General features: G+C 32.6%; 5 protein-coding genes across 9 annotated transcripts in view; 1 reads left to right on the plus strand and 4 right to left on the minus strand.

Annotated features, from left to right (window-relative positions):
* Positions 1–1,801: 1,801 nt before the first annotated feature.
* LOC132730787 (autophagy protein 5-like) lies at positions 1,802–20,146 on the minus strand. 2 transcript variants are annotated; one of them, XM_060716799.1, is made up of 8 exons: positions 20,016–20,146; positions 14,762–14,942; positions 12,735–12,862; positions 12,036–12,108; positions 11,645–11,807; positions 10,107–10,198; positions 9,232–9,331; positions 1,802–6,224 (listed from the first exon to the last, which is right to left on the minus strand). In XM_060716799.1, the coding sequence occupies exons 2-8, from the start codon at positions 14,867–14,869 to the stop codon at positions 6,070–6,072; spliced, it is 819 nt and encodes a 272-aa protein (XP_060572782.1). In that variant the 5' UTR covers positions 14,870–14,942; positions 20,016–20,146; the 3' UTR covers positions 1,802–6,069. The 2 variants fall into 2 exon arrangements, with proteins under 2 accessions (XP_060572782.1, XP_060572783.1); XM_060716800.1 differs by having other exon boundaries at positions 19,936–20,085.
* A 5,098-nt stretch (positions 20,147–25,244) lies between these two features.
* On the minus strand, positions 25,245–29,340 carry LOC132730791 (uncharacterized). Its single transcript, XM_060716806.1, has 2 exons — positions 29,103–29,340; positions 25,245–28,002 (listed from the first exon to the last, which is right to left on the minus strand). Exons 1-2 carry the CDS (start codon positions 29,285–29,287, stop codon positions 27,330–27,332), a joined length of 858 nt encoding a protein of 285 aa, XP_060572789.1. The 5' UTR covers positions 29,288–29,340; the 3' UTR covers positions 25,245–27,329.
* A 7,880-nt stretch (positions 29,341–37,220) lies between these two features.
* LOC132730789 (E3 ubiquitin/ISG15 ligase TRIM25-like) lies at positions 37,221–52,882 on the minus strand. Of its 2 annotated transcripts, XM_060716802.1 has the most exons (3): positions 41,308–42,078; positions 39,903–40,253; positions 37,221–38,565 (listed from the first exon to the last, which is right to left on the minus strand). In XM_060716802.1, exons 1-3 carry the CDS (start codon positions 41,619–41,621, stop codon positions 37,908–37,910), a joined length of 1,323 nt encoding a protein of 440 aa, XP_060572785.1. In that variant the 5' UTR covers positions 41,622–42,078; the 3' UTR covers positions 37,221–37,907. The 2 variants fall into 2 exon arrangements, with proteins under 2 accessions (XP_060572785.1, XP_060572786.1); XM_060716803.1 differs by lacking the exons at positions 39,903–40,253; positions 41,308–42,078 and adding an exon at positions 52,233–52,882.
* A 638-nt stretch (positions 52,883–53,520) lies between these two features.
* Positions 53,521–57,148, minus strand: LOC132730788 (uncharacterized). The gene is made up of 2 exons (XM_060716801.1): positions 56,540–57,148; positions 53,521–55,389 (listed from the first exon to the last, which is right to left on the minus strand). The coding sequence occupies exons 1-2, from the start codon at positions 56,869–56,871 to the stop codon at positions 54,048–54,050; spliced, it is 1,674 nt and encodes a 557-aa protein (XP_060572784.1). The 5' UTR covers positions 56,872–57,148; the 3' UTR covers positions 53,521–54,047.
* Positions 57,149–61,717: 4,569 nt separating this feature from the next.
* Positions 61,718–72,089, plus strand: part of LOC132730792 (sialate O-acetylesterase-like) — a 12,882-nt gene continuing 2,510 nt past the window's right edge. The window contains exons 1-10 of one of the 3 annotated variants that reach the window (XM_060716807.1): positions 61,718–61,856; positions 62,215–62,546; positions 62,946–63,084; positions 63,353–63,521; positions 63,887–63,972; positions 64,580–64,710; positions 65,133–65,287; positions 66,557–66,752; positions 67,110–67,199; positions 71,015–71,247. In XM_060716807.1, the coding sequence (XP_060572790.1) occupies positions 61,802–61,856; positions 62,215–62,546; positions 62,946–63,084; positions 63,353–63,521; positions 63,887–63,972; positions 64,580–64,710; positions 65,133–65,287; positions 66,557–66,752; positions 67,110–67,199; positions 71,015–71,176 (1,515 nt within the window). In that variant the 5' untranslated portion in view covers positions 61,718–61,801 and the 3' untranslated portion in view covers positions 71,177–71,247. Of the gene's footprint in view, positions 61,857–62,214; positions 62,547–62,945; positions 63,085–63,352; positions 63,522–63,886; positions 63,973–64,579; positions 64,711–65,132; positions 65,288–66,556; positions 66,753–67,109; positions 67,200–71,014; positions 71,248–72,089 lie in introns of those variants that run through there. The other 2 variants (XM_060716809.1, XM_060716808.1) reach the window with 2 other exon arrangements.

Here is a 72,089-nt window from a genome sequence, read left to right on the forward strand (position 1 = left end):
ACAACAAAAAAAAAGTATTACATAACTCATTTTAGATACAATTTATGTGTTTTTTATTACGTACGGCGACATTGTATTTTCCCTCCGACATGTACATGTACTATTCCATTCATTTTACAGGTATGACATCTCTCTAGCAGACGACACGTAAAATTGGAAACAATATGGCATTTTTTCATAGCTTATTGTAATAGTTTTTATTTGTTTGGGTCGTCAGACCAAACAAATAATGGTAGCGAAATTTCAGAGTCTGATGCTGTTAATTGCAAATGCCGAAAATAGGCCGCTTTTTTGAAGCGGTTACTTCCCTTTATATGTACACTAACGCCGAAAAAAATCAGGGGAGATCACTGCGTAAAGGTTGTCAAATGACGGGCGCATTCATTTTCAAGCAAAATAATTCCCGAATGGTCGAAGATATTGAAATATTAGAAATATTGTTTTATCCTTTATAGATATACATGCTTATAATAAGCTCCATGATTATTAACATCTGTGTTAAACAACAGTTAGCGTCGAAATAATAAGAGTTACAAACCCTAATTTAGAATAATATTATGGTTTTCTTCAGGCCTTTTACATATAACTTCACCGTGGCCGAGGGGTCTGGAGTTCAAATCCAGGAAGGCAACTCTTTTTTTTCAAATTGTTTAAATCAAATAAACATTGAATTGAATATCAGTGTTGCAATTAGTCTTAAAGCCAATTAACTACAATTAAAACGCTGGAAAGCACTGGTGGCACTATACAAAAACAAATTGGTTTATAATCTCACAACCTTCACCTTTCTGACATTCTGAGACCCAAACAAATTCAGCGCCTTCTGTGCTTTGATTATATACACTTGTTGATCTGGCAGTTGTATCACCAGTAGTGCTTGGACTGATTTCAAAGAGATTGGATCTTATGCATTACAGAGTTATGGCCCTTTCAAGGCCTAAATAGGCAACTTTATGACACAAGTTCTGTGCAAATCAAATATAAGATATTACTGCTATCATGAAGAAAAAGCAAAAATATGCCTATCTTGGCCCAGGGGCCACAACTCTGTTATGCAAGATAGGGTCAGACCACTAATGAAATTGAATCCCTGATCCACTGGTGAAGTAAATTGTGTGAATCTGTAGTTTATAAATTATACCAACAAGCGTGACATTATCCAAAAATGCGCCCGTCACAAAAGATTTATGTGGAGATGTGGGCAATAAGAAGTGTGGCAAGCAGGCTGGTCCCTGTACATATTTTTATATGAAATTCTACCTCAATGTCTGACATTAACCTTGGACCTGAATTTTATGCGCGACGCTTAAATGATGAAAATTTGTGCTAAATTATATTGAAATCCCTCTTTGCATGTACGAGATATGCTCTGTACAAAATTTACGCCGGCCCTCCCACAAGGGGCTTTCCCACAATACATTCATTTTTTCAAACGGGCGTATATAAATGGAACTCCTATGATGCCATTGGTTCAAACATTCTATCTCTAGCAAGTGTTGCTCCCGACAAACATTTTCCAATGAATTTTAAGTGTGACCTTGACCTATGACTGAGAGACCTTGTCCATGTGTGCAACACAGTTTCTCATGGTGAAGAACATTTGTATGAAGTTTCAATAAAATCCCTCTATAAATGGAGGAAATATGCTCTGGACAAAATTGACGCCTCTCCTCCCGCCAGGAGCATTCCCATAATCCTTCCCGTTTTAACAGGCATATAAGAATGGAACTCATGCCTATGGTTCAAACATTCTATCTATATATAAAATTCAGTGTAGAAAAAATTAAAAACAGTATAAACATCTTGTTTCTATTTATAGTTTATTAGTCATTATTCAAGAATCATTTACAAGAATCATTTAATCTCTATAATATATCAAAACAATCAATATAATTTACATAACAATTATAACATGAAATATTCTAAATTAACACATGGCAGCTTTTTACACTTGCATACTTTCATAATGTAAAAGGAAAATCAAATTGTTTAAGGACTGCCAGCCTCAGAAATATTTCACCTTGTCAAAAGTAGTGCACATTAATTCGATTTTATTAAAGGAAAGCTGCTGAGGTCCAAAAGCCTAAAACATGAAATTTGAATTTCTTACAAAGTACAACTGGGCCACATGAAACAGAAAGATATGTAAAAGAAAATTAAAAAAAATATTGTCAGAAAAAAACTGAAAATTGTACTTTTGTGTTATTCTTAGCCTGATGTTTTCAGTTTTGGTTCATTTTTCACAATTACAATTCTAATAAATCATAGTGATTCTATAATTTATAGATATTTGTAAAGTATTTAAGACTCCAAAAATTCAATATTCAAATGAATGTAGTACTAGTATCTTTTATTCTTGAACATTGTCTAGGATTTATAAATAAATGGTGTCAGCATTCTATTGGCTAATTGCTCATTGCCAAGCTGTTGGCCATTAAATAATACGTAAGTTACTCACTATAATTTCTTAACCCTTAACCAGCTGGAACTGTTAAAGACTTTGCCGCCTGTATACAGCTGGGCCAGACCGCACACCCCTTGCAGTCTTGGCTGGTTCAACACAGTAAGTACCTCAATTTTTAAACTTCCATATTGAAATCCCATAAACTTCAAATGGACCATTCCAAATTCAAAGCTGGGCAAATCCATTAGACAAGTTCAGCAGGTTAAGGTAATATATTAATATATCAATACAGTACTAACAAAGAGTAAAAATGTCGCTCAAAAATGCTCATCCTATATTTACAGTTCAAGCAAGAGTAGAAGTTTTCGATAAACATGTATTACAAAAATTAGGATGCTTTAATAGCCTGTTATTAAATATGTCAACCTAAAATTTAGAATTACTGGCATTGTAAAAATTATAAGATTCATATAATACATATATCTAATACACTGTCAATGAAACCTTACACATAAGCATATTTTATTATGCTTTGTACTGTTAAAGGGTATTATAAAGCTATATCTCATAAAATATCTTAATAAATATCAAGAAAAGCAATTTTGTATTGTTTCCATAATTGAATGGTTGATTCTCGAAAGATTTGTTTCATAGAATGTCTCTGTTATTTAACAAACATGAATATTGCATGTAAACAGAATAAAATGTTATGTAACAAAATACATGCATTATGCTGTATTTTTTTTGAGGATTTTACTGTTTAGCAACAGTTTTGTGCATGCACCATTTGCTCTTAATGAAAATTTAAAACATATTTCTTTCATGCAGGTATTTTTTAATTATTATTTTTCAAAAACGAAATAATTTTTTTTTTGCAAGCTACAGACAGCAGAAATATAGCATATTATACACTTTAATTTAAATGAGAAGGTTTAAAATATTTTATTGTCAATTCCTATGCTACAAAACAACAAAACAGGTAAAATTAGGCAATTAATTCGGTTATAATCCATATTTCTTAAATAAATCAGATTTATTATAACTTGTTGCAAAGTATCATATAAAACAGTAAATATTACTGTTTTAAAATGTCAACATCAAGTGAGGCACAAATATCTGGTTAAATACATATTAAACATAATTTATAATCATTCAATATAGCACAAAGTTTTTGTTTTAAAGATATACTATGCTCATCCTTGAGTGGAATATATTAGCAGAAATTTATTGAAATCTATAAAATTCTTACTGAATATGTCTATTTTGAATAAAAAATTATGAATAAACTATGTATGGGAAGCTGCGTTGCCTATTACGAGACAAGTAAAGTTTGTCCTTCCTAAAAAATAAACTGCTTTCTTTTAATGACACTATATATTCATATTGTGACCACCTATAGCTTATATAGTTTTAAACGAAGTCAAAACATATTTATTTTATTTTTAAAACTAGAAATGTGTCTTCATGCCACGGATGCCCCAGCATGCACCCACATTTCAGATATTATAATATTAAGTTCCAAATTTGTTTTGAAAACTGTTTTTTTTTCTTTTAAGTTCAAAATTAAGCCCTTAAAACTATTATATGTTAACACAAACCATTTTTATTTTTTTATACAAAGTTCAAGGAACTGACACTATCCAGTGTTAACTTTTTGTAAATTGCATATTGCATATCTGTAGCCAAAATAATGACTACATACATTTCCACAAAAGTATGAGTGCTGAAACTGAAAATTCAAAATTTTTCCAACATTCAAGGGAGATAACTTTGTCCAAAATCATTGAACCATGACCAAATTCAAACTTGAACTGCTTATTCCTAAGACGTATCTATACGTCAAATTTGAGTTGAATGTGTACAACCATTGGGGAGATAATGAACAGAAGCTAAAAATTTCTGACTTTTTGCAAAGTTCATGAGGATAACTCTGTCAGCTATCATCAAACCATGACCAAATTCGAACTTGACAAGTGTATTCTTATGACATACCCATATCTTAAATTTGAGTTAAATATGTACAACTGTTAGGGAGATAATGAACAGAAATTGTAAATTTCCTTTTTTTTTTCAAAGTTAAAGGGGCATTACTCTGCCAAAAATCATCGGACCATGACCAAATTCGAACTTGACCTGTATATTCCTATGATATATTCATATGTCAATTTTGAGTTGAATGTGTGCAACCGTTACTAAGATAATGAACAGAAACTGATGATGACGGAATGACGGTACAGGGTAACACTATATGCCCCAGCCATTTTATGGCGGGGGCATAAAGAGACTGTGTAGCAATTAATATCAATATTTTTTAATATCAAGTTTAAGCATAGTATATCTTTAAACATATATACAATGTTTAACTTAATTCATCTTGCCATTAATTTTACCATAACCTGTTGAATTTCTGTAATTGAATTTGCCCAGCTTTGACTTTGGAGCAATCCATTCAAAGTTTAAGGGGTTTCAATATCAAAACATAAAATTTTAGCTACTAACACAGCCTAGTCAGACTAGTCTTCTCCCCATTATTATCAGTAATATTCTGTAGAAAATCTTCTAAAAATTCCAGTGGTACTGAGATGCAGTTTGCCTATATCACATGACTTGTATGCTCATTTATTGTAATTTTGCAAAATAAAATGTAATTAAAATTGACATATATATATTTTGGCTGTTTTTGTTGGTGTTGTTTTTTTTTTGCAACTAAAATTTGACTTTATTAAGTTGAAGGCTTAGAATAAAATATCACATTACTATCTTAAGATAATTAATTATATCTTACATAGATTATAAACAAATTTGTCCTGAAAAATGGCAAAAAGTTAAAAAAAATTCTTCAAGAGAAAAAATTCACCCACAATGAGACAAAAAATGTTCACCTAACACAGATCTTAGTTATGTATATCTGCAAGTTACACTGAATGATTGAGCAATTATACATGATGGATGAATATATAACATGGAGCCTTTAAAATATTTCACTCTTGACACTTCCTCACATTACATGTATGTTAATCATAGACTTACAAAATACAGTTAAACTTTGTTTACTCAAACATGGGAAGGCCTGTGCAAATTTATTCAAGTGATCGATGTTCGGCAGAACAATATATATAGTAAAGGAATTTTGCCAGGGCTGGTTGGTGAGTTCGGGCGAAAAGAGGTATTCCAGAGATCTGAGTTCAAATGAACAAAGTTTAACTGTAAACTCAAATGCAAGTTTTGCAGATAAATTTATGTTACAATAACCTTACTCTATTACAGCAGATAATCATTTCCCTAAAGTGACTGAATTGATAAATCCAGTACTTCATGCTATTTTAATTAACTATAATGCAAAATAACCCTTATTGACCAAAATGCATGATATTCTAGATAAAAACTAGAAATATGTCTATAGCCTAGGACATGGATGTCCCCCACATTCCACTGTATTGTCAGTCTACTGACAAACAGCATGACAACCAAATCTATAAGCCCAAATGGAGGGCATAAAAAAACCTCAATTTTTATGAAGTGGAATGATCATTTCCTTAATGTTGTGATTAAACAAGCTGTAAGAAATGACCCTTATTTACCAAAAATCAAGATTGAAAACATCATGTTCACCATCCATTTACCCATCTGTTCACACATATTGCACTAGTTTATATACTACATGATCACCACTCTCGTGAAGTGTCCTGCGATCGCACAGTGGATACACATATATGTAGAAAATTATCAGGATAACTAAAATGTTCTGACAACCACAATAATGGAGTGTCTAAAGGTACTTCTATGCCCTGGATTAAAATTTTTTGGTCTTTGCTTTCCCCTGCAAAATATGTACAAAGTTTTAGTTAGATCTGTAGAAGGTGACTATAAACAAAGACTTTTCATTGATGCATGTTTTTATTGTTTACATTTACTATTTAATTATTATCATAACTAATATATGACTATAAAAGCTCATGTAGTATACTAACTTTCTATTTCTTTTTAAACAATTTTAATTTAAGCTTTATTTATGTATACAAACCTAAAGAATTGTGCTCTCCATGTCTTAGCTTAATCGAAAACAATTATTACCAAGAGTTTCCATCAATACATGTTTTTTAATGCTCGCAATAACAACAGCTGTCACGGGAGTGTCAAATATGACACAGGATACAGATATTGTGTAGTGCAATTTATCATTAATTTTTCAGTAAAGTTTTGAAATAGTCATTTGAAACAAGAACCGGTTGAACCGGGTGATGCTCCCCGAGAAGGTTCTGGACACAGGGAAGTATAAAAAAAATGAACAAAGGGCAAAAACTCCAAAATTAGGCAAAGCGGAGTTATGTTTTTTTGCACTGCACTTCTATTCAATGAGATCTATCTATCTATAAAGTTTCCTGATGATATCAGAGTTATGTCCCGGGTAAAAGTCAAAGTGTAAAAATGAACAAAGGGCAATAACTCCAAAATTAGACCAGGCTTTGTTTAGGTTCTTTAAGCATTGCAGTTCTATCCAATTATATCTAGCTACCTACAAAGTTTCATGTTGATATCTCTAATAGTTTTAAAGTAATGTCCAGGACAAAAGTCAAAAAGTAAAAATAAACAAAGGGCAATTTCTTCAAAATAAGGCAAGGCAGAGTAATGATTCTTAAGCACTGCACTTCCACCCAATGAGACCTATCTATCTACAAAGTTTCATGCTGATATCTCTTATAATTTTAGAGTAATGTCCCAGACAAAGTTCAAAGTGTCAAAATGAACAAAGGGCAATAACTCCAAAAGTAGGCAAGACAGTGTTACAGTTCTTGTGCACTGCAAACTTACTCAATGAGATCTATCTACCTACAAAGTTTCATGTTCATATCTCTTATACATTAAGAGTTATGTCCCGGACAAAGCTCAAAGTGTAAAAAAAAACAAAGGGGGATAATTCAAGAATTAGGCAAGGCAGAGTTAAGGTTCTTATTCACTGCACACCTACTCAATGAGATCTATCTACCTACAAAATTTCATGTTGATACCTCTTATACTTTTAGAGTTATGTCCCGGACAAAGTTCAAAGTGTAAAATAAACAAAGGGGGATAATTAAAAAATTAGACAAGGCAGAGTTACGGTTTTTATGCACTGCACACCTACTCAATGAGATCTATCTACCTACAAAGTTTCATGTTGATACCTCTTATACTTTTAGAGTTATGTCCCGGACAAAGTTCAAAGTGTAAAATAAACAAAGGGGAATAATTCAAAAATTAGGCAAGGCAGAGTTACGGTTCTTGTGCACTGCACACCTACTCAATGAGATCTATCTAACTACAAAGTTTCATGTTGATACCTCTTATACTTTTAGAGTTATGTCCCGGACAAAGTTCAAAGTGTAAAATAAACAAAGGGGATAATTCACAAATTAGGCAAGGCAGAGTTACGGTTCTTGTGCACTGCACACCTACTCAATGAGATCTATCTACCTACAAAGTTTCATGTTGATATCTCTTATACTTTTAGAGTTATGTCCCGGACAAATTTCAAAGTGTAAAATAAACAAAGGGGGGTAATTCAAAAATTAGGCAAGGCAGAGTTACGGTTCTTGTGCACTGCACACCTACTCAATGAGATCTATCTACCTACAAAGTTTCATGTTGATATCTCTTATACTTTTAGAGTTATGTCCCGGACAAAGTTCAAAGTGTAAAATAAACAAAGGGGGATAATTCAAAAATTAGGCAAGGCAGAGTTACGGTTCTTGTGCACTGCACACCTACTCAATGAGATCTATCTACCTACAAAGTTTCATGTTGATACCTCTTGTTGTTTCAAAGTTATGTCCCGGACAAGAAAAGGGGACGGACGGACGGAAAGAAAGACGGACGGACGGACAAGGCGGCGACTATATGCTCCCCCGAAATTTTTTCGGGGAGCATAAAAAGAAAAATATTTAGTGCAGACATAAAACATACAAATTTTGACCTTAAAGGGTGTCCTTGGTCTTGACTCTGCACAATGGCAGCTTAGTTTATGCACATTTCTTTGCTGAGTGGACATTTGACCCAAGATTGAAGGAAATGCCTCAAGGGCTATATGATTTAAAGAGAGAACACAAACTTGTCTGATATTTGACCTTCAAGGGTAACATTGACCTAGAGTCTGCACAATCATGGCATGAGCTCTGCACATTGCCTTGTTGAGGTTAACATTTGTGTCATGTTTGAAGAAAATCCTTCAAGGGGTATATGATTTATATAGCACACACAATATTTTTTGAAGTTTGACCTCCTTGAGTGACCTTGACCTGAAGCCAGCACAGCTGTGGCATAAGTTTTGCACATAGGCTTGTTGAGGTGAACATTTCAGCCAAATTAGAAGTAAATCCTACAAAAGGTATAGGATTTATAGAGATGAGTTGAGACTGATGGCCAGTCATGTGCCCGAAATGGGATATGGGGCCATTTCTTTTGTTTAATAAAGGGTCATTGGCTCCATATTCTATTGTTACTGAATGAACTCTATTGTTTCCTTTTGTTTTGTTTACAGTTGGCCCCCTTATCCCTATTTGATAGTGGGGACAGACCAACCAACATACTGACCAACCTGACATAGTGATTCCCGAATAGACCCACTCTGCATTATATGGTGGTGTATAGTGACTCAAGTTAATAATGAATTATATACATGTAAATGGGACTTTCTTCTTTCTATAGCAGGGGCCATTTACATCTTCCCAACAGGAAAATTCTTTTAAATCACGCTGAAAAAATCCCTATAAGAGCTCAATTAAGCATACAAACTTTCTATTATTTCTAAATCAACTTGAAATAAAAGTGAGGTGATAAACAAGTCTTACCTAAATCTGGTAGCGCTAATTTAAGGAGATCTTCTAAAGTATGCTCATGTCCCTCTTCTGAGTGGGGTTTCAACAATTGTTGTATAAATGGTCTATCTATCTAAAAAATAAAAGGATTTCATACTGATACACATTTTTTAACTAAATATCAACAGTTATTAAGATAAGGCACTTATGTTGTTGTGCAACTTTATGTAGGTATCAAACATATCTCAATTCATAGTTATACTTTCAAGTTTTAAATTTGAATCTTAAACATGATGGTTTGACATGGTAAAGATAATTTTCCAGCTGATTCTCTTTTGCTTGAACCACATCAATAATCTCAAAGATATATGGTGTTTTTCCAGTTTAAATAGTAATGGTAAATGATGCCTTTATATCAGGAAGATAGTTATTATATGAAGACGTGCAAAGTGGTAACTACATGATTGTATATTCATCCTGGTCAAAATGAAAATTTTAAAGAGCAAATTCAATTGCTATTGGAAGAATTTGTGGGATTTTATCATATTATAAATAGCATACCTGTTCAAATAATTATTTGTGCCGCGTCATGACAAAACGCATCCGCGCAGTCTGATCAGGATCCATGCTGTTCGCTTACAAACCCTATTACAAGTAGAGAAACTGATAGCGAACAGCATGGATCCTGATCAGACTGCGCGGATGCGCAGGCTGGTCTGGATCCATGCTGGTCGCAAACCCACTATGTTGGTTTTGTCGTGACGCGGCTCATTTGTAGAGAAGAACTAATTTAACATACTTTTTATACATTCTGTAAATTGTGATATTTGTCAATAAAGATTGAACAATATAAAACATTCTTTACCAAACCAAAGCTGTCACAAGAACTTAAAGGAATGAAAACTTACTTGGTAGATTCTAAATGGAATGTATCTAAACATGTCATCTCCTGTATTCTCCATGAGTCTCTTATTGATGGGCCAAAACTGATCAAATTTGTCTACAAATTAAACATAAACATTTCTAATTGCATCGTATGTCTTGAGTTTTTAATGATAAATATATTTTCAATTCCTATGAAATTTCTAGCAACCTAAACAAATAGTAATTTTATCACAATTATAACCAAAAACATACACTTCCATGCTGTTGTACATAAATGACTGCCCTATCATCATAAAGAATCAGAATGTTCGAAAAAAAACTGTTATTCTATTTTTTGTTACAACGGTACAATATATAATGTAACTATGGTCTCTTGCAAAAAAGTGACAATTTTGGTTTAAACATAGAAAAATGTCACGGCCACATGGTGAATTTCAAACTTTCCTGGCAAAAGAAAGACCTGACATGTGCTTTCATACATAACATCAGGCACTTGTCTGTACACATACATATTTTCTGTATATTGGCTGGGTAGCTTATGTACATTAAACTATCCAACATTTACAAGAAGATTTGAACCCACACAGGTCAATAAAACACACATTATGTAGTCAGAGCAAACACTCTTTGAACTTTTACCATGTAGGTAAAAAAAGTACATATTAATAAATCAAAGAGCACTCTTTGAAATATATAGCTGTGTCATGACAAAACCAACACAATGCGTTTGCGACCAAAATGGATCCAGACCAGCCTGAACATCCACGCAGTCTGAACAGGATCCATGATGTTCGCTATTAGATTCTCTACGTGTAATAGGGTTTGTAAGCGAACAGTGTGGACCCTGATCAGACTGGGCGGATGCGCAGGCTAGTCTGGATCCATGCTGGTGGCAAACCCATTATGTTGGTTTTGTCTTGGCGTGGCTCATTATTATATATATGTTATTGTAATTCCTTGATAAAACCAAGTATATATTGTATAATGATTCAGTGTAAAAGAAAAGTGATACAATGTACATATATCATTTATTTCAATGTTGTCAGTGACATTCACATTGTCAAATTGCATCATCAAAGTAAACACACAATGACCGACTTTTTAATTATACTTCACTAAAATACCTTACCAAAAATATTTTGACAATTTGACATTATGTACCATCCTGTTACATTTTATAGACATGTTACTAGCCAGTCATAAAACTCACCAAAATCTTCAACATTACTTACCAACAAGCCAGTTGCAATTAATATTTCTATAATGCTCTTTGATATGATTCATTGCTAAAGAATTTTACAGGAGCAGTAGCCCAAATAGTTATGGTTTCTGCCTCTCATGAAAAAGGATAATACATGTAGTTATAAGCCATATTTGACTCATTACCATATTTCCTGATATGACACCAGTACTGGACCTACTGGTTATTATCACTTACGAGTTATACAAGTAAAAGTTGCAAAATCTTCTTCCACATTCAAGCATAAATAAATATGTTTAAACAAAGCCCAGTTATTAAATGATAACAGAGAAAACTAATCAACATTGAAAATCAATATACCATGGACAAGTCCCATCCACATCTGTTTATGATCTTTTTTCTGCATGCCATTTATAACACTACTCCGGTGTTTTAATGCATCTGCCTCTTTCAGCATTGACATAAAATGTGACTCAACGGCTTCTCTCCCGACACAATGAATAATCTCTTCTTCCGGAAAATCCTGTGTATATATTAACCAGCTGATATTAAATCCAAAATAAATCGATGAAGAACTGTTAAAGAATACTGATTAACCAATATTAATTTTTAAAGGATTAGAAAAAAATTATATCTTTGAAAATAGAAATTTTGGAACTTTATGTAGGTAATATCATATGCAAGTAGTTAGTTTTTGAACAATTTTACTTATACAAAATTTACTAAAACAATGATAATTGTCAAACCATACCTGAAAATGCACTGTCAGTTTCCATGGTAACGAAATGCCATACAGATCATAAAGAACGCCAACAGGATTGTGCCTGTAATAAGTGCAAGTGAAAGGATAACAATAGCTAGAAATATTTCTTGTCATATAGCTACATAGCATCATGGAAAATGCAATGATCAGCATTCCTTCCTTTACTAGTGCTGAAAGATAACAGGTAAATCTCTGTGAATAGTAAAAGTGGAATCTAAAAGTGGGGAGCAGGTTGTATGTCCGCAACTATTGGTAAAAGTACCCTTCAATTAATGTTTCTAGCACACATAAGGTTTACAGGCCAATGTAGGCATTTGTTGTTCTTTTTTCATATTGAGAGTGAAACACTTAAAGCAGTCAAAGAGAAATAGGTATGTGGGTGGAAAGCAATGATATTAGGTATTTTCTTAACAACCAAACAAGCTATTTCATTCTGGTTTCCCCTACATTATCTATAATTCAATATGATTTTTCATTATACTAATAAACACGTATTTACAATGTCATTGCCAAAATTGGGGGAAAAAGCAACAATTTCTAAAATTTACAGAAAAAAATTGCTTTTAATTCTGAACAGAATCTGCTGCTTAATGTATACCATTTACATATGACAAAAGATAAAACTTCCCTATTTTACCTGGTTTTAAATGGGCTCATAACATATTTAATTTTACATTCAATATTTACCATTTTAAAGGTTGTCCCTCAAAGTCTATCCACATCTCTCCAGTTTTTTCCTTATCCACATATTGTGCAAAATGTTTAGATATTTTCTCTGTCACCATTGGCAAGTAACTATGTCTTGGTACCATTTGCTGAAAATACAACATAAAAACAATTAATGTGTATCCCAGATTTCTTAGAGCTTGGAACTTTGTGGTAAAGTTGTCTGAAGGCAAACAAGACCTCAAAGTCTTCACTTCATTAGTCACTGCAAAGTATTTTTGATTGATGTTTGTATTATATAATATTAATAATATCTGTCATATGTTGCAGTTCAGATCCAAATATCCGTGCGAAGGGGACCCCGCCCATTGGGGGGTAACAAGGCTTGCCCAGTTACTGCCCATGGGCGGATTCATGAGGGACAGATATTCCGATCTGAACCGCAAACATGTAAGATATTTTTTCTTGCATATTCAGCAATATTAATCAATATTTAAAATGGTTTACCACAATAAGATTTTTGTTCATGGAAATTAATGTCATTTCATCCATAACTATTTTATTACAAAGCGTGTGAATTTACAACTTTTTTATAACAATGGCGAAATGACGTCATTCTAAGCACAATGTTCCCATCTAAATTGATGTCATTTAATGTGGTTCATTCATAAAATGCGCTAAAATGATGTTGTTGTATGGCACGCTACTCATCTGGCACCCCAATGCCAGACGAAATTTCCGGCATGGGTAAAACCCACGGAAAAACCAGTCTGCTATGTAAGAATATAAAGTCTAAACTACTGACATGCAGGCTGGCCAGGCTCTATAATGGCTGCAAACACTTTCAGTTCAAACAGGTTATGGGTAAACAGAGGAACATATAATTTCAGCAATGAAGGTACATGTATCTTAGTTAGCAATGAAGGTGTTTCTTACCAACAAATGTTAATATTAGGAATGGAAATAAGGTAATAAAGTAAGTAGTTTAATTTACAATATAAGCAACTACAATAATATGGCATCAGCAATGTGGTACAATGTACAATGAAATTGTCAGAACAAGAAATGCACATTAATATTTACAATCCATTTATAGCATCAATACATCAAAAAAGTACATATTAAATTAAACAAAGTGGGAAACACTTTCTAGGTAGTAAATCGAATAATGAGATTCAAATTTTCATTTCATCATAGAAACCATCTTTAGAATAATCATTTAAAAGGAAAGTTATCAGGTATACAAAAAAAATTATTGGCAATAAATGGGGAAGTTGCTATCAATTAAGATATTTCTATCATAAATGGAGTAAAGTTGGTTATCAGTTATGTGGACAGTTATCAAAAATTAAGGAAGGGAATAATCCATGCTTTTGATTAGAAATACAAATCATCTACTCGGGTATGTCTTAAAGAAGAAAGGGGGTTATCAGCAAAAATAAACAGATAACCAATGGAGGTCACTTGAAAATGACAAGTTACTTTAAAAAATTCCATGTGGCTATTGTAGATTATTTGTAATGAACATGTTATCAGTAAGGAAGAACAATTTTCAGAAAAGAAATTAGGTTATCAGCAATCATACTCGAATAAAAGCATATTTTATGTATTTTGGCTCTTCCACCAGCAAAGTTGATAAGTTATCAAAATGGTGATAGGCAAGTAACAACAGTGAGAAAATGTATGCTTTTTGTCAGCAATAGTAATGTGTTATTAGAAATGAAGGCAAGGCAAGTGACAGTTTACCAACAATATCAACCATTTTAAGTCGCACCTGTTCAAAACACTAGAAACCAGCAGTTTGTTGCTATGTAAATATGTAAACAATCAGGACAAATGGTCAAATTATTTGATTTTCACAATATTTACAACTTTTTAACAAGAAATTATAAAAAATATAACCTTTCCAAATGCATTTTTTCACCATAAAAACAGACAGTCATGTTTTAAACCTACCCAAGGCTCAAAGAAAAGTCACAACTTAAAGAGAACCAACCGTCAGCAATGAAAGGATGATAAATCAACAAATGAAAGTATATTGAACTTACATAAACAGGTTCAGGCTGTTCAGCAATGACTTCATCTTGGGCTAGATGAAAGCACACTGGTATTTTGCCCTCCCAGACATCACGAAGGATAGCCCTATCATCTCCCATTACTGTACGTTCATATTTCCACACAATACAAAACAGTTTACATACAGATGATCCTTCTGGGCTGTCTCAGTACCTTGAATGAAAGAATCAATTAATTAATTAATTAAGGTTTTAGAACCCTAACACATAAATAAATATCAACTAAAATTGCTGTATCTTTGTCTTTGTTATTACAGATGAATTTGCTATTTCAAAAGATCAAAGAGAAGTCAACTTCAACTACTATAATAAAAATTTGCTTTTCCAAATATGAATTTACAGATATTTTCTTTGCATTTATATAAGTATATTTTGTATTTCTTGTATTTTATTTAAGTACATGTATATTTTATTCTTTATATAAGTATAAACATATTCTGTAAAATATCTTTAATTTATATCTCATAATCATGAACAAGTGGTGATGTTAGCCCAACAAATTATGAGCTTGAGGGCTTTTTATTATAAAGGCAGTGGTCGCCCTTCTGTAAAGACAGAAATCTTTGTAATATCAGGTTGTAAAATCTGTCGGTCTTGCTGTCAAAATATTGAGACTAGTGGTGCAGTATGACACTGCACAAGTATGACTTTTATTTTTGGTGTTTCATTTTTTATGGTCCAATAAACAACTGATTAGTTGATAGTTTCAGTGTTTATACAACTGATCTTAGTTTTTTCTTTTTATACAACTGATTGGGTGATCAATCTTAGTTTTCCCTGTTTCTACAATTTATTAGGTGACAAGATAATTGAAGATTACTGTCCTCAATTATATCAAATAAAAATATATCAATTCTGACCAATTTCAACACTAGTAACTTGGAAATATGCCATTTGAAGTATTTTGTTTACAATAAAATCTTTTAATTATGGATAAAACAGCCTTTTTCATTGATTGATTTGGTTTTTTTCAGTTAGGTCAGAGGTCACTTTTGTATCTCTACTCCATTCCATTCTTTGTATTTTGTTTCATCAGTTAGTTTAAAAGTCACTTTTGTATTACTATGCCAAAATGTATTTAGGTTTGGTTTTGGCGCCTTTTGGTGACAGTTTTTGCCAGACACATACACAGTTCAGGGATCACGTTTTTAGGCGACTTGGGCGACAAAGTCGCCTTGTCTCTCTCCATTTCGCCCGGATCGCTCAGAAAAGCGAAAACAAAGTCGCCCTAATTTTCAACAAACGCTTGCAATAAATTTTGAAGTGTAATCGTCTACGCTCCTCCTATTTCAAAGCGATTTGTTAAACGCATTTTCATTGGTCGGTAAAATTGGAAACTAATGGAAAGCCAATGAAACGCAGCGAGACAATTTAGCGAGTGTTGGAATTGAATGGTTGACATCTTCGGGTATTGTCCAATGCCGACTTATTATCAATAAACAACAAATAAACAGATTAGCGGCGATTCATGTCAATTAGGATAAATTGGGGGCATACTTATTGCATTAATTAGTTGGTAAGTTTAGTGATCTTATTCACACATTATCTCTTTACAAAAGCGTGTCGCCAAAAGTGTTTGTCACATGTACATGTTTCGATGTTTAGGCCTACATTTGGAAAATGGGTCTCTGTTACAAATGTTGGTGATGATTTATCCCTTGATTATTATTCTTTAAAAGAACTTTATTTTTAACGTTAAGTAAACAAACATACATTATAAAACACTGATGTCATTTGCTGGTTAATGGGGAAAAGACCGGTGCAAATAGTATTACCGATAGATCTAATGCATTATGCAGAAAAAGTCTGTCGAAGAGAAAAAATTATCAACTGTACACACACGTTACATTTTCTTTTAAAAAAATAAATAAATAAAAAAACATCCACATAAACCTTATTAAGTTTATATGAACTTTGACTCGGCACTCCCTATGAATATTTCTGGGTAAAATGATGAAATACACATACATAGGCCCTACTACTGATTTACTAAAAAAAATTTTTTTTATTCAGCACACCATCACATGGCTGCAGCATTAAAATCAAAACAAGCTACACAAAACCTATGATAAAGATGATATAGAAGAAAAAAAAAACTGCCACATTTGTAATTTTGCTGTTTATTGTTATGAGTTACTTAATAAACTGTTATGTACTCCAAATAATGTTAATCAATCTTAAAACTTGGTACGAAATGGAACATTCAACACTTCAAAAAAAATGCAGTTCGTATGCACTTCTCCTTGTCCCTAAAAACTTCTCCCTATTTTCAATGGAGGGAGAAGTCACTTCTCCCTAAATTTTAGGTCTAGCGTGATCCCTGCAGTTGTTTTTTTTTCAAATTTGACATAATTACCATGAAATAAGTGATGACGTGGAAATAGTGATGTTGAGTACAAATCTACATGTAATTATCAATTGAAATGAACGTCAATTTGTTAACTATTCCATAAAACATCAAAAGCAAAAATAAGAGTGCAACATCTATACAATTAGGGCTGTGTATTGCCATTTTTTCTGTCACGATACATATCACGATGCATGTTTTCCCAAACGATGCGATTCACGATTTGTATTGCATACTTTGAAGAAATGCGATGCATATTGTGTTTCTTATGTAGCTATGCGATACGTATCACGATACTGACTTTCAGACTTAGTATATAAAAAATTTGGTCATATGTTTACAGCATACTTACAAATATATAATATAAACCTATCTACAATAACAAAACAATAAACTCTTTAACTTGTTATAATAACTTGGTTTCCAATTTTGAACTTTCAACAATTTACTTTTTAGATTATTTAAGGATTTAAGTTTTTTTAATGATACCATAACAGCAAATTGATATCTACAATTCTAACACTTAAGTCCACTACTGTAAATATGACAGTTCAACAATTTCAGTCTTACATTACACCACTAAAGATATTTCTTGTGAAAAGAAAAATAGTAACAAGTGATTTACAATTAGGTCAACAACTTAACAGTTTATCAGTTTCACTCTCAGTTTTCTAGAAAGATGTGTGCTCAACCCTAGAGTATTTTATTTTGAGTTGGCAAATTTTGCAAACACTCCACGTTGGGTCTTCCACATTATACATTACTGTCTGTTAGTTCCCCAAATACCAAATGGTTCCCAAAACTTGTGAATTATATGACGAGGGAGGATTTACTATATAGTTTCCCCTTCTAAATATTTTGCAGTCTACATGTTTTCAGTTTGTTTGTTTTTACGGGAAAATGATGTCAGCGGAAATGAAAGTATAAATACGTGACAAATATCACATGAGCATGTTGTCATCATCACTATTTTAATCCAACATCAAGTGCCACTAAATAAAATTACAAATTCATATTTGTAAGTTGTTTTTTCTTGAAAACGTTTAAATCTCTAATTATTTTTTATTATAAACAAGTTCAGAGAACACCAGCCCATTTATATAGAATTAATAAAACTTGGTTGGCTAACTGATTGCGGGCATGGTCTTCACTTAACGGCAAACAAGATGACAACGATAATTATGATAATAGTCCCGCTTGTTCATTATTTTCTGTGTTATTATTCTTTCTTCAGTCTTTCAAAAAATACGTTTGTCATTATATCCCTGGAAGATATTGTTAGTGTATTGCGATACTTTCCTGCTACATTGTATATCGATACATCGGGAGATATAATATGTATTGCATTGTGATAAATTGGAATTTTTAATTTCATAATGATGCATACATCGAGGAAAGGGCAATCGCGATACATCGATGAATCGTTACACCTCTATATACAATTAACAAAATGGGAGTGAAACGTCTCATTAGTGAATGTCTTGGGAGTGATACGCCTGGCATTCCTTTAGGATGGGCTAACATGATTTTTATAATGTTTAGAGCATGTTTCATGCTGATCACCTGAGCTTCAGGCTAAAGAAAGAGATGCTTATCTGCAGATGTTTCTAAATTCAAAATTTCACCATTTTTGTGTTTAAATGTTGAATTCTGCTTAAGCCAGTGCTAGCAGGCTCAATCAAGCCAAGCCTGCAACATTTTATGATTTTGCCATGTTGGGCTTTATTTAGGGATTCTGTTTTTCTCTATTTTAGTATAATATTATTTGTAATAAACATAATCAATCAGATGAAAGTTGTTTATATTTGTCAAGATGGCGGTGTTTTTATAGAAATTTCAACGAGGAAATATACTAAAGCCGCAGGTGACTTTATATCACATTGTCATTATATAGGTTAATGAAATATTTTGATTTCTTTTATGTATTTTTAATTGCCCAGCATGATAAATGCTTGTGATTTTATCTCTAACGATTACAACAGTAGTGTAACTTTGTGTTTTCTGCTTAGCCACGATCGATGTCAACCTCGCGTAATTACTTTGGCGGCCAGGACTCGTTAAGTATAAGAGAGATAAGAAAAGTTTTACATTGGTTCGATAGATAAATTATTCAACTACATATTGCATAATACACCCATAAACACTTTTCATATGAACTACGTAAATAACCGAGGTATATCGAGTGAAAAAATATGAGTTGTTTTCCTTATCTTCGAGTAAAATCATATCTCTTATATTATATATAAATGCTAAAACAATACAAATTAAGCCATTTTTAAACCGTTAGTTTGTTATGATTAAATGTCCGATTTTAGAAAATTATTACATCAATGGAAAGCTTGGGATCTTAGCTTTGTCACAGTATATCATTTAACACATCTTTTGACACCAAAGTATTTAAATTAACTGTTAAACCTACCATATGTCAGAACATTTTACATACGATTTATACAGTGAGATACGCAACCGGTTATCTCTACTCGAAAACATACTGATAAGAATAGCATGTCGTCTGCTAGTTGGGAAAGTGTTTATCAGTGTATTCCTTTTTATTTATGCTGTATCATATAAAAAACTGCTAGGCATAGACACCTTCTTATGGGTGTTGTTACCCTTGTCTATATATTCATATATAGTGTAATGGGAATGGACTTAGAATTCATTTCTGACTTAGGATTAATATTTTCTACCATCAAACACATATTTTGTGAACATTAAATGAGCCGTACCTCTTTGTCTTTGAAGAAATTTGGGACTAGGAACCGAGCTATAGTCGTTTACACTAAGGAAACGCACTTACTCTGTTGACTGAAAGCAACCTTTTGAATCGCTACGAAAAAAACATCTTTAAATTCTTAAAGAAATATGATTTGTCACTACCTTGAAGATTCAATAGCAAGGAATTTCGCAAGCTTAGATTGGCAACAAATCGGACTTTTCTGATATGAATACCTCCTTGGAGAAGAGTAACATATCTAAGGGAAGTAACAATTTGCACAAATTGTACCAAAGTAATTCAAGCAGAATGACACAAAGTAAAGTAGCGTAAAGCAGCGTGACACAAAGTAAAGTAGCGTAAAGAGAAAACATATGACAAGCACCACAGCTTTGATAATTGAATTCACCAAGACACAAATTTACATTATGAATTCACCAACAAACAAATTTACATTAAACCACGGCATTAAAAGCCGTGATTAAACTACAACTGTATACGATATGATATAATAATTATGACGTGTTATAATTGAATCGCTACCACAGACACTTGGGGTGTGGAGCTCAAAATATTTCAACGTCTATAATAATTCTATATAGAGGATATTAAATGAGTGTAAGTTCAGTACTGAATTTATTGCACAAGTTGAATAAAATTATATTATGCGAGCCTCTGGCGAGCATACTGAAATATTATTTTATTCAACGAGTGCAATAAATTCAGTAATGGACTTACACAATGTTAATATTCTATTTTCACATACCCAAAACAAAGACCGTTGAAAGTGAAATAAGTGTCATTTTTCATTGACGCGCCTATTGTAAAACGCTAACATTTAGCTCGTCTTTACACCATGTTTGTATACATGTAGTAACGCTAATGATGTCACGTCAAAATATATGCACGGCCGTGCAATACCATTTTTACGAGTCGCAAAATCGGCACGGGTGTGTGATTAAATATTATTATAGACGTTGTAATATGAAGTTTTTTTTTCAAAATGGCTTATATCAAGTATATGATCAATACTAGTGCTGGGATTGGCAAATATACATTTTATTTGGATTTTAAAGGCGTTTTCAGCTCCACACCCCAAGTGTCTGTGATCGCTACTGTACTTTGTTTTTATTCATTTTTTTATTCATGTAGTTCATGTAGTATTCAGGCCGGAACATCGTTTTGGATCCTAAGCTGAGCTTCTTAGGCCGATTTGGAAGCGTTTTCCCTTCTTATTATTTTCATCCACTTCTTTTGTAATTATTTCCAATATTATTGGAGAGTGTTTATTTCTATATCCTCAATTTATTATATACACTATATCAGTTTCTTTACATCTAAGATTTTATTTACACATAAAATTTCTTGTTAAAAACAACTCTCCGCGAATTAGCAACGATTCGCCACAATAACGATTCGTCACAGTCAAATAACGATTCGCCACAGTCAAATAACGATTTAGGCTTTATTAAACATCGCTGAAATTTGTCTGTTTAAATGACTGTTTACAGTTGAAAACATGTTGCACTGCGCTGTTCACTCATAACATGTGGCATTTTACAACACACTGAAATTTAAACTTTCGTTTGCAATAAAAGAAAATTTAGTTTTCTTTTCCAAAAGCAAATATAACTTATTGTCGTTTGATTGATGGGAAATTATTTCGTCCGACAATTTTAATCGCTTGAAAGGCATATACGAGAGGAAGAAGGCCACTTTTAAAGACTCATTATGCCCCAGAAATGCTTTTTATTTTCATTTGTCATCAGCTTTTTTATTTTTGATGTTCTTTTATAGTTTCCAAAAACTTACGCATTGGCCAATCACCTGAACCATCTTTTTCTTCTGTTGCTGTTAGACAATTAGTACATTTACAGTGAAGAAGTATTTCGTATGGAAGTCAAAATACTACTTTGCATTTTGCTACTTTGATCGCAGATAATCTCATATTTAGCGATTCTTTATTGAGTTAACAAGCAACTATCATGCTCTAAAAAAAAATCTGGAAACAAAGTGATCCCTCGGAAGCATTAATCACAACAAAATTACATAAGAATTGTAGACTCGGTTTGATTGAGTCTGTGCATGAAACCATTATTTAAACGTTATAAAGCAGAGAAAAACGGGATCCCTAAAAAACACCCAAAAAAGACAAAATTGTAAATGTTGCAGACTCTGTTTGATTATGGCTGTTCAAACCCGTGCTTGCTCCTTCTAAAAAAGTAAACAAGAGCTGTCCGAGGACAGCGACGCTTGACTATTCGAAAACGTTGTCATAAGGGTGTTTCATTGAGTATAATAATGCTTACCTATATGAATACATAAAATTGTCCGAAAAGGTACAAAGGCTTGTTTCTAAGATGTTTTATCGAGTAAACCACTGTTTGATTATTATTGTCACAAAAAAGCAAAAATCCTTCAGAAGTTATGGAGATACCAGCTTACAAGCAAAAACTTAAACAAAAATTTCTAAGTCGAAAAAGGGGCATAATTATGCAAAAAAGCAAATCAGAGTTATAGGACTGGTGCCAATCATGTTAATTAGATAATCAGAGAGAACAAGTGTGTGAAGTTTCAATCCATTCCCTTCATTAGGAGATACCAGCTTACACGCAAAAACTTAACCACCGTGACTTCGGCGCCGACAGAAGGGTAACTGCATTAGCTCGATTATTCAGCGAATAGTCGAGCTAAAAAACATAATATGCCTTTAAACGTTTCAAAAATGATTACAGCTCTTTCATGCTCAACTATGAAAGGAAATCACCGATTTTGACTTCAAAATTGCGCAAAAGCGATAAAAAGTTGATCTGTTTTTAGAATGCCTCTGTGAAATTCGCAAGTTGAGCTGGAAACAATGATCCCAAAGGATCAGAAAAATATAACAACACTGAACTGAAATATGGACAACTTTTAATTACAGCTGGCACACGGCACTTGCCACCTGCTGTTGTTAAGTATAAAAGTCTGGAAAAGTGTAATTCCTCTGAAGCATTTATCACAACAAAATTTACATGAAAACAGCAGACTCGGTTTGATTGAGTCTGTACATGAGGGATAATTAAAAAGTGCTACATCCCTGAAGTCCCCTAGTACCGGATTGAGTGGTACTCAATTTTCAACACACAAAAGTGCTTTAATAAATGATCCCGAAGGACAGAGAAATTTAACAACATTGAAGTGTAGTACAGGGCATCTCGGCAGAGCCGTAAACAGTTACCCTCGAGCTAGGTATTCGATCCCGTCTGGACCGGCAGACGGTTATTATTTATATATGCAAGAACGTACATTTTTGGTTAGATATTTTAAAGCAACATGCCTCCAGATTTGTGCTAATTTCAAGAACATTTTTTGAAAATGTCTTAAAAAGTATAAGAGCTCGTGAACTAAACAAACAGGTTTGAACAAAACCAAATAAAGGTTGAATAGACCTTAGATCAGCTAAAAAATAAACAAAAACAGAACTGGTACCTGTGGACCAGGAGACAATGTTCTGACTGAAGCTGAGGGGAGTGACCTTGCAAAGAAGGCAGGTACCACGATGCAGAATATAGGGTGCGTGAAGCCCTAGAATGCAGTATCGGCTTGACATGTAGACCTTTTGTCTGGCACCAACAATCCTTATTTAGGAAACCTAACCTTTTTCATATTGTCTCAGGTTACTAGCCTTACTGTCAGGTGCTCATTGACCGCTATACACTGACCTACATTTTGGTTAAATTCATTTCTTGAGCCAATACTCTGTGGAAATTGCATGGAGGTAATTATTACCACTTAGTGCTTCAAAATAAGCCATTAAAGACATGACTGGTAACATGCCCGGGGACCATACTCGAGAGCGAAAGCTCTTTCTCGTGCCTAAATTGACATATGGACACTCATTAACCATAGACTCCACACATACACATTTTCATACAACGGTATTAATAGACTATATTGGATGGATGAATTAAATGTGTATGTTTACTCTACTGCCATATACATGTAGTATGAAACATAAGGATTTAAAACTACAACAATGAATTTGAAACTATTTATTATACCATGTGAATTACTACAAGATAAAGAAAAACTACAGATTATAATGGATTTCAACAGAAATAACAGCGTAAGAGAAATAAAAGCATTCGAGTCGAATTAAAGGTTGCAAAACATTATACATGTACAAATCTGTATGTTGTAACTGCAGTCCTGAAATGTCACAAGAATTTTTAAAACACGATTCAGTCTATCGGGGTACATACACGTCAAAGGGAGCAGTTGCTTAACAGTCCAGACAAAATGTCCTTTTATTTCCATCAGATTATAAAGCATGTTACCAAAATAAAACAAAATTCAACATTACATTGTTTTTTTTAAAACAAAGCAAAGTGAAATAGTTATAACAAAATTATGCTCCCACAAGTTACAAAATAACTCTATACTCACAGGGACAAGATAATAAATCTTTATAAAGATATAACTACATGTAAAAACGAAGTGCAAAATCAGTGAACAAATACAGATATAACGAAACAATATTAGTTTGTATAATATTTCATATGGAAAAAAAACTGAGTTAAATTCAATCTCGTACACGCGCACAAACTCTACGTTCCCTTAGCAGATAGTTGAATACACTACCGTTTTTGACCGATGCACTGGAGAGCAATAAACGCGTGCACACATAGCAATCGCAACAAAGTCATTTATTTCAAATAACTATTTCACTGAAATGGCTATATAATGCAACACAAAAGTATCACATTACTAACAATGAATAAGAAAAAAATTCAACAAATGTGACATAGACAATTTAAGCACCGATTATAATTTTTTTATGCTAAACGCTAACACTGACTTTCAGCCTTGTCAATTCAAACTTTCATTTAAATATCCTATTCCCCTTCCCTCTAGCCACTTCTCGCTGAAGTCCCGAATCAAGGATGGTTTGGCCTGGGGAGTAAGTTTGAATTGGAATGCCATATGTGCGCATCGCACTGTAGGATCAATCTGAAGATTTTAAACTTATGTATTTGTATGTACAACTAAAATTTATTGACTAATACTAACCAGACATCAATCCAAACGTAACATTTTCTAACCTTAACAAAAAGAACGAAAGATGAATTATTTGTACCGGCTGAATCTTTTTAAACATTTTAATTGATTGATGTCAATTTAATTCAATATTAATTGCATTAAACATAAAACACATATGTAATTATAGCAAATTATACATGGAATACAATGGAGGGATACAGATGGAGTGATACGGGATACATTTTTTGCTCGAAAGTCACATTTTCTGTACGCTCAACATATTGGGCTGACCGGACGGCTGCTCGTATGTATGAGGAGTGTGTGCGTATATGTACCGCATGTGTGTATGTTATGCGTATGTGGAGTGTACTGCATTCGTGTGTGCGTTTATTTACCGTAAATGTGTATGTAATGCTTATGAGGATTGTATGCATGTATATACCTCTTGCGTGTATGATTATCATTCCTTTATATAAAAGGAATGAGTGTAAGGAAGCTTCATGTGTATGCAGCTATTTGTAGGCATGTTAAGTGTGAAAGTTTCGTTTGTACTTTTTAATAAAACTCAACATACTGTCTTACTTAGCATCAACTCGTCACTTAACCGAACAATATGTACAGTCAGTTAAATTATATAATGATTTAAGAAGGTTCACATCTATTCATACTGTAAAATATTAATGTATCAGTATACATATTAACACTTGAAACAAAGATATTCTGGCGATAACACTTCAATATAAAACAACTTATCCCTATTAAAATACAACTGAATACTTAATATCTTTTTTGTAAATGGTGCGTTAAATACATTGATATCAAAATAAATTCCCTATCATCGACATCTCGTAATAATTCATTTTACGTCAAATTTCGTATTTAATAAACATTTACAATGTGGTTAATTAGGACATTGTTTTAAAAACCCATTTTTCATTTCAATCAGAATTGATTTGAACATTTTAAAACATAGAAAATAACGAATATTCCGAACTTTTGCATTACTTAAGACTGATGGATGCAAATGATACAGACATATTTCAATTTCGGTACTCAAATCTTACAAAAAATTCTGTAATAACCTTTTATCAAGCCAATAAAAAAAAAAACAACAATTTAATGCGTTTTCTAAAATGAATTCTTATGGTGCAGAAACAATTTATAAAGCTATCGATATTTAAAGTCTATAACTGAAGGTTTGTAAATCTACAAAAATAAATATTTTCTTCTGTTCTGTTCTGTTCTGTAATACATTGAATAATTACGTTAATAGTATTTAACATCAGAAATTACAACAAACAACGAAATAATTATATATGAATGTTGTTGGCAATAGCGAAATACATGATCAGGTATTACAAATATTTATATAACAGATAATAAAATGTTTTATAGGAACTATTATTGTTCATTATTGTTCATCATAAAAATGTTCCAACTCACTTAGAACTTCATCATATCTTTCAAGCAATAATTAATATGACAAGTCAACGGACACATTTCTGTTGTTATTATCAATATTTGAAATAGTTATGGAAAATGTGTTCAATGTAGGCCAATCCACTTTGAACAGTTAGTCATCAATTGCAATAGTCTAATTAAATGCTACTTGTGCCAAACCAAGATGTGCTCTATCATTTCAAATTTATTATTCTTAATTTATCAAAGTCTTATTTTACTACAATATTTACATGTACAAGGCGTACAAATGACCCTTTTTAAATAAGGTCTGTTTTCGACATATATAGATATTAACATTCCACACGTATTTTAATAATTGCATTCACTACTTAAGTTGAACGATTTTGACAAAGTCACTGTTCTGACCCACAATCAACCGACGTTTTGTAGAATCAAAGCACAGTGACTCGGGATATTGAAGTCCATGATTTGTTGTCAACACATCGCATATCTTCTTTCCATCAAATCCTATTTGTATCACGTTGTGTGAGGAATACCCGCACGCAAATATGCTTCCTCCATCATCTGTACACACTGATGTTGCATTTCGCAACTCGGGTTCACAAAATTCAGCAACGCGCTGATACTGATCATTAAGAATGATAATACCTTTATTCAGATCTGCAACTACACCACCTCGCAAAGCATCACTGAGGTCAATTTCTCGAACACAGTTAAACAGACCATTACCTGTGATGTCTGTTGATATCTTTTGTAGTTCGTTACCGTACATATCATGTATATATAACGTTTGGGCATTATCAGTGATATAAAGATTATCATCATTCAAGGAAATTCCGAGACAGTTATGATAAATGTTAACTTTTTTTGTAGGTGTTAGTTCAGTACCGATTGAGACAAACTGAATACTCTCAGGCGAAGAAAGGGTAACGACTGCTTCATCTTTACTGGTATAGCATACACCCCATGGCTTTTGATCAAAACTACAGGAACTATCAATAGTCATAGTTTCGATATTAACGCGCTTAAGCTTTTTATTTTTTGAAATCAACTAAAAACAGCATTCCATCTTTTATCAAACATGAGCCAGATATATCACAAGTTGTTCCATCATCTTGTAACTTAACATTCATATCTTTGACAGTCTCAGCAGTGTAGTGGTGGCTGGTTCCTTTTGTGGTTTTTACTGTACCAAAGATTTCAATGTTTCTAGAAATCTTCAGTATTCCCGAATCTACATGAAATGAAACGCTGGCTTCTCCAGTGCATTTGAAGTCAGATAAGCTTTCTTTTCCATCTTTTATTTTTCGTTTTGCAATGTTCATGCATACAAATTGTTGTGACTTGTTTCCTGCTAATGTTTCAAATTCTGTTGTTAGCTTTCTAAAGTCATCTTTAAATTCTTTTGCTGCTTGTCGGTCTTCTTCAATCTCACCTTTTGCGGTCTCATATTTTCTCCTAAGGTCCTCTTTAGATTGTCTTGCAATGTTATCTAAATGCGTAATAAGCTTTTGCTTTTCATTGTCGATCTTCATTTTGGCTTCCTTTCTTGACAAATTTAAGACTACAAGAGCCTCTTCTTTCATTAGTTCGATGTTTTCAAACCGTTTTGTAGTGTTTTCTAAACCCCGATTTATATCTGCAAGATCTTTTGTATCGAATAATACGTCGATGTCATCAGGAATAGAATGGACATTTTTACATGATCTGTTAGAAATAAAATTCAAGTATTATAGTATGAATTAAAGATAATTTAAATAAGGATTTAAAATATGATATTCATATATAATTCACATTGTAATATTTATTTTTTGTCAATTTTATGAACATTATTCTCTTCGATGTATTGTGCAGCCAAGCGCACAACTGTTCTACCCCACAGATCTGCTTGCAGTGTTTACTAAACAAATGTATTTACAAAATAAAACGGTTTGATTTAAACGTTACAGCGGTTTAAAATTACAGCAAGATAAATATTGCAAATACTTTACTTAGATGTATTTTCGACGTTTTAATCATCTAGTTCCAGGTAAATGTACGTGCCTGTGGTGAAATTTTATCTTTTGATGACATTATAATAATTATTTCAAAAACGATCATACCACAAAGTGTGGGCTAGTGAGACGAATGAATTCCAAAAACAAATACAGATAAGAATCATTGTCATATTTAAAACTGTGAAAAAAATGTTATTAAATTTGGTTTAGGAAAGGGAACTTTTAAATCCTACGAAGACTTACGTCTTAGAACACAGTCTCTTTGACACATGTGTTTTATGTATAAATAAAATAAAAAAGACATATGTATGATATCAGAATATGTAAACTTAATAAAACAAAGGCTATAAATATAAAATCAACTGCACTCACATGCCAAATGATAAAAATAACTAGACCAATAGCGGTTATCAGGGCATGCATTTTTTTGTTATTTTCTTCGATGATAATGATTTGACTGCATTCATATCGGCACGTTAATTTGTTTATGATATCATTTCTAGTAGATCTTTTATCATTTTTAGATAATTATGATTGAATAGTTGAAATGTTTGAGGAAAAAAATCATCTTATTTTTAAAAAGTTTAGGTTAACAGTGTAGCTGTTACTTTAAAAAAATATCTAGAGTTATTTTCATATGACAAAAGATACCTAAGAACAACATTATATAACATTTACATTTTTCAGTCATCAGACCTTTACACATTTTTCTTCTTCAAATCTGTATAAGTGAGGACATGATGATTTTTTAACGAATAATTAAAGCTGCCAAATCAAACAAAAAGTTTTATACATCAATTGTCAAAATACCTGTGTTTTAAGGCCATGCATGTTGTACAGCCCACCTCATCATGGTCTTTGCAATACATATCAACTAACTTAATGCTATGAATAGGACATCTCTCCGTCGGCAATGTAATTGACGATCCCTCTACTTTACCAGCTGATGGGTCAAGCAGTGTGTGACTTTTCAAAACAGGAAATCGTAAGTGCATGTCCACGCAAGACTGACAGCAGTAACCTTGACATTAAACACAGTATTTAACAGCAACTTGTTACGAGCCAGGCGTAACGAGAAAGAAAAGCCAGCAACAAACTTGTAACAATAACAAATTTATTACAGAAAAATTATTAAAGAAAAATAAAATAACAAATTATCTTTACAAATACCTGAAGTCCAAATAAAAATTACAAATGTCTAGTCTGATCCTGGAATGATCCTTTTTGAATAACACAGTAAAATCCAAGTTAAATCCAAGAACACTTTAGAATAAATTCCCACAATAAAATCCACAAGAATAATATTAACTATTTTAAAATAATCCAAGCTCCAATAAATCACTTAATTTCCAAGTTGAATAATACTCCAAATATATTAATGACTTAAAAGATCACTGATGACTAAAAAGGTAACTGATGACTTAAAGATAAGAGTAATGAAAAATGTCTCCTAATATATATTAACTAAGAAGCTTCCAGAAAGGTCTATTATGTTCTCAAGTAATCATAATCTAGCAACTTCAACAATAAAGATCATTCCAGAAGTTTCTATCTAAATATAATGCATGAGTTTTCTACAACAGTTAAGAACCTTCTAGTACATACATGTAGTTTATGTTCTAAAAATAGAACAATGATAATATTGGAAATACCAACTGGTCAGATATAAATTATATACATGTAATATGTTGCATACATAACAAACTTTGCCGGTGCAAGTAAAACACTGAAAATCTGAAAATTCATCCGAGGCCACTTCACTATCACCAGTCGCCATTTTGATAGTAACTTCCTTTTTCGTACACTTCTGTTATACGTGCCCTTTAGTTCTCACAAAGTAATGTTTGTGATAGTTTAAATAATAGAACAATATATATCAAAATAATATTAAAATATGGTTCATAACTATGAGGTTAACTTCAGTTGTCAATTAAAAAATAAATCTTTTAATCGTAATTGAAAACTCACTTTCGATTTCAACAACGCATGGTTTAATAATGTTCTGAACATTTGAAATAACGAATTTCTACGACTGAATACGTTAACGCGTATATATCAGTTCAAAGTAACTAAGTAATTAATATAATATCCTTCACTTATCAGCACTTTTCTCGGTATAGCCGAATCTTACGTTAACATTTAATTTTTGTTGAATAAGCACGGTATCAGAATTAATACACGTTGTACATTTTACAACTTTATCGGATGCTCAATAAAACTCATTTCCTTCATACGAACGTTCAACTTTAGTGTTTGTTAGTCATCATTTATGAAATTAAATATGTCTGGTCCAATGAGATTTATTTTTTGGGTTGCTTTTTTCATGCAAATACTTTGGTATATTTAATCTATCTAATCCAGCCTATTTTAATACACCTTTTAAAATCAATTAATTCTTGTGAGTGATAAAGCTTTTATTCGAATCAAGTTAACCTCTTATTTTTTGTATTTGTATTATTGAATTTAATAAGTTGTTGAGCTTCCTATATATATATATATATTTTTTTCTTTTGCTCGCCTTTCTGTTTCTTATTTTGTAGCTGTGATCACGTTTCAAATCTTTTGCCCATCCACCGTTGGCCCATTTGGTTTTGCAATAAGTTTTATTGCAATTAGTTATATGAATACTGCGTTTTAGTGACTATTTATAATGATTAATACTTTTTGTGGACAGATTAGTATATCATTCTTTGACCAATTTTGCAGTTATCTATAGTGATAATTTGTGATCATTGATAAACCTTTTTAAATATTATCATTGAAATTTCTGGATTGGTTTTTCGTTGTTACATTGTAAATCAAATATAATTTGTACTAAATATTCATTAATTATACCCCGTTAAATAACCGTATTACACTCGCACAGTGTTAAACTCAAACACTAAGTAGTAATTAATGCTCAACTATATTAAATAACTTAAAAAAATATGTTTTTATTTTAATTATCAAATAAACCACATTTCGTCAGCAAATAAGTTTAAATCAAAATAGGAAAGGAATGATAATTTGAACACTTCCTTGTCAGAATATCTGGAAAGCTATTACTATTTACCCGGAAATCAAGAATAAAACCTTAATTTAGCCGAGTACGCCATTTATTTCCATTTGCTTATACCATCATTCAGACTAAAATTTGCATTTTAAAATATTCAACTGTACTAACTAAAGCTTAAGTTAGCATACACAATTAGTGCAACTAATGATATAATCAACAATTGATTTAAATATATATATCGGATAATTACCACGCGTAACATTAAAAAATAACGATACTCCAAGCTTGTTATTTTGATTGTACTACAGTATCATTTGTGTAAGTAGGTGGAACGATTTTAGATAGCTGGTATCACTTATAATATCTTTGATGTCGATATTTTAAACGTATTTTTTGATATTGCTTCGACTTCATAAGATGAATAATTTTAACAATATGACTGTTCTGTGTTGCAAACAACCTGCACCGTTTCGAATCAAAACATAATGACGAAAGATTTTTGATGTCATGCGATTTTTCGACTACTTTACCAATCTTATTGCCATCATAACCTACCTGTAAAATGTTATGTGAAGTATATCCACATACCAAAATGCTTCCACAACCATCTGTACATGCTGATACTGAATTCTGCAACTCAGGACCACAATATCTAGCAATACGCTGTTACGTATTGTAAAGAATGATAATGCATTTCCCCGTCTACAACTACAATACCTCGCATATAATCACTTAGATATATTTCTTGGACACAGCTATACAAACCATTGCCAGAGTTATCTATCATAATCTTTTGTAATTCTTTGCCAGACATATCGTGTACGTATATACTATGATCATTATCAGTGATATATAACTTCTCATCATTCCTATACAATTATGATTTATGTTCACCTTACCAGAAGGCGCAAGTCATGTACCAACGGAAACAAACGGAACAATTGAAATACAGAAAGGACCACATTTAGAGAAAGGCACACTTGACTGATCACTTGTAATTGTAGAGCTATCCTTAATGTAGTTTTTTATCATTTTGAATAGAAATTGCTGGAATGTTCACTTAAATAAGCTGGGACATCACCTAAATGCATAATAAACATGTGACATGGAGTTTTAAAACGTAGCCATTTGACAAAAGAAAATTCTTCGTTATGATCCTTATCATCAAGATATATCACAAATCGTATCAGTATGCTTTGGGTGACCTGACGAAGCATTATCAGAATGGCTCTGGATAATAGACATAACCAATAACATAACCAATAACATTATGAGCTTTTATTTTCATTTTCCATAAGCTTTTTTTAGTTTTGATGTTCTTTTATAGTTTCCAAAACCGTACTCATTGGCCAATTACCTGAACAATCTTTTTTTCTGTGGCGGTTAGGCATTTAGTACATCTATAGTGAAGAATGATTATGTGTGGAAGTCAAAATACTACTTTGCGCTCTGCTAATTTGATGGCAAATAATTTCATATTTAGCGATTCTTTATTCAGTTAACAAGCAACTATCATACTCTAACGCCCAAAACGACAAAATTGTAAATGTTGCAGACTCGGTTTGATTCAGGCTGTTCAAACCCGTGCTTGTCCTTTCTAAAGAAGTAAACAAGAGCTGTCGGAGGACAGCGACGTTCGACTATTCGAAAACGTTGTCATTGAGTATTATAATTCTTACCTATATGAATACATAAAACTGTCCGAAAAGGTACAAAGGCTTGTTACTTAGATGTTTTATCGAGTAAATCACTGCTTGATTATTATAAATGCATAAAATTGTCACAAAAAGGCAAAAACCCTTCAGTGGTTATGGAGATACCAGGTTACAAGCAAACTCTTAACCAAGAATTTCTAAGTTGAAAAAGAGGCATAATTATGCAGAAAAGCAAATCAGAGTTATGGGAATTGTGCCAAACATGTTAGATTATCAGAGAGAACAAGTGTGTGAAGTTTTAAATCCATTCCCTTCAGTAGTTATGGAGATACCAGCTTACACTCTTAAACTTAACCACGGGGGCGCCGACGCCGACAAATGGGTGACTGCATCAGCTCGATTATTCTGCAAATAGTTGAGCTAAAAATCGATTCAGAAACATAATGTGCCTTTATACGTTTCAAAAAAGTTTATATACTATGAAAGAAAATCACCAATTTTAACTTCAAAATTGCACAAAAGCGATGAAAAGATGGTCTGTTTTTAGACTGCCTCTGTGAAATTCGCAAGTTGGGAACATAAAATTGCCCGCGTATTGGGATTCTGTAAACGATTTTATTTCAACCAATTTACCAACGAGAGTGAGATTGACAAGAAGCTCCGTTAGCGGTAAAACTTTAGAAGAACTCAATAAGGTCTAGCATTGCATTCATTTATGTTAAGGTTTTGTCTTTTATGGAGAGCTTTACTTCCTACTGCATCATGTTCTTTTTATCAGTTTCAACGAAATCCTTCCTTTTAATAGTGTTTCGCGAGTAAAATGGGTATAATTGTCCGGACATATTGCTGTTCAAAATAATTGTAAATCTTTGATTTTTCATAACCTGGAAAAGTGTGATCCCTCGGAAGCATTATCACAACAAAATTACATGAAAACTACAGACTCGATTTGATTGATCCCTCTGAAGCATTAATCACAACAAAATTACATAAAAACTGCAGACTTGGTTTGACTGAGACTGTAAACGAGGGATAATGCAAAGTGCTACATCCCTTAAGTCCCCTAGTAACGGCTTGAGTGGTTCTCAATTTTCAACACACAAAAGGTTTAATAAATGATCCCGAAGGGCAGAAAATGTAACAACACTGAAGTGTGTAGTACAGGGCAACTCGGCAGAGCAGTAAACAGTTACCCTCGAGCTAGATATTCCCGTCTTGACCGGCAGCCGGTACATTTTGGCATAGATATTTTAAAGCAACATGCCTCCAGATTTGTCCAAAAAAATTAGTATTAAAAGTATAAGAGCTCGTGAAGTTAACAAATAGGTTTGAACAAAACCAAATTTAGGTTGCGCAGTCTTAGATCAGGTAGCGCTTCAGCCATGGTCAAATTGCCTATTCAAACCTCAAAGACATTGGAGAAGTGAAAAATAGTTAGGCCTAAATACTCTTATGTTAAAAATGATACTGATAATATTTATAAATGCATTTACTCGTAGTTAGTAAATATCTTTAATAATGTAACTGACTTTTCTTTAACAAATGTTTAGAGTAGTATATTTTTATCGCCTATCTTTGTTAATTAGATCAAAATGTGAATGAATGATTGTAGATACATGTCTTCGTTTTTCATTTCTCATTAGTGCAGGTACCACGAGGCAGAATATAGGGTGCGTTTGGGCCTAGAATGCATTATCAGCTTGAAATGCAGGCATTTTGTGTGGCACCAACAGTCCTTATTAAGGAAACCTAACCCTTTTCATATTGTCTCAGGTTACTAGCCTTACTGTCAGGTGCTCATTGACCGCTATACACTGACCTAAATTTTGCTTACATTCATCTCACTGGCCAATAGTCTGTGAAAGTAAATTATTACCACTTAGAGCTTCAAACTTAATCATTAAAGACATGACTGCCTGGTTACATGCTCGGGGACCGTACTCGACAGCGAAAGCTCTTTTTCGTGCCAAAATGGGGATATGGACATTCATTAAACATAAGACAAAATGTCCTTTTATTTCCATCAGATTATAAAGCATGTTACTAAAATAAAAAATAATCAACATTACATGATGTTTTTAAATAAAGCAAAGTGAAATAGTTATAACAAAATTATGCTCCAACAATTAAGTTACAAAATAACTCTTTACTCACAGGGACAAGATAATAAATCTTTATAAAGATATAACTACATGTACAAATGAAGTGCAAAATCAATGAACAAATACAGATATAAGGAAACAATATTAGTTGGTATAATATTTTATATAAAAAAAACAAACTTAGCTAAATTCAATCTGGTACACGCGCACAAACTCTACGTTCCCTTAGCAGATACATGTAATTGAATACATTACCGTTTTTTGACCGATGCACTGGAGAGCAGTAAACGCGTGCAATCGCAACAAAGCCATTTATTTCCAATTACAATGAATTTGCTATATCACATAACTAAGAATGAATAATAAAAAAAAATCAACAAATATGACATAGACAATTTAAGCATCGATAATAATTTTTTTAAGCTAAACGCTAACACTGACTTTCAGCCTTGTCAATTCAAAATTTCATTTAAATATCCTGTTCCCCTTCCCTCCACTAAGTTCTCGCTAAAGTCCCGAATCAAGGATGGTTTGGCCCGGGGAGTAAATTTGAATTGGAATGTTATATGTGCGCATTGCACTGTAGGATCATTCTGAAGATTTTAAACTAATGTATTTGTATGTACAACTAAATTTATTGACTAATACTAAACAGACATCAATCCAAACGTAACATTTTCTAATCTTAACAAAATGAAGAAAGATAAATTATTTGAACCGGTTTAATCTAATTAAACATTTTATTTGATTGATTTAAATTTAATTCAATATTAATTGCATTAGTATGTGCGTTTATTTACCGTGAGTGTGTATGTAATGCTTATGAGGAGTGTATGCATGTATATACATCTTGCGTGTATGATTATCATTCCTTTATATAAAAGGAATGAGTGTATGGAAGCTTCTTGTGTAATCATGCAGTTATTTGTGGGCATGTGAATTGTGGAAGTTTCATTTGTACTTTGTAATAAAACTCAACATACAGTCTTACTTAGCATCAACTCATCACTTAACCGAACAATACAGTCAATTAAATTATATAATGATTTAAGAAAGTTCACATCTTTTCATACTGTAAAATATTAATGTATCTGTATACATATTTACTCTGAAATACAGATATGCTTTCGATCACACTTTAATATTAAACAACTTATCCCTGTTAAAATATTACTGAATACATGAATAATAAATATCTCTATGTTGTAAATGGTGCATTAAATACATTGATATCAAACATTCCCTATCATCGACATCTCGTAATAATTCATTTTTACGTCAAATTTCGTACATTGTATTTAATAAACATTTACTATGTGGTTAATAAGTACATTGTTTTAACGCCCATTTTTCGTTTCAACCAGAATTAATTTGAACATTTTAAAACTTAGAAAGTAACGAATATTACTTATAACTCCTGGATGCCAATATAGCCTTATATCAACTTTGGTACTCAAATGTTACAAAAACTTTTGTAATAACCGTTTATCAAGCAAAAAGAAAAAAAAAACAACAATTTAATGCGTTTTCTAAAATGAATTCATGTCGTGCATAAACAATTTATAAAGCTATTCGATATCTAAAGTCTATAACTGAAGGTATGTAAATTTACAAAAATAAATATTTTGTTCTGTTCTGTTCTGTTCTGTAATACATTGAATAATTACGTTGATAGTATTGAGCATCAGCCATTTCAACAAACAACGAAATAATTATATACGGATTTTGTTGGCAATGGTGAAACACATGATCATGTATTACAAATATTTATAAAACAGATAATAAAATGTTCTCATAGGAACTATTATTGTTCATCATAAAAAGATTACAACTCACTTAGAACTTTATCATATCTTTCAAGCAATAATTGATATGACAAGTCAACGGACACATTTCTATTGTTATTATCAATATGGAAAATGTATTCAATGTAGGCCAATCCACTTTAAATAGTTATTCATCAATTGCAATAGTCTAATTAAATGCAACAGACTAATTAAATGCTACTTGTGCCAAACCATGATCTGGTGTATCATTTTAAATTTATTATTCTTAATTTATCAAAGTCGTATTTGACTACAGTATTTACATGTACAAGGCGTACAAATGACAGTTTAAAAAAGTCTGTTTTCGACATATATAGACATTAACATTTCACACGTATTTTAATAATTGCATTCACTACTTAAGTTGAACGATTTTGACAAAGTCACTGTTCTGACCCACAAGCAACAGACGCTTTGTAGAATCAAAGCACACTGACTCGGGATATTGTAGTCCATGCGTTATTGTCAACACATCACATATCTTCTTCCCATCATATCCTATCTGTAACACGTTGTGTGAGTAATATCCGCACACAAATATGCTTCCCACATCATCTGTGCACACTGATGTTGCATTTTGCAACTCGGGTTCACAATATCCAGCAACGCGCTGATACTGATCATTAAGAATGATAACACCTTTATTCAGATCTGCAACTACACCACCTCGCAAATCATCACTGAGGTCAATTTCTCGGACAAAGCAAAACAGACCATTGCCTGTGATGTCTGTTGATATTTTTTGTAGTTCATTACCGCACATATCATGTATATATAACGTTTGAGCATTATCAGTGATATAAAGCTTATCATCTTTAAAAGAAATTCCGAGACAGTTATGATAAATGTTAACTTTTCTTGTAGGTGTTAGTTCAGTACCGATTGAGACAAACTGAATACTCTCAGGCGAAGAAAGGGTAACGGCTGCTTCGTCTTTACTGGTACAGCATACACCCCATGGCTTTTGGTCAAAACTACAGGAACTATCAATAGTCATAGTTTCGATATTAACGCGCTTAAGCTTTTTATTTTTGCAATCAGCTAATAACAGCATTCCATCTTATCAAACATGAGCCAGATATATCACAAGTTGTTCCATCATCTTGTAACTTAACATTCATATCTTTGACAGTCTCAACAGTGTAGTGGTGGCTGGTTCCTATTGTGGATTTTACTCTACCAAAGATTTTAGTGTCTCTAGAAAATTTCAGTATTCCCGAATCTACATGAAATGAAACGCTGGCTTCTCCATTGCATTTGAAGTCAGATAAGCTGTCTTTTCCTTCTTTTATTTTTCGTTTTGCAATGTTCATGCAAACAAATTGTTGTGACTTGTTTCCTGCTGATGTTTCAAATTCTGTTGTTAGCTTTCTAAAGCCATCTTTGAATTCTTTCGCTGATTGTCGGTCTTTTTCAATCTCATCTTTTGCGGTCTCATATTTTCTCCTAAGGTCCTCTTTAGATTGTCTTGCAATGTTTTCTAAATTCGTAATAAGCTCTTGTTTTTCAGTGTCGATCTTCATGTCGGCTTTCTTTCTTGACAAATTTAAGCCTACAAGAGCCTCTTCTTTCTTTAGTTCGATGTTTTCAAATCGTTTTGTAGTGTTTTCTAAACCCCGATTTATATCTGCAAGATCTTTTGTACTGAATAATGTGTCGATGTCATCAGGAATAGAATGGACATTTATACATGATCTGTTAGAAATAAAATTCAAGTACATGTATTATAGTATGAATTAAATAAAATAAAATAAGAAAAAAAATATGATATTCACATTGTAATATTTATGTCTTACTTGTTAAATGTAGTGTTTTTTATTATTTCTTTAAAGCTACTCTTCAACAAAAAAAAACGGGTCTAAAAACAACAAAATGTTTTTGTACAGTTATTTAATATGCGCAGAAGTAAAATTTGCAGTTTCTATAAAATAACTGTGACCAGCTAGTGACCTAACATTTGTTATATTTCACTTGACACGGGTAGAAACACCTCTATTATCACACCCGGATTACCAAGATATGTTATTCTTTTTGTCTCTTTTCATGTACATAATTTTCAATGATATATTGTGCAGCCAAGCGGACAACTCTTCTGGTCCACTGATCTGCTTGCAGTGTTTACAGTTTTAAGTAAATACATGTATTTACAAAATAAAACGGTTTGATTTTAACGTTACAGCGGTTAAAAATTACATCAAGATAAATATTGTACTTTATACTTAGATGTATTTTCGTAGGACAAGACATGTTTCAATCATCTAGTTCCATATAAATGTAAGTGCCTGTGGTGAAATTTTATTTTTTGATAACATTATAATAATTATTTCAAAAACGATCATACCACAAAGTGTTTGATAGTAGGACGAATGAATTACAAAAACAAGTACAGATAAGAATCATTGTCATATTTCAAACTGTGAAAAAAAAGTTATTAAATTTGGTGTAGGACAGGGAACTTTAACATCCTACGAAGACTTACGTCTTAGAACGCGGCCTCTTTGACACATTTGTTTTATGTATAAATAAAATATAAAAAAGTATGATATCAGAATACGTAAACGTAATAAAACAAAGGCTATAAATATAAAATCAACTGCACTCACACCCCGAAATGAATAAAACAAATAGACCCATATCAGGGCATGCATTGTTTTGTTATTTTCCTTGATGATAATGGTGTGACTGCATTCATATCGGCACGTTTATTTGTTTATGATATCATTTCTCGAAAATCTTTTATCATTTTTAGATAATTATGATTGAATAGTTGAAATATTTGAGAGAAAAAAATCATCTTATCTTTTAACAGTGCACTTGTTACAATATATTTAAAACAAAATGTCTAGAGTTATTTTCATATGACAACAGATAACTACGAACAACATTTTATAACATTTACATTTTTCAGTCATCAGTTCTTTACACATGTTTTTTCAAATTTGTTTAAGTATGCTTAGGACATGATGATTTTTAACGAATAAGTAAAGCTGCCAAATCAAACAAAAAGGTTTACACATCAATTTTCAAAATACCTGTGATTTAAAGCCATGCATGTTGTACAGCCCACCTCATCATGGTCTTTGCAATACATATCAACTAACTTGATGCTATGAATAGAACATCTCTGCGTCGGCAATGTGATTGATGATCCCTCTACTTTACCAGTTGATGGGTCAAGCAGTGTGTGACTTTTCAAAGCAGGAAATCGTAAGTGCGTGTCCACGCAAGACTGACAGCAGTAAACTTGACATTCAACACAGTATTTAACAGCAACTTTGTCAGTGCAAGTAAAACAATGAAAATCTGAACATTCATCCGAGGCCACTTCACTATCGCCAGTCGCCATTTTGATAGTTACTTCCTCTTTCGTAGTTTTAGAAAATCTAAATAGGAATTAAAAAAATATGATATTCACATATAATTCACATTGTAATATTTATTTTTTGTCCATTTTATGAACATAATTCTCTACGATGCATTGAGCAGCCAAAAGCACAACTCTTCTACCACACAGATCTGCTTGCAGTGTTTACAGTTTAACTAAATAAATGCATTTACAAAATAAAACGGTTTGATTTAAACGTTACAGCGGTTTAAAATTACATCAAGATAAATATTGCAAATACTTTACTTAGATGTATTTTCGTCGGACAAGACAGGTTTTTATCATCTAGTTCCAGATAAATGTAAGTGCCTGTGGTGAAATTTTATCTTTTGATGACATTATAATTATTTTTTCAAAAACAATCATACCACAAAGTGTGGGCTAGTAGGACGAATGAATTACAAAAAAAGTACTGATAAGAATCATTATGTGAAAAAAAAATGTTATTCAATTTGGTGTAGGATAGGGAACTTTAAAATCCTACGAAGACTTACGTCTTAGAACGCAGCCTCTTTGACACATGTGTTTTATGTATAAATAAAATATAAAATAAGTATGATATCAGAATACGTAAACGTAATAAAAACAATGGCTATAAATATAAAATCAACTGCACTCACATGCCGGAATGAATAAAACAAATAGACCCATATCAGGGCATGCATTGTTTTGTTATTTTCCTTGATGGTAATGGTGTGACTGCATTCATATCGGCACGTTTATTTGTTTATGATATCATTTCTAGTAGATCTTTTATCATTTTTAGATAATTATGATTAAATAGTTGAAATATTTGAGAGAAAAAATCATCTTATCTTTTAACAGTGCACTTGTTACAATATATTTAAAACAAAATGTCTAGAATTATTTTCATATGACAACAGATAACTACGAACAACATTTTACAACATTTACATTTTTCAGTCATCAGTTCTTTACACATGTTTTTTTTTTCAAATTTGTATAAGTATGCTTAGGACATGATGATTTTTAACGAATAATTAAAGCTGCCAAATCAAACGAAAAGGTTTATACACCAATTGTCAAAATACCTGTGTTTTAAAGCCATGCATGTTATACAGCCCACCTCATCGTGGTCTTTGCAATACATATCAAAAAATTTGATGGTGTTAATAGAACATCTCTGCGTCGGCAATGTGATTGATGATCCCTTTACTTTACCAGTTGATGGGTCAAGTAGTGTGTGGCTTTTCAAAGCAGGAAATCGTGAATGCGTGTCAACGCAAGACTGACAGCAGTAACCTTGACATTCAACACAATATTTTACAGCAACTTTGTAAGTGCAAATAAAACAATGAAAATCTGAAAATTCATCCGAGGCCACTTCACTACCCCCAGTCGCCATTTTGATAGTTACTCCCTCTTTGGTATTTTTCTGTTAAACGAGACATTTAGTTCTCACAAAGTTATGTCATATGATAAATAACAGAGCAATATATGTCAAAATAGTATTAAAATATCATTCATAACTATACGGTTTATTTCACTTGTCAGTTGAAAAATGATTTTTTTAATCGTAATTTAAAACTCACTTTCGATTTCAACAACGCATGGTATAATAGTGTTCTGAACATTTAAAATAACGAATTTCTATGACTGAATACGTTATTTCGTACATATCAGTTCAATGTAACAAAGTATCTAATAATATAATATCCTTCATTTATCAGTCTTTTTCTCGGTATGACCGAAATGTAGCATTCCCTAACTTTAACAGAATAAGAACGGTATCAGAATAACTAAGCGTTGTACATTTTACAACTTTATCTGATGCTAGATAAAACACATTTTCTTCATACGCACGTTCAACTTTAGTGTTTGTTAAATCGGTCTGGTCCAATGAGATAGTTCATTTTTTCATTTTTTTAAATTCTTTGGTACATTTGATTTATTTAATCTAGCGTATTTTAAAACACCTGTTAAAATCGATTAATTCTTGTGAGGCGATAAAGCTTTTATTTGAATCAGGTTAACCTCTGGTTATAGCAGCTTATCTTGTTGGTCAACGGTTTATTTTTTAGACTTCTGATTGAATTATTTTGAATTTGTATTATTGAATTTGATAGGTTGTTTAGCTTCCTATATATAGATTATATTTCTTTTGCTCGCCTTTCTGTTACTTATTTTGTAGTTGTGATCACGTTTCAAGTCTTTTTGCCCACCCACCCTGGCCGATTTGGTTTTGCAATAAGTTTTATTGCAATTGGTAATATTAGTACTGCGTTTTGGTGAATATCTATAATGATTAATACTTATTTGTAGACTGATTAGTGTATCATTCTATAGTTTATTAGTGTTGACCAACTTTGCAGTTATATATAGTTATAATTGAATTTTTTTGGATTGGTTTTCGTTGTTACATTGTAAATGAACAATAATTTGTATTAAATTTTCATTAAATAATATCCCGTTAAATTACCAAATTGCATTCGCACTGTGTTAAGTTCAAACACGTAGTAATTACTGCTCACCTATATTAAATAACCTTAAGCACATGCTTTTTTTTAAATTATCAAATAAACCACATTTCGTCACCAAATAAGATTAAATCAAGATAGAAAAGGAATGGTTATTTGAACACTTCCTTGTCAGAATATCTGGAAAGCTATGACTAACATTATCGACCCAGAAATCAAGAATAAAACCTTAATTTAGCCGAGTACACCATTTATTTCCATTTGATTATACCATCACTCAGACTAAAATTTGCATTTTAAAACATTTAACTGTACTAACTAAAGCTAAATTTAGCATACATAATTAGTAAAACTAATGACATAATCAACAGTTGATTTAAATATACATAACGGATAATTATCATGCATAACATTTCAAAAATATCGATACTCCAAGTATGTTATTTTGATTGTACTACAATACTATTTGTGTAAGTGAGTGGAACGATTTGAGATAGTTGAATATCACTTCTAGTATCCTTGATGTCGATATTTTAAACGTATTTTTTGATATTGCTTCGACTACATTAAGATGAATAATTTTAACAATATCACTGTGCTGTGTTGTAAACAACCAATCAAGACAAAATGACGAAAGATTTTGGATGTCTTGCGATTTTTCGATCACATCACCAATCTTCTTGCCATCATAACCTACCTGTAAAATGTTATGTGAAGTATATCCACATACAAAATTGCTTCCACAACCTTTTGTACATGTTAAGAATGCATTTTTTTCCCGTCTACAACTACAATACCTCGCATAGAATCATTTAGATCTATTTCTTGGATACAGCTAAACAAACCATTGCCTGAGTTGTCTGTCTTAATCTTTTGTAATTCTTTGTCAGACATATCGTGTACGTATATACTTTGATCATTATAAGTGATATATAACTTCTCGTCTTTATAGCAAATTCCTAGACAATAACCTTTCTAGAAGGCGCCAGTCGTGTACCAACGGAAACAAACTGAATCTTTGACCCTTGAAATACAGTAAGGAACCCATTTAGAAAAAGGCTCACTTGACTGATTGTAATTGTAGAATTATCCTTAGTATCCTTATGTAGTTTATCATTTTGAATAGAAATTGCTGAAATGTTGACTTAAATAAGCTGGGACTTCACCTGAATGCATATTAAACATGTGGCATGGGGTTTTAAAGCCCACTCTATTTTTAACAATAGCCATTTGACAAAAGAAATTGGTCTTTAGCAAAACGTATGAGAGGAAGTAGACCATTTTTGAAGGCTCATTATGCCTCAGAAAAGCTTTTTTTTTCATTTCTCATAAGCTTCTTTATTTTTGATGTTCTTTATAATTTCCAAAAACTTACTAATTGGCCAATTATTACCTGAACCATCTTTTTCTTCAGTTTCTGTCAGGCAATTAGTACATTTATAGTGAAGAAGTATTTTGGATGAGTCAAAATTCTTCTTTGCATTCTGCTACTTGATGGCAAATAATTTTACATTTAGCGATACTTTCTTCAGTTAACAAGCAACTAACATGCTCTAAAACGTTATAAAGTAGAGAACATGAGATCCTTAAAGAACGCTCAAAACGACAAAATTGTAAATGTTGCAGACTCTGTTTGATTCTGCTTGCTCTTTCTAAAGAAGTAAATCGATTTTGAAACATAATGTGCCTTTAAACGTTTCAAAGAAGTTTATAGCTCTTTCATGCTCAACTATGAAAGGAAATCACACTCAGGACTCATTCAATGTTGACATCAAAATTGCACAAAAGCGATAAAAAATCGGTCTGTTTTTACACTGCCTCTGTGAAATTCGCAAGTTGAGAACATGAAATTGCCCGCTTATTGGGATGCTGTAATCGATTTTATTTCAACCAATTTACCAACGAGAGTGAGATTGACAAGAAGCTCCGTTGAGCGGCAAAACGTGATCTTTAGAAGAACTCAATAAGGTCTAGCATAACATTCTTTTTTGTTAAGGTTTTGTCTTTTATGGATAGTCGTACTTCCTACTGCACCAAACTCTTTTTAATCAGTTTCGACGAAATCCTTCCTTTTCATAATGTTTCGCGAGTAAAATGAGTATAATTTTCCTGACATATTGCTGTTCAAAATAATTGTAAAACTTTGATTTTTCAACCCGGAAAAGTGTGGTCTCTCAGAAGCAGTTATCACAACAAAATTACATGAAAACTGCATACTCGGTTTGATTGATCCCTTTGGATGCATTAATCACAAAAAAATTACATAAAAACCTGCAGACTCGGTTTTATTGAGACTGTACACGAGGGATAATGCAAAAGTGCTACATCCCTTACACTCCCTAGTATCAACTTGAGCTGGAAACAATGATCCCAAAGGATAAAAAAATATAACAACACTGAACTGAAGCATGAACGACTTTTAATTACAGCTGCCACACGGCCCTTGCCACCTGCTGTTGTTAAGTAGAAAAGTCTGGAAAAGTGTGAATCCTTAGAAGCATTTATCACAACAAAATTTACATGAAAACAGCAGACGCGGTTTGATTGAGTCTGTACATGAGGGATAATTAAGAAGTGCTACATCCCTTAAGTCCCCTAGTACCGCATTGAGTGGTACTCAATTTTCAACACACAAAAGTGCTGAAATAAATAATCCCGAAGTGTCACAATAGGGACTACGATGGGATACCAGGCCGACCACAATTGCTATCTAAAACAACCAACAACTCAGAACAGAAAAATATATACAAATTTATTTACAGAAATGAATATTAATAAATGAAAAATGATTGTATATGATAAACTACTATGATAAGTCACTGCACAAACAAACACTATCACCGTATCTCAGTCTATTTCTCCCGTAAAGTTTCTGTCATGATGTATCAATAAAGTGGTGGCGTTGTTGGACAAAATCCGTCACAATGGCGGGCGTCTTGTATAACATCTTATCAAGCGTAACTGTACTTCCTACAGTGTTGGCACAGTTGATAGGATCCTAAACAAGGGCATGCGTCACCCTTTAGCCATGGACATACGTGTGGAGGGCCCGTGTCATCTTCGGGTGTGTCCTCAAATAAGAAGCTACAAAGTATAAAACATGGTAAGTTCCATGATAATCAAACATAAGGGTATAATAAAGTCCCTTGGAAAAGACTCGACCTTTGTCGGTTTCCAATAAAATAACGTGCTTCTTTGAATAAACAAAATGTCCACTATAGTACACCATACATTCCGTGGAACAAAAATTCAATCACATCCGCATAATACTGCGTTTCAAATATATTCAAATATACGCCACATAATAACCACCAATAAATAAACGTCTTCCAAAATCATGCCACTGAAGATCCTTCTCTAGAGATACGTTAGTTTTGATACGTTGTATTTACTTATAACAAAAACTGATGATAAATGAAATGAAGTAAGATGATAACGCAAATTAAATTGATTGAAACAAATCATTACGATACTGCAGCATTTTACATAAAGTTACACAAATACGGTAGAACCATAATAAATTATTTATGAATAGATATATATATATATCTATAAAATATTCATAGCTCCTATACAATTACAATATAATTAAAACTTCAATTAACATACATCAATTAACATGTCTCGGTATAAATTTGCAATAGCGAAACACTAGAATAAAAAGAGCAAAAATTTAGCAAATTCAGAAAACAATAAATTACTGCCAAATAACTAAACCTGAATCAAATAAACTATAATTCTAATAGAAAATAGTATTTTACGAAATAGCAAAAATTTATGAAACAAAATCACTAGAAAATTAAATTTACCTTGTACAAGCTGTAATTTTATGACAAATATAATTTGTCTGTCACCGTCATAGTGACCTGTATAACGTCCAGTGCATTGCAATATGTCACTTAAAATTTAGTCAATATATAGCAAACTACTGAGTACTGAGCGGGAAAACAAATCGTGCAAAACATGAAAAATCGATTTGCACGAAATAAAGCTGGGACGGCGGGAAAAATAGTAATGTAAAATAAAGGCCCGTCCTTCAAATACAGACATAATACATATATCTGGTTCATAAAACAAAAATGTAACTTTCTTATTACTGAAAGGATTTTTGTGAAATAAACGGCAAAATGTTTAAATTGAGACAAGGAAATTTATGCAAACCATAAAAATACTCTAAATAATAATTTCACCCGAAAACTCTAAATTGAACAAAAGATGATGCAATCTCACAGCAATGAATATAGAGTAAAAATGAGGTTCGGCGTGCAATATTTTACAAACGTACTTTCACTTTGTGACACGAAGGAAAGAGAAATTTAACGACATTGAAGTGTAGTAGGGGCATCTCGGCAGAACCGTAAACAGTTACCCTCGAGCTAGGTATTCCCGTCTGGACCGGCAGCCGGTTATCATTTATATATGCAAGAACGTACATTTTTAGTTAGATATTTCAAGGCAACATGCCTCCAGATTTGTGCTAATTTCAAGAAAATTTTGAAAATGTCTTAAAACGCATAAGAGCCGGAATGCCGGAATTTCAAATAGACTTCAAATCTCAAGGACTTTGGAGAAGTACACGATATAGTCTATCGGGATACATACACGTCAAGTCAAAGAGAAAGTTGCTTAACAGTCCAGACAAAATGTGCTTTTATTTCCATCAGATTATAAACCATGTTACCAAAATAAAAAAAATACATGATTTTTTAAACAAAGCAAAGTGAATAGTTTTAACAAAATTAAGCTCCAACAAGTTACAAAAGAACTCTTTACTCACAGGGCAACATAATAAATCTTTATAAAGTTATAACTACATGTACAAATGAAATACAAAATCAATGAACACAGATATAAGGAAATAATAATAGTTTGAATAATATTTTATATTATGACAAAAAGTTCAATCTCATACACGCATACAAACTATGCCCCCTTAACAGTTCATTGAATACACTACCGTTTTTGACCGACCGATGTGCAGGAGAGTAACAAACGCGTGCACACATAGCAATCGCAACAAAGTCAATTATTTCAAATAACAATGAAATGGTTATATTATGCAACACAAACGTACCACATTACTGAGAATGAATAAGAAATAGTTCAACAAATTTGACAATTTTAGCACTGATTATAATTTTTAATGCTAAACGCTAACACTGACTTTCAGCCTTGGTCAATTCAAACTTTCATTTAAATATTCTTTTTTGTTCTCCTTCCCTCCACCAAATTCTCGCTAAAGTCCCGAATCAAGGATGGTTTGACCCGGGGAGTAAGTTTGAATTGGAACGTCATATGCGCGCATCGCATTGTGGGAACAATACTAATGTATATGTATGTACAACTAAAATTTATAGATTGATACTAAACAGACATCAATCCAAACGTAACATTTTCTAACAAGAAAAAAAGATAAATAATTTGTACCGGCTTAATCTATTTAAGCGTTTTAATTGATTGATGTCAATTTAATTAAATATTAATTGCATTAAACATAGAATACATATGTAATTATAGCAAATTATAAATGGAATACAATGAAGGGATGCGGGATAGATTTTTTGCTCGAAACTCACATTTTTTGTATTGGGCTGACCGGACGGCTGCTATGTATGAGGAGTGTGTGCGTATATGTACCGCATGTGTGTATATAATGCGTATGAGGAGTGTGCGCGCATATGTACTGCATTTGTGTATGTTATGCGTGTGTGCTTTTATTTACCATAACCGTGTATGTAATGCTTATGAGGAGTGTATGCATGTATGGACCTCTTGTGTGCATGTAACCGCCACCGTGGTCGAGGGGTTAGAGTCGATGACTTCTAATCCAGTTACCTCTCTGGCGTGGGTTCGATCCCCGGGAGATACTTTGGTAGTTTACCGCGAAGGAAGGAAGTCTAGTACTGGTGTAACTCTCCAGGAACGACGTTTAGGAAACCACCCGCCTATATGACTGAAATACTGTTGGAAAAAGGTGTAACGAACTGAAACAAACAAACAAACTGAGTGTATGGAAGCTTCTTGTGTATGCAGCTATTTTTAGGCATGTAAAGGGTGGAAGTTTCGTTTGTACTTTTTAATAAAACTCAACATACTGTCTTTCTTAGCATCAACTCATCACTTAACCGCACAATACAGTCAGTGATTTAAGAAAGTTCACATCTATTCATACTGTAAAACATTAATGTATGTAATGTATGTCAACGGACACATTTCTATTGTTATAATCAAAATTTGAAATAGTTATGGAAAATGTGTTCAATGTAGGCCAATCCACACTTTGGATAGTTAGTCATCAATTGCAAGAGTCTAATTAAATGCAACAGTCTAATTAAATACTACTTGTGCCAAACCATGATGTGGTGTAACATTTCAAATTTATTATTCTTTATCAAAATCTAATTTTACTACAGTATTTCATGTGCAAGGCGTACAAATGACACTGTTTAAAAAGGTCTGCTTTCGACTTATATAGATAATATACATTTCACACGTATTTTGATAATTGCATTCACTACTTAAGTTGAACAATTTTGACAAAGTCACTGTTCTGACCCACAATCAACCGACGTTTTGTAGAATCAAAGCACAGTGACTCGGGATATTGTAGTCCATGCGTTGTTGTCAACACATCGCATATCTTCTTCCCATCATATCGTATCTGTAACACGTTGTGTGAGTAATACCCGCACACAAATATGCTTCCTCCATCGTCTGTACACACTGATGTTGCATTTTGCAACTCGGGTTCACAATAACCAACAATGCGCTGATACTGATCATTAAGAATGATAACACCTTTATTCAGGTCTGCAACTACACAATCTCGCATAGAATCACTGAGGTCAATTTCTCGAACAGAGCTAAACAGATGGTAGCCTGTGATGTCTGTTGATATCTTTTGTAGTTCGTTACCGCACATATCATGTATATATAATGTTTGGGCATTATCAGTGATATAAAGCTTATCATCCTTAAAGGAAATTCCTAGACAATTATGATTAATGTTAACTTTTCTTGTCGGTGTTAGTTCAGTACCGATTGAGACAAACTGAATACTCTCAGGCGAAGAAAGGGTAACGGCTGCTTCGTCTTTACTGGTACAGCATACACCCAATGGCTTTTGGTCAAAACTACAGGAACTATCAATAGTCATAGTTTCAATATTAACGCGCTTAAGCTTTTTATTTTTGCAATCAACTAATAACAGCATTCCATTTTCTATCAAACATGAGCCAGATATATCACAAGTTGTTCCATCATCTTGTAACTTAAAGGGAAAGACAAGGTTAGAATAGAAACTTGATTTCAGAAAAAAAATACTATAAATAATAAATCTGCAAATTTTCTGCCGCCAAATAATAATATTAAACGAATGATATCAAAATTTAAATCGCTAAATCACCGATTTCTACAAATCAGTAAGCGCGGCCATGTTTGTGTATTGGCCGTATAAAAACAGGTGCGCGTGATGTCATTTCCCCACATCTTTAGATTCATGATAAATCTAGTTGAATCGTAAGGAAATATTAATATAATAAAGTATTGACCAGGCAATTTAATTTTCACAGGAGGTGTAGAGGAGATTTTTTTTTTATGGTTCAAAATACGCAACAATATCAAAAAAAAAATAATAATAATAATAAATAATTTCTTAAATGCTACTCTCCAACAAAAAAGGGTCTAAACACAGCAAAATGTTTTTGTACAGTTATTAAATATGCACAAAAGTAAAATTTGCAGTTTCTATAAAATAACTGTGACCAGCTGTTGACCTAACATTTGTTATATTTCACTTGACACGGGTAGAAACACCTCTATTATCACACCCTCTAACATGTAGCAAGTAGGACAGGACAGCTTAATGCAGTATAGCATATTTACATAAATGTCAGTTTTAAAACCGGATTACCAAGATATTTTCTTCTTTTTGCCTATTTTTATGAACATAATGATATATTGTTCAGCCAAGCGCACAACTGTTCTACCCCACTGATTTGCTTGCAGTGTTTACAATTTAAGTAAATACATGTATTTACAAAATAAAACGGTTTGATTTAAACGTTACAGCGGTTTAGAATTATAACAAGATAAATATTGCAAATACTTTACTTAGATGTATTTTCGTCGGACAAGATATGTTTTAATCATCTAGTTTCAGATAAATGTACGTGCATGTGGTGAAATTTTATCTTTTGATGACATTATAATAATTATTTCAAAAATGATCATACGACAAAGTGTGAGAAAGTAGGACGAATGAATTACAAAAACAAGTAAAGATAAAAATCATTGCCATATTTAAAACTGTGAAAAAATGTTATTAAATTTAGTTTAGGAAAGGGAATTTTCATCCTCTGAAGAACATAGACTCTTTGACACTTGCATGTGTTGCATGTATAAATAAAATAAAAAGACATAAGTATGATATTAGAATACGTCAACTTAATAAAACAATGGTTTTAAATATAAAATCAACTGCACTCACATGCCGAAATGAATAAAAACAAATAGACCCATAGCGGTTATCTGGGCATGCAGTTTTTTGTTATTTTCCTTGATGATAATGGTGTGACTGCATTCATATCGGCACGTTTATTTGTTTATGATATCATTTCTAGTACATATTTTATCATTTTTAGATAATTATGACTGAATAGTTGAAATGTTTGAGGGAAAAAATCATCTTATTTTTAAAAAGTTTAGGTTAACAGTGAAGCTGTTACTTGAAAAAAAAAATGTCTAGAGTTATTTTCATATGACAACAGATACCTAAAGATCCTGTATCACATTTTGTTTGGTTTTATTTCATAAATATACTGAACCAAAAAAGAAACTTTCGCAAAATATGTGCCAGTTGTTCAAGGGTACCACTTAGATGTACACACTTATATACATGTAGTAGCTTGTAAAACTCGTTTTGTTTGCAAAATCGGTCAGCTAATCCTCGTATAAAAGCCCGATATGTTTATCCAACGTAAAAATCGAGTTTCAAAAGGATTGAAAAACTGTACTAACATATCTTCATTCAAACTCGGAGAAAGTTTCTTTTTTGTTTAAGTATATGATGCTCAAATTAAGATTTGTCAATATTGTAAGTTCCAATAAGCATTATTTATAAAGATATTTTTCATGTAAATAAAGGGAGGTAATTAGAAATTTATTTTCTATAAATTCAAAGTCAAATTTTCCAATAGGAAATGAATGCATATAATTTATTGATTACTTATAATGTGCACAAATATTTGCAGTACATATTTTACATATTCTTCGATGTTTGAAACATGTATTATTTGCATAATAATAAACATATATTATTTCTTGTAAGAGTGGTATACACACAGGCACAATATCAATTACAAAACATACAGGATCTTTAAGAACAACATAATTTAACATTTACATTTTGTCAGTAATCAGACCTTTACACATTTTTTTCATCAAATCTGTATAAGTATGCCAAGAACATGATGATTTTTAACGAATGATTAAAGGTGCCAAATCAAACGAAAAGATTTATACATCAATTGTCAAAATACCTGTGTTTTAAAGCCATGCATGTTGTACAGCCCACCTCATCATGGTCTTTGCAATACATGTCAACTAACTTAATGCTATGAATAGAACATCTCTGTGTCGGCAATGAGATTAACGATCCCTCTACTTTACCAGTTGACGGGTCAAGCAGTGTGTGACTTTTCAAAGCAGGAAATCGTAAGTGCGTGTCCATGCAAGACTGACAGCAGTAACCTTGACATTCAACACAGTATTTAACAGCAACTTTGCCGGTGCACGTAAAACACTGAAAATCTGAAAATTCATCCGAGGCCATTTCACTATCGCCAGTCGCCATTTTGATAAGTTACTTCCTTTTTCGTACACTTCTGTTATATGTGATCATTCATAACTATGAGGTTTACTTCACTTGTCAATTAAAAAATAAATCTTTTAATCGTTATTTAAAACCTTCACTTTCGATTTCAAAAACGCATGTTTTAATAGTGTTCTGAGCATTTAAAATAACGAATTTCTTATTTAATATAATATCCTTCACTTATCAGCATTTTTCTCGGTATGACCGAAATGCAGCATTCTCGTACGTTAACATTATATTATTGTTGAATTAGCACGGTATCAGAATAAATACACCTTGTACAGTTTACAACTTTATCGGATGCTAGATAAAATACACATAAAGTGAACGAACGTTCAACTTTGTTTGTTAGTCATCATTTGTCTGGTCCAATGAAATAGTTCATTTTTTTGGGGTTATTTTTTTCATGCAAATTCTTTGGTATATTTAATTTATCTAATCTAGCGTATTTTAATACATCAGGTCCAGTTAAAATCGATTAATTCTTGTGAGCGATAAAGCTAATATTTGAATCAAGTTAACATCTGGTTATATTAACTTATGGTTTATTTTTTATATTTGTATTATTGAATTTGATAGGTTGTTAGCTTCCTATATATAGGTTATTTTTCTTTAGCTCGCCTTTGTAGTTGTGATCATGTTTCGAATTTTTTTAGCCCACCCACACTGGCCCATTTGGTTTTGCAATGAGTTTTATTGCAATTAGTAATATTAGTACTGCGTTTTGGTGAATTTTTAAAATGATTAAAACTTTTTTTTGAGGACAGATTAGTATATCATTCCATAGTTTATTAGTGTTGACCAATTTTGCAGTTATCTAAAGTGATAATTCGTGATCATTAATGAACCTATTTAAATATTTTTATTGTTACATTGTAAATGAACAAAAAGGTGTACTAAATTTTCATTAAATAATATCCTGTTAAATAACCGTATTGCACTCGCACGGTGTAAAGCTCAAACACCAAGTAGTAAATAATGCTCACTCACATTAAATAACCTAAAACACATGTTTTTTTTTAATTATCAAAGAAACCATATTTCGTCACCAAATACGTTTAAATCAAGATAGAAAAGGAATGGTAATTTGAACACTTCCTTGTAAGAATATCTGAAAAGCTATTACCTACATTTACGACCCGGAAATCAAGAGAAAAAACCTCAATTTAGCCAAGTACGCCATTTATTTCCATTTGCTTATACAATCATTCAGACTAAAATTTGCATTTAAAACATTCAGCTGTACTAACTAAAGCTTAAGTTAGCATACACAATAAGTACAACTAATGATATAATCAACAGTTGATTCAAATATACATACCGGATAATTACCTCGCATAACATTTCAAAAATATCGATACTCTAAGTATGTAATTTTGATTGTACTATAATACCATTTGTGTAAGTGGGTGGAACGATTTTAGATCTTCTAGTATCCTTGATGTCGATGTTTTAAACGTATTTTTTTATATTGATTCGGCTACATAAGATGAATAATTTTAACAATATCATTATTCTGTGTTGCAAATAACCTGCACCGTTTAAAATCAAAACATAAAGACGAAAGATTTTGAATGCCATGCGATTTTTCGACAACATCACCAATCTTCTTGCCATCATAGCCTACCTGTAAAATGTTATGTGAAGTATATCCACATACGAAAATGCTTCCACAACCATCTGTACATGCTGATACTGCATTATGCAACTCAGGACCACAATATCCAGCAATACGCCGATACGTATTGTTAAGAATGATAATGCCTTTTTTCCCGTCTACAACTACAATACCTCGCATAGAATCACTAAGATCTATTTCTTGGACACAGCTAAACAAACCATTGCCTGAGTTGTCTGTCATAATCTTTTGTAATTCTTTGCCAGACATATCGTGTACGTATATACTATGATCATTATCAGTGATATATAACTTCTCATCTTTATAGGAAATTCCTAGACAATTATGATTAATGTTAACCTTTCTAGAAGGCGCAAGTCGTGTACCAACGGAAACAAACTGAATAAACTTTGCATACGTGAAAAATGTTACGACTACTTCATCTTTGTTAGTACAACATACACAGAAAGGATTGTTCTTAAAACTACAAGCACTGTCAACAGTCATAGTTTCAATGTTCACTTGCTTAAGTTTTTTATTATTTATATCTGTCAATAACAATGATCCATCTTCAGTCATGCAAGAACCAAATATATCACAAGTTGATTTATCATTTTGTAACTTTACATTTATATCTTCGATTGTCTCAACAGTGTAATGGCTGGTTTCTTGTATAGATCGCACATTACCTAATTTCTTGGTGTCATGAACAAATCCCTGAATACTTGAATCAGCATCAAAGGAAATTTTTGCCTCCCTGTTACATGTTAAGACAAGTTCGCTTACTTTTATTTCTTTTATTTTCTGGGTTGCTTTTTTCATGCAAACAAATTGTTGTGACTTATTTCGCTCTGTATTTTCCAATTCTGATGAAACCTGTTCAAGATCGTCTAATGTTTTATTCGCTTCTTGGCGCTCTACATCTATTTGAGCTTTAGCACTTTGGAATTCATTCTCCACGTCCTCTTTAGCTGCCTTTGCAAGTTTTTCCACATGGGTAATGAGCTCTTCTTTTACCCTGTCGATTATCATTTCAGCTTTCTGTTTTGATTTATTTAATCCTACAATAGCCTCTGTTTTCTTCATTTCAATGCTTTTTACTTGCTGTTTACAGCTCTCTAAACGCCGATTTGTATCGTCTAGAATACTTGCATCGAATAACACCTCAATATCATCAGGAATGGAGTGTACATTTGCACAGGACCTAACAAATTAGAAAATATAGAATTATCTCATCGAAAGCAAACCTACAAAGATAAGCATTTGTCTTCCGGTAAAATGCATGTTAACTGTACACAAAATAAATAAATTACTTTAGCTTTAAGTATTCATATTCTTAAAATCTACTACAATGTACATAGCTTTTTACATAACAACATAAGTGAAATATTAAAGTTACATTCCGCATTATCAAATAATTATGATGATACTGGATTTAGAATGAATATTATCAATCCAAGCAACCATAGAATATATAAATTGATCTTTCAAGTGCATACAAGAGAGAAATCATATCAAAGTAACGTCTTTTTAATCAATACATCGTATAACAGGAAGAAATATCTTTATTCTAAAAAAGTATATAAAGTACGAAATGAGCATTCATTCGATATTCAGAGGTGATCATAAATTGTTGAATATATTACTAAATGCCATTTGACGAGTACATAGTTGACAAACATATACTGGGCGGCACTGGTCGGGTGTTATATAGGTTTAAACTTCTTTGTAACTGTTAAAGAGTCCAATATAATACGTATGGGACTCATCAATGTAATGAACTTTTTATTTCACATTACTATTCAGACTAAATCAAAATAAAACACTAAATATCAGCAGTGCTTTTGTATTATATTAGTGAGAGTAAATTATTATTTTGATATGGAACTGCTGGACTCAAAAATGAAAACGAAGCTAGAATGAGTACAATATGCATTTGATACTATTTCTTTACTCGAAACACGAAAAAGGACGTTAAAATTGAGACTATATGAAAGTTCGTTTGTTATTCTAGTTTCTTATACAGATTTTTTATTGAAAAAGAGAGAAATATATTGCATGTTAAATAGAAGGGAAGGGGAGTTATTTAATCAATATTAATACTCAATGACTTTAAAATATCGTAGTCAATATTTATAAGACAATCGACTTATTTGAATAGCGCTGTTTCATTTACATTCAATAAACTGTCCATTTCTTAAAGATCTTTGAATTCTGATATAAGCATTATATTAGTCATTTACACTTACTCGTATTTTAAGAAATTCACATAAATATCCCAACGATAAACCTTTACATTATTGCTTATTGAATAACAAATCGTTCATATTGTGATAAATAATGTATCAAAATACCTGTGTTTTAATGTCATACATGTTGAACAGCCAACCTCGTCATGGTCTTTACAATACATGTCAACTAACTTGATGGTGTGAGTAGCACATCTCTCTGTCGGCATCGTCGGCAATGTGATCAGCGTTCCCTGTACTGTATCATTTGATTGGTCAAGAAGTGTGTGCACTTTTAAACCCGGGAATCGCGAGTGTGTGTCGACACAAGATTGACAACAGTAACCTTGACATTCAACACAATATTTTACGGCAACTTCGTTAGTGCATGTGAAACAGTGAAAATCAGAAATGTCAGACGATTTAACTTTAATATCTCCCGTCGCCATTTTGATCATTTACTTCCTCTTTTGATTAAAGCGACTTTTGAACATGGTCTTTTCGCCTCATAAACAAGTTATAAGAATTTAAACCACAGCACAATGTTAATTAAAAAAAACAACAGAAAGTAGTCCAACCTGTCGGTGATTTTATAATTAATCGTGATTAAGAATTGTTCTTTGTATATCAAACCATTTTAAATAGACTCCAAACTTACATTGTTTTCTTTAAGTAATAAACCCATTAACGATCAACAATTACGTGTCTTCGCATAAGTCATTAAACTATTTTAACAATAAGTAACTATACACTCATGTAAACTTGAAGGCCGCTTAATCATTTTTAAAATACTTCAAGTACGATTGTAGAGTCTCGCATGTAAAATGCACGCTACACTTTTAGCATATTATATAAGTGTATTGTTTACAAACTTCGTTTTATGTTAGCCTTGTTCGAACATTTTTTGTATTATTTCGAATTTTACTCTGAGTGTCACATACTTCTATCTCATAAATGATAGACCATGAAACGCATACTCACCCAATCACATCTTCTCGACCTTTTCCGTCTGCATAAAAGTATGAATATACAGAATGGATACGGTATTTCGGTCTAGCCTAAGTAACTAAACTTGCAAACAAATAATAATTTAATGCTAGGAGCTGTTGACTAATTTTTTTTTTTCGAAAATATCAGGTAAAATAGAAAAAAAAATAGGGAAAAGGGGGAATCCCTAAAGAACGTCTAAAAAGATAAAATTAAAAATGTTGCAGGCTCGGTTTGATTGAGCCTGTTCATGGACGGTACTGGAAATTGCAAGTAACCTTCCGTGTCCCTAGCATCTGCTGAATCAGAATTCAACATTTAACACGAAATGGTAAAATTCTGAATTTAGAACATTTAGGAGTTCTTATTTAGTTGTTAGTTGTTATAATTAATTTGTATGACCACTCCATGTCCAGACCGTTTTCCCTTCCCTGCTTTTTGTTTGGTGCCCTATTGAGTGCCTTTGCGGTAGTCCAGTGTGGCAGTGACCATATTCAAGAAAAAGATATATAAAAAATCTTCAGAGGGATCACTTTCTTTCCAGATTTTTATACTTCACAACAGCAGGTGTCAAGTGCTGTGTGGCAGCTGTAAAAGGTTGCCCCGTACTTCACTTCAGTGTTGATATATTTTTCTGGTATTCTGGATCATTGAGCCCAGCACTACTTCAAGTGTTGAGCAATTTAGTCCAGTCAGAAAGCCGTTGCTAACTAGGGGATCTTAAAGGATGTTGCAAGTCTTATCATTACCCTCAATGGTGTACAATGAACTCAATCAAAACCAGTCTGCAACTTCTCTATTAAGTTTTTGTTTTGAATAAATGCTTCAGGGTAGATCTACTTTTTCTTCCAGTTTAATTTAGTTTCTCTTTTATAATTTTAAAATCGTTTATCTTTAAATAAATTCTGGATAAAAATCATATTGTTAAATTCTCAATCGTCTGCGCATACTATCCACTAATTCAAAGGGGTGGACGTGAAGTGGTAGCACACTTGATGGTTCAACCGAGGAATTTGGTTGCAAACTTGACAAAATGGTTACCGAGTCATTAATTTTCGCAACACTCGCGCGTATTTTCTCCTGGTAAGTGGGTTTGTATGTTATTTCGAAATTCTTTAATATGCCCATTCCTTAAAGCAATGTTTTTGGCTTACTCGGTTTAAGGTCTCAGCTTCCTATCTTTTGATTTGATGAAGTAATTGAAGATGTAAACTGGTCGTGTAGATATCTTGAGATTTGCTAAGTGACAATCCAGCGCGGTTTTTTACGCTCATTTATTCAGAGCTGTAAGTTTTAAAATTCACCAAAGAAGACTAAAAAGTTTCTGTCAATACTGTGTAATTGATTTAATTTGCATGTTTCAAACAAAGCTCCAATGCACAAAAATATCTTGTTCAAGCGCACTTTGGTTGCAAACTTGTACTTCAAGATTTTCTGGTAAGGATTAAACGAATATCATATTGATAAGTCACAGATATTTCTTTAACAATTTTAAACGGTTGTATTATTTCACTGGCTTTAATTGTTTATATGCTTTTGACAGTTAAGGTGTTTTTATTTAGTTATTAGTTGTTATTATTTATTTGTATGACCACTCCATGTCCAGACTGTTTTCCCTTCCCTGCTTTTGTTTGGTGCCCTACTGAGTGCCTTTGTGGTAGCCCAGTGTAGCAGTGACAAGATTCAAGAAAAGGAGATATAAAAAACGGCAGATTTCGTCCGTTTATAATTTGTATTTTCAGTCTTCCCTTCAAAAGACGACCAAATTCAACTAATATATACAAAATATAACCGTATAAAGGTTATTATATTTCATTTCAGAGCGAGATCAAATGTTGGCTAACAATGAGTGAATATCAAATGCACTATTTTCAAGTGTGGGAAAGCCCAGAATGAAAATAAATAAGGAACTTATGAAAGCGACAGAAAAAAAAATTTTGGTAAGGGGCATGAAAAGTGGATGTAGCACGTTTTCGTTATCCGTAATGACAGACTCTGTAAAACCGAGCCTGCAATTTTCATGTTATTTTGCTGTTTTTATGCTTCCGAGGGATCACTTTTTCCAGATATTGATACATTTTATTGTTTTCGCAGAGTAGCATCAAACGCGACAAAGTCTATGTGTTGCAAAGTCCTTGAAGAAATATTATTTCATTCCGTTTCTAATTTATGTTATTTTCCTTTTTGAAACTTCAGCTAAGCTATTTTGATAACTTACCACTATACAAATTTATTTCAAAATGCTTTTCCATTAATGAACTGAGAAACGTGCAATTAATAGAAATACGCCAGTGTATTATGGATGTGAAACAGGAAAAATAAAAAGACAAAGATCAGCAATGCAAAGCGACATTATCCCGACAAAATCTAGTAGTAAAAATACTGGACTACCACAAAGGCACTCAGAAAGGCAAGATAGGGAACAAGTCGGAATACGGAGTGGTCATACCAATAAACAATAACAATTGACAACTAAATAAAGAAGCCATAATGTTAAAGCCATATAAAACAATTTTTAAAGCTAGTAAAATAATCAGCAATTGTCAAGGAAATATCTGTGACTAATCAATATGATATTCGTTGAATCCTTTGGCAGTTTTATATTTGACAAATAAGGTTGCAACCAGAAATTCTTGAAGTACAAGTTTGCAACCAAAGTGCGCTTGAACAAGATATTTTGATATTGAAGCTTCGTTTGGAGCATACTAACTAAAACTTCTATACAGTATCAAAAGATATTTATTTTGCCTTCTTTGGTGAACTTTAAAACTTATAGCTCTGTATAAATGAGCATAAAAGCGCCCTGTCAAATCTCAAGATATCTACACGACCCATTTACATCTTCAATAACTTCATCAAATCAAAAGATAGGAAGCTGAGACATTAAACCGAGTGTGCCATAAACATTGCATATTAAAGAATTCCAAATTTACATTCAAATCAACTTACTTGGATAAAATGCGTGCGAATTGATGACCATTTTGTCAAGTTTGCAACCAAATTTCTAGCATGAACCAAGTGTGAAACCATTTCACGTCCTGCCCCTTGTTAAGTCAATCTCTTGACAGCGTTTTTAACCATTTTGCCAAGAGTGCTAAACTTTCAGAAATCTCAATGTTTTGTATTACATATATATCAAATGTACAGAACAAATACAGTCGATAAATTTACTACAGGGTACAAGCGCTTAATGATAAAGTTGTCTTAAATTTGAAATAGAGAAAACTCGTACAATAATAACTATAATGTCAATAGGCAGAGTTACTTCGAGTACAATATGGATTTGATATGGATTTATTTGGAATCCTAAATTGAAAAGGATTTAAATTGGTGGACAATATGGATTTGATATAGCGTATATGGGCTCGGAAATGACAAAAAGGAGGAGGGGGTATATACTTTATTATGATATTAATATTATTTTTTGGAACGTGAAAAGAGCTTGAATTAGAAAGATAGGATTCAATAATGATTCATGATGGACGGTCATATGGTCCAAACGCTGGAAGTTCATCAGTTATAGTTGAGAACCTTGACGAGAACACAGCTGTCAGACATATATTGAACGAGGCGCTAGTATGTTCAAGAAATCTTACTTTACTTAATAAGAACACATTTGTTATGAAAAAATCGTATTTACGAACTGTAAATTTTATAGAGTCCACTTCTACTTTTCTACGGCACGGTAAGGTGCAGTTGATATCAAAGGCAACTTGCAACCACCATAACTATCCACAAATTGGTCAACTGTTACTGTGTGCCAGAAATTGGTGGTCGCTGGCGGTGTCAAGCAGTTGGTCATCGTACGAAGTAAATTGATAATAATTTCTATTCGGGGTGAGGGCAAGGGTCTATAATAACATGCTAAGTGCAACGTAATTTATCATGAGTCTCTGTTGAGAATTTATGTAAATGAGTATTCACTTAATGACTAGGAATACCCCCACCCCATCCAAAACTATTTGTTTATTTACTTATTTTGGTGTTCTAATTTTTCTTTGATTACTTGCTCAATATTATTCTTGTCATATGAAAATGAGTTGTCTTTTAATTTTCTTTCAAACCTGTTCACTTATATGTTTTTATTCTTGAAGTTAACATTATTATTATAATCATCATCATCATCATAATCATCATCATCATCGGATTGACTTTTGTATTTCGAGGGCTTTATGCGGCTCTGTGTTGAATTTTATATGCATTTCATACTTTTAATGAAATTTCATTTTTATAAAGCATCATTTTGAGTACAGGATTCCTTTGTAAAAAAAGAAATCAAGCACAATTTTAGAACTTTTGTATCGCCCCACGTTTTATGATAACGACGCCATACATGTATATGTATAATGATAAGAGACATGAATGTTTCGTTAATTGTTTAGTTATAAAGGAATAAGAAATATGATTAAAATTCTAACGTTGGTTATTCTTGTTGATGCATATATTTATACGTCCGGTATGTCGATTTTAAATACATCTTACGTTTGAATTTTAAGGTCAATGAAAACTGGTACATGCTTGGATTGTTTCAGACAAACGATGATGACAAAGCAACATACCTATGTCATGCATACATGTCGTGTTATTATGTAAAATTTCAAATGGAAAAGAACCACGTACCATTTAATTGTTATTGTATACATGTAAATGTAGTTATAAATATAAATCATAGACTTTTAATTGCTTGACCAGACATTTAATCAAAGAATTTCTGTATTATAAAACGTTTTCCAATTAAACAATTGTATTCATTCTTAGTGTAATACTAGTATCTGTTCTGCAATCATTCATACTTCTTTTTTACAAATGACAAGATGCAGCTCAAACATTGCGATTTGCAAATTACTATGGCAACCACATGGTGCTTCAAATGGCACCAAAGCGAGCACATGTTTGGGGCTATGCCACAACAATTGGTGATACAGTCAACGTTATACTGAATGGAAGCAATGTAATTAACGCCACCGTAACACAAGGATCTGAATCAACAGGCGTTTGGTCAGCACTTCTCCCGCCACAGCATTCTGGAGGTCATGTTACGTTGGAAATTAAGTCACGTGACGGTTACGTTAAACTCGTCGATGTGATGTTCGGCGATGTTTGGGTTTGCTCGGGTCAGAGTAACATGGCTTTCCCTATGAACCATGTAATTGCTGTATTTTAACATTTTTGCCTTCTGTATACAAGTAATAAATGAATCTCATCGTAAGGTTTCAACTAATGAGTCAGGCACGAAGCATTTAAAACTTTGTGAAAACCTTATTTATGCCATGAGATGATTTATATACAGCAAAGATTATTTCCCCGTTATTGATTTAGATATTCGTATTTTCCAGCAACCAAAAATGAATTAAAGATTAATACTTTCGAACATTTTACAAAGAAATTTTATCAATAAAAGATTCTAGTATCAAATGACATGCCATGTTTCTTCAACACATGTTTCACATATGATAAATACGTGACGAGCAATATTGACAATAAGTTCTCATTTATATCTATTTCTTAAAAATAAGTGAATGTTTCTAATGAATTTTTAAAACAGGTTTTAAACCAGAGTTATGAGCTTGGACTTGCGTCACATTTCCATAATATACGTTTTATGGCAGTAAAGACGTCAAGATCTAACACAACGTTATCCGAGCCCGCCATATTTAGCACGTGGCAGATGCCAACTTCTTCAGGTAAGTAGCTTAGCTACGAATTTAACGTGTCTTTTAAAAGTAAATGCATGAAATGATGACGTGTAAATAATGTTCATTTGCACGTAATTTTTGTATCTGGTTAATACTAGTAGATCTTATAAGTACTCAAAGCAAGTGAACACGAGACTCCGTCACTGCTCTACACAAAATAACCATATGAACAAACGTTTTTGGAACTTTTCTAAGTTTGTTGTTTTTTTTCCTTTTTTACACAATGGTTTCATCTTAAGCATTTTTTTCACCATAGATGTTGGTACCCAGCATTTCTCTGCGGTTTGTCTTCTATATGCAATGAATATAGCGCCGCATATAAATCGACCTATCGGTTTGGTAGAGACCGCATACGGTGGAACCATGATTGAGGCGTGGTCGTCACCAGATGCTATAAACATTTGCGGGCTTCATGCAAGAAAAGGGTGATTATTTATTCTATTGAAATTAAATTATAACATCATGAATATTAATTATCTTCACTATTCTTGACTAAAGCTAGACATGTTCATTGAATAAAAACATAGAGAATTTTACCAGTATATTTGGCCGAAAAATAAACTTAACAACAAACTCTTTGATTATCAAATATGTTAACAGATATATTGAAAATATAAATTTATATGCCTAGCTATACATTTTAAGGTAAAACATTGATGAAAAAAATTGTTTCAACCTTATAATGTATCATCATAATAGTATAATGCCACATTCGTATGTTTAACTCACGCTCACGTTCTTTATACTAACATTATTTATATAAAACACATATACAATGTCATCTATCTAGAGCTGTTGTTAACCCTATTGAGCTTTGGAATGCAATGCTGTTTCCGTTACTGAAGATGACTATTTACGGAGTTATTTGGTATCAAGGTATGATCGTCTCATATTGCCATTCTGAAACTATCTTAACATTCTTGTTCATTATTTCCCTGTACATGTAACACTGCATTTTGCAACGTCGCTTTTCATTGGAAAATTGTACAAATATAATGTTAATTAATATTATCTATTCTGTATGTATGGATGCTTACTAGTATTTTTATTTTCAAGTAATTTGATTGTATAATATGATATATTTATTGCAAAGCTGTTTTCAGGAAATGTCTTTTTAAAACGTTTTTAGCTATTTCTTTCGCGAATATCGCTACCAGTTATATAAGCATAAAACCATTACGTTTGGTCATATAACATGTCAAATAATGCCAGTGATATAATATAGGTTTCATTTTAACTTTGCCATTAATATCATAAAGATACTGTTAAAGTTATTGTATTGGTTTTTGGCGATTTCTTGTATATAAAGAAGAAAACTGTTTTGCCTGAAATCCTGCTATGTATATTTATATTTCAAATTCATTTCAAAATTGTTTTTATTTTCTAGACGTTTATAAATGTAAACTTAACTAATTTATATATCGAATCATTTTAGCTATAAAATACATGCACAAGATAAGCTTATATGTATAATGTTTGACAGGGGAGTCTAACTCCGGATATTATGCAGATTACATGTGTCAGTTTCCCGCCATGATCAACGATTGGAGGGAAAAGTTTCACGCAGCATCTCATCAACAAACAAGTAAATTGTTTCCATTCGGATTTGTTCAGGTATGTACAATCACTTAACTTTAAGATGTTTTTTTTTCTTTTTGTTTTTCATTTTATTCTGTATGGTTTATATAATACGAAACAATGACAGTCTTGCTTGTGTGACGGCAACACTATGCTTTATTCTGCGCACTGCTTATTATTCTCTGCAAAATTCTTGAGGTGAACTTGGCCAAATGGTTACTGGTTATGATGTTTATATGTAAAACCAGGTATCGTGAGTTTGAACCTATTCGGGGTCGTCACCATCACTTTTTATTTGACACGAATCTGATTTGTTTCAGAAACAATGCACATTTGGACCATGTTGGCTGCTTATTAAAACTGGCAGTTTCTAAGCTAATAGCGAACAATTTAAAATATTCGTATACCTGTTCTACTAATTCAAACGGGAATAAATGTGAATATTATTTCTTTCCTAGCTTGCAGCTTATAAAAATCAGACATTGAGAGTGGCAATGCCAGATCTACGATGGTCACAAACAGCTGGGTACGGCTATGTACCGAATCCAATACTTCAAAATGTCTTCATGGCAGTGGCCATGGATCTTCCAGACTATGCCTCGCCATATGGAAGGTAACTTAGGGGAAATTAATAATTTCAATTACAACTGGTGAATTGAATTAGGAAATGTTGCCTAGCGCGATTCATCTTTCTCTTTGTTGAACAGAAGCATCATTATATTCAAACCAGTTTTGTTTTATAGCTCAGTAAAATTGGGCAGGTTTGAAACGGTTATATAATACAAATTAAGCTAAAAAGTCATTGAAGCTTACTTCCAAAACGAAGCAAACGTTTTTATAAAAATAAAAAGAGATAGAAATGTTGCAGTTGCACCTTTCTGATGCATTCCATTATAATTCAAGGACCTAAGACATAACAAATCGCCCCTAATGTAAATGACTAAACTCATGTCTTATGTCTGTGGTATCTGTTTGGCCCTGTCCATATTAATATGTAAAGGACTTTCACCTGAAGAAAATAACGCTGAATGTAAAAAAGGTTGCAGAAAAGAAACTAGGTGGTATTTTGACTTCCATACAAAATACTTAACTAATTGCCAAAACGCAAAACGAGCAATACTAGTATATTATTCAGATAGACTGTAAATAACCTTTAAAAAGAAATGAAAAAGAAAACTTTTGAAAAATAAAATATTTGTATTTTGAGGCTTAATGGACCTTTAATGGTGTAGCGATTTAAGATCATAGTTTATCTGGACCTACTGATCATATGTCCTTATAAACTGAAGTGATGACATTGCTGCTCTACATATTGACGTTAATCGTGTGTCAATGCACGGAAGTTTGGAGTTATATTATGTGATAAATCGTATTAAATATCGGGTCATTTATTATAAAAATCATTCCGGAGGAGAAGGTATTATTGTTAACTATATATAACTAACTTCGTGATGTAATTTCAATTTCCTGTGGCCAATAATACTCGAGATTCAAATAATAAAATACACAATAAGTTTTCTTATTTACTTACACCAGCGCATTTATGATAGCCGGAAAGCAAATAAGCGAGGAAGTTTAAATTCTTCAGATGATTCATTTAATTGTAAAAAGTAAATGAGCCGTAACATGACAAAACCAACATAATGGGTTTGCGACCAGCATGGATCCAGACCAGCCTGCGCAGTCTGATCAGGATCCATTATGCTCGCTATCAGTTTCTCTACTTGTAATAGAGTTGGTAAGCGAACAGCATGGATCCTGATCAGACTGCGCGGATGCGCAGGCTGGTCTGGATCCATGCTGGTCGTAAACGCACTATGTTGGTTTTGTCGTGACACGGCTCAAATTTTGATGAAACGCTAATAATTCTGAATTGTTTCAGTATACACCCAAGAGACAAGATGGACGTTGGAGAACGCCTTGCTTTAGCAGGTCGTGCTGTGGCCTATGGTGAATCGAATATTGACTTCCAGGGTCCTATACCATCCAAATTTACTCTCAACTCAGACCATACACTTACTATTGAGTTTGATCATGGCAATAGCCCTATTGAGGTCAGACAAAATCGTGGTTTTGAGGTAGTCTTTTTATAATTTTAAATTTACAAGAAACTAGTTTAAGACGCTCTGTGAGGCTATCTTTCAATTATTTTGAAGCTATATATAATCAACGTGAGACTTTTTAAGAAGAGTTAGAGATTTAGAAGAACTACCTTACGTGCATGCATAAGAGACGTTTAAGAATTACTCTGCAGTACTGCAGTTGATATTGTTTAATGTTTAAATGTAACATGGTAATAAAAATGTATTCAAATATTGTAAAGATGATAGTGTTTTTGTAGGAGGTGTGCAGTAGACAATTTCTCTATATTTTTAAAAGGAGCGTCTGGAAAACTGTTCAGTTACAAATTACATTTATTCATTTTAATTAACAAGGTGTGTTGCTCTCACTCATCCAATGGAACGTGCAACTTCCGACAATACCAGTACACAAATATAACATCACACGATCAAACAAGTGTTACCATAGATATATGGAACGCCATAGCTGCCTTATATAAACACTTCTAAAGTGGTCATGTCCTTTTGACAGATATTGCTGTGGTTCTGATAAATGGTTATGTGGTTTTAATAAATGGTGATGTCGTTGTGATAGATGGTCCTGTAGTTTAAATAAATGGTCCTGTGGTTTTTAAAAATGGTTATGTTGTTTTGAAAGATGGTGCTGTAGTTAAAAAAAATGGTGATGTGGATTTAATAAATGGTGCTGTGGTTTTGATAAATGGTTATGTCATTTTGACAGATGGTGCTGTGGATTTAATAAAGTGTGCTGTGGTTTTCATAAATGGTTGTCGTTTTGAAAGATGGTGCTGTAGTGAAAATAAATGGTGCTGTGGATTTAATAAATTGTGTTGTGGTTTTGATAAATGGTCATGTCGTTTTGACAGATGGTGCTGTGGATTTAATAAATGGTGTTGTGGTTTTGATAAATGGTTATGTCGTTTTGAAAGATGGTGCTGTAGTTAAAATAAATAGTGATGTGGATTTAATAAGTGGTGCTGTGGTTTTTATAAATGGTTATGTCGTTTTGACAGATGGTGCTGTAGTTTCAATAAATGGTGTTGTGAATTTAATAAGTGGTGCTGTGGTTTTGATAAATGGTTATGTCGTTTTGACAGATGGTGCTGTAGTTTAAATAAATGGTGTTGTGGATTTAATAAGTGGTGCTGTGGTTTTGATAAATGGTTATGTCGTTTTGACAGATGATGCTGTAGTTTGAATAAATGGTGTTGTGGATTTAATGGTAATTTAGTGGTGTTGTGGTTTTGATAAATGGTTATGTCGTTTTTACAGATGGTGCTGTAGTTAAAATTAATGGTGTTGTGGATTTAATAAGTGGTGCTGTGGTTTTTATAAATGGTTATGTCGTTTTGACAGATGGTGCTGTAGTTTGAATAAATGGTGTTGTGGATTTAATAAGTGGTGCTGTGGTTTTGATAAATGGTTATGTCGTTTTGACAGATGGTGCTGTAGTTAAAGTAAATGGTGCTGTGGTTTTGATAAATGGTGATGTAATTATGTATATGGCGCTGTGGTTTTGATACATGGTGCTGCAGTAATGATAAATGGTGATGTCGTTTTGATATATGGTAGAGTCACTTTGGTACCTGGTGTGGTCAATTTATATACGGTGTTGTTGCTTTGATAAATGGTGCTGTAATTTTCATAGATGGTGCTTTTGTTTTGATAAATAGTGCTGTGGTAATGATAAATGGTGATGTCGTTTTGATATATGGTGGTGTCACTTTGGTACCTGGTAGTGTCATTTTATATATGGTGCTGTTATTTTTTATAAATGGTGCTGTAATTTTGCTATATGGTGATGTTGTTTTATAAATGGTTATACTATTTTGATGCATGGTGATGTTCTTTTTATAATGGTGATACTATTTTGATATATGGTGATGTTCTATTTATAAATGACGATACTATTTTAATGTATGGTGATGTTATTTTTATAAATGGTTATACTATTCTGATGTACGATGATGTTCTATTTATAAATGGTTATACTTTTTTGCTATGTGGTGATGTTCTTTTTGTACATGGTGATACTATTTTGATGTGTGGTTCTGTTATTTTTTATTACGATGATGATGATCTATTTATAGATGACCTGTTTGTTTACTGGAACATTTTGATTGGTTATTTTAAATTATGGATACCTGTGTTTTTCGCCAACTTTTATACACTCTAATCTGAGTTTCATCATATCTTGACAGTTATTTATTCTAAAGTATTTCATTTCCTGCATAGATAACTTGCAGACAAAATCAGGCATGATCTTTTCATATTCAAAAAATGTCCACAAGTTAAAGGTTTTTTCAAAATTGCTTCCATTGGTTTCATCAGTTAAACATTTCAATTTTAATTTTAATTTATCAATCTCAGAGAAAAACATTTAACTCTTTCCTTCATGAGCATATTGTGAAAAATGACCGTTTTCATTGAAAAGCCTCCTGTTACAAGTTCAACTGCTATGGAACTATGAAAAATGCTTTGATACTGATGAAAACTGGCACAGGTGTTGACTGGACAATAGCCTGTGTCTTAAATTTCCTGTAACATTGGCAACAGGGGAACGTCTCAAAATTGCCAAAAATCACTATTTTGCATTGTTTTTTCTTTCCATCAAAACAAACTGAGTTCAAAGTGCTGCAACTTCTCAATGGATTGAGATGGAGCAAAAGGCTTTTCAGCGTTGGTTACACGTTACCTAACGATCGATCTGAGGCTATTTTAGCCTGTCACATGTCCAAAATTTTCTTGGCGATGAGGGCGACTGCCGCCCACTTCAACCCCCCCCCCCCAAAAAAAACAGAAGGGGGCACATCCCCTTGATGTACTATTTTGATGGGGGCAGCGCTGAAAAAATGATCACTTTTTTAACAACATTTCTCAAACGAAAAACAGTGTCTAGGGCCTAAATAGGGCATTTTTTTTACTGTTTAAGGCCTCAAAAAGGAGGGGGTCTACAATCCGTCAAACACGTCTATACGAGGTAAAGGGTTAAAGGAGGCTTCGCCATATTTTTCTCAGAAATAAGTAAATGACCATCTCCACAGTTCAGAAAGACATCACCATGTACAAAAAACACAGCACCTTGTATAAAATGACAACACCATATACCAAAAAACAGTATAACCATATACCAAACGGCATAACAACATTTCAAAACGACATTACCATTTATCAAAAAACACAGAAACTATTGATTAAAACCACCTCACCCATTTATCAAATCCATAGCACGGTCTATTGAAACGACATAACCATTTATCAAAATTACAGCACCATCTAACAAATCGACATAATCATTTATCAAAATTACAGCACCATCTAACAAAACGACATAACCATTTATCAAAATTACAGTACCATATATAAATACCAAAGGACCATCTTACAAAACGACATAACCATTTATCAAAATTACTGCACCATCTATAACAACCATTGCATCAACTAAAAGAACGACCTAACCATTTATCAAATCCACAGCACCATCTTACAAAACGACATAACCATTTATCAAAATTACAGCACCATCTATAACAACCATAGCATCAACTAAAAGAACGACCTAACTATTTATCAAATCGACAGCACCATCTAACAAATCGACATAACCATTTATCAAAATTACAGCACTATCTATAACAACCACAGCACCATCTAACAAAACGACATAACCATTTATCAAAATTACAGCACCATCTAACAAATCGACATAACCATTTATCAACATTACAGCACTATCTATAACAACCACAGCACCATCTAACAAAACGACATAACCATTTATCAAAATAACAGCACCATCTATAACAACCACAGCACCATCTAACAAAACGACATAACCATTTATCAAAATAACAGCACCATCTATAACAACCACAGCACCATCTAACAAAACGACATAACCATTTATCAAAATTACAGCACCATCTATAACAACCATAGCATCAACTAAAAGCTCGACCTAACCATTTATCAAATCGACAGCACTATCTAACAAAACGACATAACCATTTATCAAAATAACAGCACCTTCTATAAAAACCACAGCACCATCTTACAAAACGAGATAATCATTTATCAAATTCACAGCACCGTCTTTTAACATGACTGCACCATATATCTAAATTACATCACCATCTATCTGAATAACATCACCATCTATCAAAACCATAGCACCATCTATAGAAACGACATCATCATTTATCCAAAGGACATCGCGACTTGATAAAAGTAAATATAAGGCAGCTATGGCGTTCCATATAGATACGTCTGTTTGCCATGGTAACAGCAACCACGTGACATCAGTTAAATACGCCTGGGAAATGAGTCCATGTGAGTTCAAAAAGTGCGCCATCTATGGTCGTGATAACGATTTGCCTGCGTCAGGATTTAAATCCTCGTTGCCACGTGCAGTTATATGATAAGAAGGCCTAACTGACTATTAGAATTCATGTTAAACCATATACATGTATATTAATAAATTGTCCAAGGATTTTTCTTATTTTGATATGATCAGACAAAGTTAATTTGGTATATAAAGGCCCGGTAACATGCTAGTTATCTTGTTTGCTTCAATTGACACGATCCAACATTACGTTAACGTACTTATGATTTAAATAGTTCCTGAATAATGTTTGTTCAAAGGCATCATTTTTCAAACTTTAATCAAACTTAGAACTTAATTGTAAGTCTATAATTGCTAGTAACTACATGAATAATAATATCTGTCATATTTTGCGGTTCGGATCGGAATATCCGTCCCGAAGTGACCTGCCCATTGGGCGGTAACGAGGCTTGCCGATATCAGTGTAAATATAAAATGTATATATATGAGTAAAAATCGAACCTAATTTAGCAGTAGCTACGATATAGTCAAATATGGCAATAGCTTATTTAGATGATCACTGACTAATGACAATAGTGGTATTTGTGCATATATATTATACCATTTGTACTGGTCTGAAGTAGACCCGGCTTTCCTTGTGCATTTGCTCCTCCTTTTATGCAAATAAAACTTTTGATTATTTACTCCTCCTTTATCAGCTATAACTTATAAGTGTTCCATAGCATCGAGAATTAAACACATGTTGACATATACGATTATTTTCATTTTGTATTTTGTTGCATCTTTGGCCAAAGGTTTTATTAAAAAATAATTTACTTGTTAAACATAATTGTAATGAGTGCTTTTCTTCTCCTATATTTGAGAATTATTTGAGCTTCTTTATTTATCTACACAATTATATATATATATATGAGCCGCGTCACGACAAAACCAACATAGTGGGTTTGCGACCAGCATGGATCCAGACCAGCCTGCGCATCCGCGCAGTC

The sequence above is a fragment of the Ruditapes philippinarum genome, unplaced genomic scaffold (assembly GCF_026571515.1).
Source record: "Ruditapes philippinarum isolate M1 unplaced genomic scaffold, ASM2657151v2 ctg5070_1_1_1_1, whole genome shotgun sequence".
NCBI classification, from domain to species: Eukaryota; Metazoa; Mollusca; class Bivalvia; order Venerida; family Veneridae; genus Ruditapes; species Ruditapes philippinarum.

What these genes read in the sequence shown, in the direction of transcription:
- LOC132730787 (XM_060716799.1), bottom strand. Translation starts at nt 14,869, where the DNA reads ATGGGAGATGATAGGGCTATCCTTCGTGATGTCTGGGAGGGCAAAATA. An exon ending in AACTGACAGTGCATTTTCAG is followed by an intron (nt 11,808 to 12,035) that starts GTATGGTTTGAC and finishes ATATATACACAG; the next exon opens with GATTTTCCGGAAGAAGAGAT. An exon ending in ATTAGCGCTACCAGATTTAG is followed by an intron (nt 6,225 to 9,231) that starts GTAAGACTTGTT and finishes CATATTTTGCAG; the next exon opens with GGGAAAGCAAAGACCAAAAA.
- LOC132730789 (XM_060716802.1), bottom strand. Translation starts at nt 41,621, where the DNA reads ATGGCGACTGGGGGTAGTGAAGTGGCCTCGGATGAATTTTCAGATTTT. An exon ending in TGCATGGCTTTAAAACACAG is followed by an intron (nt 40,254 to 41,307) that starts GTATTTTGACAA and finishes ATTCCTATTTAG; the next exon opens with ATTTTCTAAAACTACGAAAG. An exon ending in TGCATGGCTTTAAATCACAG is followed by an intron (nt 38,566 to 39,902) that starts GTATTTTGAAAA and finishes TATTTCTAACAG; the next exon opens with ATCATGTATAAATGTCCATT.
- LOC132730791 (XM_060716806.1), bottom strand. Translation starts at nt 29,287, where the DNA reads ATGCACTTACGATTTCCTGTTTTGAAAAGTCACACACTGCTTGACCCA. An exon ending in TGCATGGCCTTAAAACACAG is followed by an intron (nt 28,003 to 29,102) that starts GTATTTTGACAA and finishes TATTTCTAACAG; the next exon opens with ATCATGTAAAAATGTCCATT.
- LOC132730788 (XM_060716801.1), bottom strand. Translation starts at nt 56,871, where the DNA reads ATGATCAAAATGGCGACGGGAGATATTAAAGTTAAATCGTCTGACATT. An exon ending in TGTATGACATTAAAACACAG is followed by an intron (nt 55,390 to 56,539) that starts GTATTTTGATAC and finishes CTAATTTGTTAG; the next exon opens with GTCCTGTGCAAATGTACACT.